A 72,089-nucleotide genomic window follows, 5' to 3' on the forward strand; every position below is an offset into this window, starting at 1 on the left:
CAATCTTTGCAAATTTCTCCCATTGTGGCTTCATTCTATGGTTTTACTGATTTTCCTTATTCAAATTTTAGCGTTTATATTAAAACCCACTCTCCAGTTGCCTCGATTCAGTGGAATGCATTTTTTTTATATCAAAGCAGCCTTTTCAGAGAAAAATAGACAGTTGCGGACCTCAGTCTGGAAAATCACACTCAAAATTTTGAAGTTCGTGTGTAGTAAAAATGTTCAGTCATAAATTCTTGACCTTGCTGATCAATTCTTCAGTTTGTTTCAAATAAATTATAAATTAGAGTATTTTAGTAAAAGGTTCTTTTCAGACTTCCATCATCCGTGTGTTAACGCCAGTGGTTTGACAGCAGGCCCAATCCCTGTTATGCTGGCTCTAACCACATTTTCTAACCTATTTCTCACTACGTGTTCTGTGGAATGCACAGCCAATGCAAGGCTTCAGTAAGAAATATCCAGTTTTGAGGCTTAAAAATAGAGTTGTTGTGCTGCTACTATGTCCAAGGGCAAAATGAACCAATAAACTGCCCAGTAAACAAACATTTTGTTGGTCTGAATCACTGTTTCTTGTGTTTGTGCTTTAGATAAAATATTAGAATTCAACAAATTTATTTTACTTATTTATTTACCCTCAACTTTATAGTATGAAACTATGTTGGAAATAACCCATAGATAACATATAATTTATGGTTTGGCTGAATTAGTGTAACCACTAGCTCATTTCTATATGGTATTTAGGATTATTTCAGTAACCATGTTGTTGTGTCATAAGAAAGTAAGCTAGGTTTCATTTCCAATTGTTGTATTCAAGCATTTTTGTAGATCACAGCTTGTAATACAAACTGATTTACTTCATTGCTACAAGCCACCAAGGCAGCTTGCTTTTTGCCCTGGATTTCTATCCAGTTTTTTGAAAGTGGGAACTTGTGTGAGCATTACATTTCACATACATTGGGCAGAACGGTGGCGCAGTGGTTAGCGCTGCTGCATCACGGCACCGAGGACCTGGGTTCAATCCCGGCCCCGGGTCACTGTCCGTGTGGAGTTTGCACATTCTCCCCGTGTCTGCGTGTGGCTTACCACCCCCTGCCCCCGCCCCCAACCCAAAAAGATGTGCAGTGTTGGTGGATTGGCCATGCTAAGGCTATCATTGAAAATATTCATTTTAGTTTTGCACAATCCCGAGACACTTGCTCAAGAATTAAATCTTTTACATCTGGAACTGACATTTCGTAGTCTTGCATGACAATGACACAAATTAAGTTACATTGCGTTACAGGCTTAATGAACTTAACCTTTCTTTGCAACATAGCTTCTCCACAATAAAAGCTTTTGGCAAAGTTCTGCACTTTTTTGAGCCCAATAACTTCTTATTTTGTTATGTTGCAAAGAAAGGTTTAGTTCATTAAGCCTGTGAAATATTTTGCCGAATTAATCCAGTAAAACCTGGAAATGCTGGATGAAGATTTTGAGTTGATTTCAAAACATTCGGCACTATATAGATTCTTGCCAAAGCTTTACTACAGGATAGCTGTCTAACATATTTGATTATCTTCTGTACTTGCAGTTAAAAGAGTTTTATTTTGAAAAAAATCTTAATCTTTTGAGGACATGATGTTTGGTCTCCCAAGTGCTGTTTTAGTTTTTTTGGTATCGTCTTGGGTATTCTGAGGAATTTCAGCAAAATATTGTCTAAAACATGTACATACTGGAGAAAGTTCACTAAACATAAGCCCCTGAAATGGTTTAAATGCAAATCCTGAACATTGCTACGTAAGGCTTTATAGGAATCATAGAATCTCTGCAGTGCAGAAGGAGGCATTTGGCCCATTGAGTCTGCATTACCCTCTGAAAGAGCACCCTACTTTGGCCTACTCCCCTGCTCTATCCCTGTAACCTCACCTAACTTTAGCATAGCCAATCCACCTAACCTGCACATCATTGGAATGTGGAGGAAACCCATGCAGACACAGGGCGAACATGCAAACTCCGCACAAAGTCACCAAAGGCCGGAATTGAATCGGATCCCTGGTGCTGTGAGGCAGCGATGCTAACCATTGTTCCGTCCAATCAAAACATGTAAACTCCCAAATCCAAGATTAGAGGTTTGTATTTACTATTTTCCTTTGTCCATCTCTTTTGTTTTATGAATTTAGAGTACCCAATTATTTTTTCTCCAATTAAGGGGCAATTTAGCGTGGCCAATCAACCTAACCTTAATATCTTTGAGTTGTGGGGGTGAAACCCACGCAGACATGGGGAGAATTGTGCAAATTCCACATGGACAGTGACTCAGGGCCACGATTCGAACCCGGGTCCTCAGCGCCGCAGTCCCAGAGCTAACCACTGCGCCACATGCCACTCTTTCTTTTGTCCATCTCTACTTAATAAGGGATCAAAATTCAAGACCTTGGGCTTCAAGAGAAATGCTTTCCTTCACAACTATTGAACATTAGAAGTCAGTTGCATCAATTACTTACTGCATGGGAGGGAGGAGAAATCACGAACAAATTATGGTTAGATTACTGGCATAGCAATCCAGATGTCTGGTCAAATGACTTGGTGTTGTGTTCAAAACTCATTGACATCTGGGAATTTAAATTCAATTAGGCAAATTAGCAAATATCAATAAAGTTTAACTATGCAATTACCAGGTTGTCATTAAAAAATGGCTGTTTCAATAATATCGTTTTGAGGACCTATCTTACGAAGCTCTGAGGGAAACTCATTTTGGAGGAATTTAAAGATTTACCTCCTGCAGGAGTGAGAACTCATGTGGAGGAGCAAAGGGTTAAAACTTAGACAGGCAGCCTAAATAGCAGGTAATTTTGAATTGGTTCATAAATCAAGGTTCGGTTTTGAACATTAATTTCAATCTGTGAAGGATAGAAAATGAGGAATCCACAGGTGGTCATGGCAAAGGAGGTCTAGTGGGAGATATTAAAGAGATTTTGCCTCTGGTTAAAAAGGAAACATGATAGTGGAAGAGTGATAAGAAACCTTTTAATACTAAGGTTGGACACAAAGTCGCAGTGTTGGTGGCTTCAGAAAAGTACTAGGAAGACAGACTTTTTAAAACCGGGTTTATTAAAGTGGAAAAAGAAACCATGGCTGCAACTGAAGAGGTGCAAAAGAGTGTACAGCCAGTTCAGAGGTTGGTTGATAAGAACATAAGAACTAGGAGCAGGAGTAGGCCATCTGGCCCCTCGAGCCTGCTCCGCCATTCAATTAGATCATGGCTGATCTTTTGTGGACTCAGCTCCACTTTCCGGCCCGAACACCATAACCCTTAATCCCTTTATTCTTCAAAAAACTATCTATCTTTACCTTAAAAACATGTAATGAAGGAGCCTCAACTGCTTCACTGGGCAAGGAATTCCATAGATTCACAACCCTTTGGGTGAAGAAGTTCCTCCTAAACTCAGTTCTAAATCTACTTCCCCTTATTTTGAGGCTATGCCCCCTAGTTCTGCTGTCACCCGCCAGTGGAAACAACCTGCCCGCATCTATCCTATCTATTCCCTTCATAATTTTAAATGTTTTTATAAGATTCCCCCTCATCCTTCTAAATTCCAACGAGTACAGTCCCAGTCTACTCAACCTCTCCTCATAATCCAACCCCTTCAGATCTGGGATTAACCTAGTGAATCTCCTCTGCACACCCTCCAGCGCCAGTACGTCCTTTCTCAAGTAAGGAGACCAAAACTGAACACAATACTCCAGGTGTGGTCGCACTAACACCTTATACAATTGCAACATAACCTCCCTAGTCTTAAACTCCATCCCTCTAGCAATGAAGGACAAAATTCCATTTGCCTTCTTAATCACCTGTTGCACTTGTAAACCAACCTTCTGTGACTCATGCACTAGCACACCCAAGTCTCTCTGAACAGCGGCATGCTTTAATATTTTAAGGTATCAGATCTTTTTAAAGATTTTACTTAGGAGGGTAAGGGTTACTCCTGTACAAGATGAAGTAGGTAAGGATGTTAAAATCTTAAGAGATACAGGAGCAAATCAATCTTTAATGGTGAGAGATAGGGACATGCAGTTCAGAAAGAGATTCCCAAAAATGGTGGTGATATGTGGGATTATTGGTGAAGAGTAGTATTCCATTATGTGAGGTAAGCTTAGACAGTCCAGTGAGACGTTGTGGTCGGAGTAGTGGGGAAATTACCTGTTTCAGGAGTACAATTTATCCTGGGTAATTATATATCTGGGTCTCGGGTGGGAGTGACGTCCACTGTGGTTGAAAAGTCGGCCGAAAGTCAAATAACTGGTTTCGCAGGAAACATCCTGGGGTGCTTCCGGATTGTGTGGGAACAAGATAACAATGCCACAGGTTGAGACAGAAGGAGAAGAAATCAAGGTGTACAGATAGGGAGGCTGAGGCTTAGTTATCAGAAAAAATTTTTGGCCAGATGGTTGATAAAGAACAAGAGGGGATGAAGCAGATCTCTTTAGTTCAGAAAGAATGGTAGAATTACAACAGGAAGGATTTTGAGATAAAGCAGTTGTATCAGAAAGCATACACAAGTAGAATATGAATATATATTAGTGTTATATTAGAAATGATGTATTAATGAGGAAGTGGAAACCTTTACATATTCAGGGAAATGGGCAGAGATTCATCAAGTCGTATTAGCAGAGGATTATAGAAAGGAGGTTTAGAGGGTAGTGCATGAGGTTCCATTAGAGGGCATTTAAGAGTAAGGAAAACTCGAGCCAAAATACAAAAACATTTTTATTGGCATGAACCACATAATGATGAAATTGAATTTTGCTGTACATGTCAGATAATAGGAAAACTTCAGGCGGTAATCAGACATCTTAATACCCATTCTGGCACTTGAGTAACCTTTTACTGGGTCCTAATTGATTACGTGGAACCCCTTCAGAAAGTGGGAATCAGTATTTGTTGATAATGGATGTGTCGACTAGATTTCCTGTGACCATTCCATTAAGAATTCTATAGCTTGCAGATGAGTTAATTTTTTTTTACCAGCTACAGACTGCCAAAGAAATCCAATGAGATCAAGGATCCAATTTTATGTCAAAGTTATTCAGGGAAGTTATGAATAGTTTGGGAATAAAACAATTCGATGGGAGATGAGTTGCGGAGGGCTGTGGAGATTAATAGAGGTCTCCGAGCAAAGCTGGAAGACTTGGAAAACCGCTCAAGGCGGCATAATTTGAGAATTGTGGGCTTGCCCGAAGGGACAGAGGGCCCAAGGCCAACACAATACTTTGCTCAAAAGTTGGCGGAGCTGATGGGGGAGGGTGAGAGCCCCTCCCAGTACGAGCTAGACCGAGCCCATCGGTCATTATGGCCGAAGCCCAAAGTGAACGAGCTGCCAAGGGCAGTAATTATCTGCTTCCATAAGTTTTGCATGAAGGAGGAGGTGTTAAACTGGGTGAAGCAGAAGCAGGAGATACTATTGGATGGTACTACGGTCCGGATCTACCAGGACTTGATGGTGGAGTTGGCAAAAAGACGAGCGGCGTTTGGGTGAGTGAAGGTGACGTTGTATAAGAAAGGGGTACGGTTTGGTATGGTGTACCCAGCGAGATTGAGGGTAACGTATAACGGCAAAGACTTTTATTTTGAGACAGCGGATGCGGCTGAGGCGTTCGTGAAGGCAGAAGGCTTGGGACAGACATGAAGAGCGGAGCTGGAAGAGAGACTGTGGACTGTGTTTGAACAGCCGGGAAATGTATAAATTTTATAACTTCCTTTTTACGGATTTGTATTGTAATCTACTTATCTTTGTATTGTTATAGAGTTTAAGTTAATGGTGGGTTGATGGGCGCTCTGTGTTGCGACGGTTACATGTTATGTTAGTGAATTGTATGGGTTGGATTGTTGGGTTTGTTTATTTTTTCTCTGGGACCGGGTGGAAGGGGAGGATATGTCTTGGCGGGGGGAGCCACCCGCACTAGCTAGCTAAAGTCAGTCAGCTAGTGAACGGAGGTGAGAGGAGAGGAGGATTGCGGACATTGGAGCCTGGATAGCAGGCATCAATGGGCCTACGAGGCAAGCGAGAGGGGGGGAGGAAGGGTTGGATGCTGGGGGATGTTGTTTCTGGGGGAAAGGTAGGGAGGGTTTTTGGTAGGGGGGAAGGGGTTCGATGTTAACAATGGACAGGGGCGGGTCAGTCTTATGGGGCAGGGCCCGGCAGTGTGTTGATGGTGGATAAGAAAGGTGGGAGGGGGTAAGAGACCCCTAGTAAGGGTAGTTTCGTGGAACGTGAGAGGGCTAGGAGGTCCGGTCAAGAGGTCAAGGGTGCTTGCGCATCTTAAAAGTCTGAAAACCGATGTGGCAATGCTACAGGAGACTCACTTGAGGGTGAAGACCATAAGACATAGGAGTGGAGGTAAGGCCATTCGGCCCATCGAGTCCACTCCGCCATTCAATCATGGCTGATGGGCATTTCAACTCCACCTACCAGCATTCTCCCCGTAGCCCTTAATTCCTCGCGACATCAAGAATTTATCTATCTCTGCCTTGAAGCCATTTAGCGTCCCGGCCTCCACTGCACTCCACGGCAATGAATTCCACAGGCCCACCACTCTCTGGCTGAAGAAATGTCTCCGCATTTCTGTTCTGAATTTACCCCCTCTAATTCTAAGGCTGTGCCCACGGGTCCTCGTCTCCTCGCCTAACGGAAACAGTTTCTTTGCGTCCACCCTTTCTAAGCCATGTATTATCTTGTAAGTTTCTATTAGATCTCCCCTTAACCTTCTAAACTCCAATGAATACAATCCCAGGATCCTCAGCTGTTCATCATATGTTAGACCCGCCATTCCAGGGATCATCCGTGTGAATCTCCGCTGGACACGCTCCAGTGCCAGTATGTCCTTCCTGAGATGTGGGGCCCAAAACTGGACACAGTACTCCAAATGGGGCCTAACCAGAGCCTTATAAAGGCTCAGTAGCACATCGCTGCTTTTATATTCCAACCCTCTTGAGATAAATGACAACATTGCATTCGCTTTCTTAATCACAGATTCAACCTGCATGTTTACCTTTAGGGAATCCTCGACTAGCACTCCCAGATCCCTTTGTACTTTGGCATTATGAATTTTCTCACCGTTTAGAAAGTAGTCTATGCTTGGATTCTTTTTTCCAAAGTGCAAGACCTCACATTTTCTCACGTTGAATTGCATCAGCCATTTCCTGCACCACTCTCCCAAACTGTCTAGATCCTTCTGCAGCCTCCCCACTTCCTCAGCACTACCTGCCTGACCACCTAACTTTGTATCATCGGCAAACTTCGCTAGAATGCCCCCAGTCCCTTCATCCAGATCATTAATATATATGGTGAACAGCTGCGGCCCCAACACTGAACCCTGTGGGACACCGCTGGTCACCGGCTGCCATTCCGAAAAAGAACCTTTTATCCCAACTCTCTGCCTTCTGTCAGACAGCCAATCCTCAACCCATGCCAGTAGCTCACCTCGAACACCGTGGGCCCTCACCTTACTCAGCAGCCTCCTGTGTGGCACCTTATCAAAGGCCTTTTGGAAATCCAGATAGATCACGTCCACTGGGTTTCCCTGGTCTAACCTACTTGTCACCTCCTCAAAGAATTCTAACAGGTTCGTCAGGCACGACCTCCCCTTACTAAATCCATGTTGACTTGTTCTAATCCGACCCTGCTCTTCCAAGAATTTAGAAATCTCATCCTTAACGATCGATTCTAGAATTTTACCAACAACCGAGGTTAGGCTAATTGGCCTATAATTTTCCATCTTTTGTCTTGATCCTTTCTTGAACAAGGGGGTTACAACAGCAATCTTCCAATCGTCCGGGACTTTCCCTGACTCCAGTGATTTTTCAAAGATCTCAACCAACGCTTCCGCTATTTCTTCAGCCACCTCCCTCAGAACTCTAGGGTGTAGCCCATCGGGGCCAGGAGATTTGTCAATTTTAAGACCTTTTAGCTTTTTTAGCACCATCTCTTTTGTAATGGCAACCATACTCAACTCAGCCCTCTGACCCTCTATAATTTTTGGGATATTACTCATGTCTTCCACTGTGAAGACAGACGCAAAGTACTTATTAAGTTCTCCAGCCATTTCCTCGTCTCCCATCACTAGCCTTCCGGAATCAGTTTGAATCGGGTTGGAGTACCCGAGGCTAGGGGAGGGAGAGAAGGCTACATTAGAAGGAGCAATACTGGAGCAGGAGATAAAAGACGCGATTGAGAGGATGCAGTCGGGGAAGGTGGCAGGGCCGGATGGGTTTCCGGTGGAATATTATAAAAAATTTAAGGATAAGTTGGCACCCCTGATGGTAGGGATGTTTGAAGAGGCGATAGGGAAGGGAGTGCTGCCGCAAACCTTGGGGCAGGCATTGATTTCACTGTTGCTTAAAAAGGATAAGGATCCGACGGAGTGTGGGTCGTATAGGCCCATTTCACTTCTTAATGTAGACGCAAAGGTATTGGCAAAGGTACTGGTAAGTAGGCTGGAGCGGTGCCCCCCGAAGACGATAGGTGAAGATCAGACAGGGTTCGTGAAAGGGAGGCAGCTGTTTTCGAATATTAGGAGGGTCTTGAACATCGTTATGGCACCGGCGGAAGGGAAGGAAACAGAGGTGGTGGTGGCACTGGATGCCGAGAAGGCGTTTGATCGGGTGGAATGGGGGTACCTGATGGCAGTGCTGGAACGGTTTGGGATTGGACCAAGATTTGTGAATTGGGTAAAGTTATTATAGAAGGAGCCGAAGGCGAGTGTCCGCACGAACAATATCAGTTCAAGATACTTCTCTCTCCACCGTGGGACGAGGCAGGGATGTCCTATGTCCCCCCTGCTGTTTGCACTTGCGATTGAGCCGTTGGCCATCGCATTAAGAAGTTCGGGAGCATGGAAAGGAATAGTGAGGGGGGGACAGAGCATGGGGTGTCCTTGTATGCCGACGACTTGCTGCTGTATGTGTCGGAGCCAAGTGCGTCGATAGGAGGAATATTGGAGTTGCTGCAGGTATTTGGGTCTTTCTCTGGGTACAAGCTAAACTTGGACAAGAGTGAGTATTTCGTGGTGTCTCAACCGGGGGTGGGGGCAGGGGTGGTGGGGCTGCCATTCCATAGGGCAGGGACTCACTTTAGGGGCGAAATTCTTCACAAATGCGGAGAGTCGTAAAGGCTGCCGTGAAACTGGCCGTGTTTCACGGCAGCCTTCACGCCCGTTCCCGGGACCCAATTCTCCCCCCCCCCCCCCCCCCATCGGGGCTAGGAGCAGGACCCCGGGAATCACGGCGTCGCCGCCTTAACGACCGTCGTTAAGGCCGCGCGCCAAGATAACGCGCTGCTGGCGTCTGTATGACGTCAGCCGCGCATGCGCAGGTTGGAGCCGGTTCCAACCCGCGCATGCACGGGTGACGCCATCACACCATTGACGGAACCCGCGCATGCGCGGTTCCGCATTTCTCCACCGCCGCCCGACAAGATGTGGCGGCTTGATCTTGTCGGGCGGCGGAGAGGAAATAGTGCGTCTCTTTTGGACGCAGGCCTGACGATCGGTGGGCACCGATCGCGGGCCTGTCCCCTCCCGAGCACAACGGTGGTGCTCCCGCCCCAAACGGGCCTCTGGATGCCCCAAATGGGCATCCAGCGCCCGTTTTTACGACGGCAGCAAGCAGGTGTGTTTGCTGCCGTGAAAAAACGGGCGTAAAGGCCCGGCCGCTCGGCCCATCGGCCGCGGAGAATCGCCGCTCACTGTAAAAAACGGCGAGCGGCGATTCGTGACGTGGGTCGGGCGAGGGGGGGGGGAGAATAGCGGGAGGGCGCAAAAAATGTCGGGAGGCCCTCCCGCTGTTCTCCCAACCGGCGAGGGCAGCGGAGAATCGCGCCCTAGGTATTTGGGGGTGCAGGTTGCACGGGAGTAGGGAAGGCTTCGCAGATACAACATCACTAGTTTGGTGGGGAGAGTGAAAGCTGATCTGGCAAGGTAGGATGGTCTCCCTCTGTCACTGGCGGGTCGGGTGCAGGCGGTTAAAATGAATGTGTTGCCGCGATTTCCGTTTATTTTTCAATGCCTACCGATTTTCCTGCCAAAGTCCTTCTTCAGGGAGATTGAGGGGTGGATTACCTCGTTTATATGGGGAGGGAAGGTGGCCAGAGTGAGGCAGGTGCTGCTACAGAGGGGAAGGCAGGCAGGGGGTTTGGGTCTCTCGAACCTGATGTATTACTACTGGTCGGTGAATGTGGAGAAGGTGCGGAGCTGGGTAAGGGGGGTTGGTTCCCAGTGGGTCAGAATGGAGGAGAGTTCGTGCAGGGGGTCGGGGCTGAAGGCACTAGCAACAGCACTGCTCATGATAGCTCCGGGGAAATACTCAGGGAGTCCGGTAGTAATAACCTCATTGGAATTCTGGAGGCAGTTTCGCCAACACTTCAGGTTGGGGGCAGGGTCGAAGGAAATGCCGATCCTGGAAAACCAAAAATTTGAGCCAGGGAGGTGGGACGGAAGCTTTCAGAAATGGGAAGAGAAGGGGATTAAGACTCTAAAAGATTTGTTTCCTCGGGGTCGATTTGCAGGATTGAGGGAGCTGGAAGCGAAGTATGGGCTGGAGCAGGGAGAAGTGTTTAGGCATATGCAGGTTCGGGACTTTGCCAGGAAGGAGATAGAGTTTCCCGGAGGAACCGGCCTCCACGTTGTTGGAGGAGGTGCTGGCGGCAAGCGGACTGGAGAAGGGGACAGTGTCAGCGGTATACGGATCTATGTTGGAAAAGGATAAGGCACCACTGGAGGGGATCAAGGCGAAGTGGGTGGAAGAATTGAAATAGGTTATATAGGAGGGGGTTTTGTGTGAGGTGCTCCGGAGTGTGAATGCCTCCACCTCGAGTGCGAGGTTGGGGCTGATACAGCTGAAGGTGGTGTACAGGGCACACCTCACGAGGGCAAGGATGAGCCGATTCTTTGAAGGGGTAGAAGATGTGTGTGAACGTTGCCGTGGGTGTGGGGGGGGGGGGGGGGGGCGGCAATCACGTTCATATGTTTTTGTCCTGTCCAAAGTTAGGGGAGTACTGGAAGGAGGTGTTTAGGGTAATTTCCAAGGTGGTGCATGTGAAGCTGGACCCGGGACCCCGGGAGGCCATATTCGGGGTGTCGGATCAGCCAGGGTTGGAAACGGGTGCGGAGGCAGATATCATAGCCTTCGCCTCGTTGATCGCCCAAAGGCGGATCCTGCTGGGATGGAGAGCGGCCTCTCCACCCTGTGCCCTGGCGTAGCGAGGGGACCTGTTGGAATACTTGACCCTTGAGAAGGTTAAGTTCGAACTGAGGGGAAGCTCGGAGGGGTTCTACAAGTCATGGGCTCTATTTATTACGCACTTTCAAGAACTGGATAACATCGAACATTAGTTGGGGGGGGGGGGGGGAAGGTTGGGGGGGGGGGGGGTGCGGGGCTGTGTATGTTGAAGAAGGCTATGGATAATCCCTGATTCCTTTTTTTTTTCTTTGTCATTTGTTTATGTTAACATGCGGGCTGATGTCTGGGCATAGTGGGAGGATGGGATCGTTGTTACTGTTATGGGGTTTGAGATATTTGTTGTTGGTTATTGATTGTGGTTGGGTGTAAATTCGGGAGAAAAATTGTGAAAAAGGAGAATAAAAATATTTTTAAAAAAAAGTTTCTGGATAGGTTTGAAGATCGAAATGCAAGACTATTTAGATGGAGTTTATTGCTCATAGAATCCCTTCAGTGCAGATGGAGGCCGTTCAGCACATCAAATCTGCACCAACTCTTTGAAAGACCACTCTACCCATGTAATCCCATAACCTAACCTGCACATCCCTGGACACTAAGGGGCAATTTATCTTGCCCAATCCACCTCACCTGCACATCTTTGGACTGTGAGAGGAAACCGGAGCACCCAGAGGAAACCCGCGCAGACACGGGGAGAATATACAAACTCCATTGAGATAGTGACCCCAAGGCCGGAATTGAACCCTGTGAGGCAGCAGTGCTAACCTCTGTGCCAGCATGCCGTCCTGTGCTGCAACTATTTAACTTGAAAATTATACCTGTAGCAGGAAGGGAAAACGTGATTGCAGAAGCTTTATCACGACTTTGAGATGTAAGGAATAGGGAACGTTCAGAGTTGGGAAAGAAAGAATGATATGGATTATACTGATGTTTAAATTTGACTGCATACATATTTATCATATAGTGTAATTGTAATGCTTAATAATAAATAGTGTTTAAAGTTGAAAAGACTTTGGAAAATGAAGCCATCTTTTCACATTGCTGGTTCATTTTTTGAGGGGGGGGGGGTGTGATGAATGTAAGAAATTGGTATGTATATCCTGTTTTATATTTGGTGCATTAAGGTTTTTAAAAGCCTGAAGAATAGATAATGTATATAGGGTTGTATTTAATCCTAGCTAAACAGGTCATGTGACATCTTGGTGGAGTACAGATGTAATTAATGGGAGGAGACAGGTCTGTTTGTAGTTTTGCCATAAGATTTAAGTCTGACAAGGCAGATGGATTTTAAGTTCAGCAGCAGTTTTGCCAAATGCTGCTAGGTTGAGCAGAGATGTATTGATTCTACTCCTTAAAGAGTCTCTCTCCAAAGGTCTCTACACAACTAAGCAAGTAATCTGTTAACTTTTTAACTTACTGCTCTGTTAACCAGAGCAGTAAGAGAGACAGGTTGCCAACACTTGTAGAACTACAACTCTTTTTTATTTAACTATGAGCTGTTAAACATACTTGCACTGTGGGCCGACACTATGTTAGGTTGACCTGACCTGACCAGACTATATTGCTAGCACATGGTAGATGTTCGTACTACTGATTACGGGCTGTGGCTGTCTCAGAGGCTGCATCCCGAATGAGCTGGAAAACTAGTGCCCTCTGGCTTTATAGTGACCGTGCCCTGTCTGGTGATTGGCTGCAGTGTTCTGTGTGTTGATTGGTCTTTCAGTGTGTCAGTCAGTGTGTGTCTATGCACCATCACAGGTTATCACAGGATTTACAGTGCAGAAGGAGGCCATTCGGCCCATTGAGTCTGCACCAGCTCTTGGAAAGAGCACCCTACCCAAGGTCAACACCTCCACCCTATCCCCATAACCCAGTAACCTCATCCAATACCAAGGGCAATTTTGGACACTAAGGGCAATTTATCATGGCCAATCCACCTAACATGCACATCTTTGGACTGTGGGAGGAAACCGGAGCACCCGGAGGAAACCCATGCACACACTGGGATGATGTGCAGACTCCGTACAGACAGTGACCCAAGCCGGAATCGAACCTGGGACTCTGGAGCTGTGAAGCAATTGTGCTATCCACAATGCTACCGTGCTGCCCTAGTAATACCATCATATACTTGTGTGTATATTATGTATATTATGACATCGCCCCTTTTAAAAAAATATATATGTGAACGTGGCAATAAATAGTGTGGTATGTGAATGTTCCTGACTATATGGGACATATGTGAGCATATTTACAGGACTATATACAAGAGTTCTAACATATTTACACGGGAAGGTGTCTAGTGCAGATGGACTGTATGTAACACAAAGCAGAACATGAATAACAGTATGTACAAACCAGTGAATTAATAAACAGGGTAACGAAACAATCAGTTCATGAGTTTGGAGAGTTCAGAAATTAAGGCAGTTCATAAATTTAGTCTCTGTGGTGGGTGGCGAATTCTGGTTGACCAAAGGAGCATTTGGCTCTGTTGAGGCGGAGGCCATGCTCATGGATTCTCTGGAAGAAGCATTGGAGGCGATCAATGTGTTCCTGTGGGGTTGTAGACCAGACGGTGATGTTATTTACATTTACCCATAGTGGTTAGCACAACCGCCTCACGGCGCTGAGGTCCCAGGTTCGATCCCGGCTCTGGGTCACTGTCCGTGTGGAGTTTGCACATTCTCCCCGTGTTTGCGTGGGTTTCACCCCCACAACCCAAAGATGTGCAGGGTAGGTGGATTGGCCACGCTAAATTGCCCCTTAATTGGAAAAAATAATTGGGTAATCTAAATTTATAAAAAAAAAAAAAAAAAAATTTACATTTACCCAAACCCCTTCGATGCCCTCCATCATTTGCTCCATTATTCGGTGGAACACCTCCGATGCTGAGATGATGCCAAACAGCATTTGGTTGTAACAATACCGGCCAAATGGGGTGTTAAAGGTGCAGCGCTTCCGACTGGAGGTGTCAAGTTGAATCTGCCAGAACCCCTTAGATGCGTCCAGCTTTATGAAAAATTTGGCGCGAGCCCTCTCGCAGGTGAGTTCTTTGCGCTTTGGGATAGGGCAGTGTTCCTTCATAATGTTGCGGTTCAGATCCTTGGGGTCAATGCTGATGCGTAGTTCGCCGGATGGTTTCTTAACACACACCATGGAGCTGACCCAGTCAGTTGGTTCTGTTACTTTAGATATGATGCCCTGGTCCTGCAGCTGCTGCTTGAGGCGGTCCTTGAGGGGTGCCGGTACCCGGCGAGGTGCGTGAACCACAGGCGTGGCATTTGGTTTTAAAAGATTTTTGTACGTGTCTGGGAGTGTGCCCATGCCCTCGAACACACCGTGGTATCGAGTGATGATGTTCTTCAGTTGTGTTTGAAAGTCAGCGTCTGGAGATGCTGAAGCCTCAGCGGGTGACAAGGAATGAACCCTTTGGACGAGGTTTAGGAGCTTACACGCCTGAGCACCGAGCAGGGAAGCTTTGGTGGACCCTACTATCTCAAAGGGCAGGGTGGCCTTTAAGGAACGGTGAAACACCACAAGCTGGCATGAGCCACTGGCAGCAATGGCATTGCAATTGTAGTCAAGAAGCTGGCAGGCAGATGGCAGGATGGTAGGCTTAACGTGGAGGCTGTCGAGGTCAGACGAGCCCCGGTGTCCAGCCGGAATCGGATGCGAGATTTGTTGACCGTGAGGGTGGCAAACCACTTGTCGTCCGGATCAATGCTCAGCACTGGGATAACTTGCCTTTTTTTTTTCTGAAGCACCTTGTGCTTGGTGATGATGCCCACCCAGAATGGTGCTTTGAGATCCTCGGTGTCAGGGTCCGGAATCATGTCGGAGTCGGAATCGGTGACCGGTGGCTGGACGGTCCGGACGTCCCTGCGCGGCTGGTGGGAGCAACGAGAAGTAGTTTGTTGAGCAGACCTACATAGGGCTGCATAGTGGCCAAGCTTGCCACACTAGAGACAGCGTCGGGATTTCGTGGGACATTGCCAGTTTAAGTGTGCCGAGTCACAGTTGTTGCACGTCATGACGTCAGAACGTTCAGTGCTCCACCGTGCATGCCTGGTGCGGTCGTACGTAGTGTGCGCCTGCGGAGCTCGGTCTTCGGCCTCGCCGTCCCCACGGTCGATGCGTGCATGCGCGGGAGCCCGTGAAAAGGGCCCGAAATGGCCGCCCTCATCCAGGCTTAGGCTCTGGAGCTGTTTTACGGCCTGCACCCGCTGTGCCTCATGGGGGCCTTGCCACGCCATCTCTGCCGCTTTAATGTGCGAGTATCAGTTAGTGGCGTGTTCATGCAGAACGCAGGTCTCAATGGCTATCATATACTTGTGTGTATATTATGACAATGTGTCCTTTTGCTTTCCAATGGATGTAGGAAGGCTGGGTGTCAGAAGTATGATGGGCTAATGGTTGAAAGTGTGGGGGAAGTCATGAAGCCTCCAAGAACACATTTAAACTCAGTTGGCAACCCCGTCAGAGTCTGGGTATCTTATGGTGAGTGACTCGCCAAAATCTTCCCACCACTTGAGAAGGCAGTATTCCGCACTTGGCTGGATGAGTGGGTGAAGAGGGCACGTTGCAGGGCACAAAAGAGCCCCAAGTACTCATTGCCCTTAGCTGGAACAAGGGCTATGGAAATGAACAGGCGACCGCGTGCGTCACCGGGAAGGCTCCTGCCCAGATTGGTTGCTATGGGGTGACGTCAGTGGGCCGGCTCAGCCTATGGGAGGGCGGTTTGTTCCGATGTGGAGCTGTCTGCAGGGAGAGCCGGCTACTTGGCGGCAATGAAGTTCGCCATCACCTTGGTTCGGCAGTGAGTAGTGTCCCGGGTTAGGGAGCTCGGGCCGGAGACGACTCGGTGACATTAGGGCCGGCTGAGGTTTAAAACACCGGGCCGCTCTCTGCTCGCACCGGCGGGGACCGTCATGTAACTGGGTCCGGAACCGGCGGTATTAATATTTCTTGCTCGCTGGGCATTTTCCTGTTAGAATATTGTGGGAGGGACGATTCATACACAACCTGAATTTTGCGCTGCTACGCCACTGGGTTAATTCCAGCTGGCAGCTGGAAGGCCCATCAGACACTCTGGATTGAATGCAAAGTCACCGGCTGGAATTTCATTCGCGACTCTTGAGGCATCATAACGTGAACCCAGCCCCAAGATTAGTAATTGGCCAGACTTGAGGCTTCAACCCTTTCTCTCCACAGTTGCCGACAGACCTGCTGCGTTTACCCAGCATGTTCTGTTTGCGAAAGAGCAACTTACCCAGGCCATTCCCCCTCCCCATAACCCCATCTAACCACTCAAGGGCAATATAGCACCTAACCTGCATATTTTAGACTGCGGGAGGAAATCCACACAGACATGGGTGGGGGGGGGGGGGGGGGGATGTGCAAACTCAACACACACACACGGTCACCCAAGGTCGGAATTTATCCCGGATCCGTGGCTCTGACCACTGCTAACCACTGTGCTGCCAATGTCATGATGTGCCCCAAATGTCATATTCCTGTTTGACAAGCCTCTGTTGGCTTTGAACAGTATACAGCCTATTACTATGTGCTTTGTGGCTCTGAGTGGCAATAGCAAGGTTGCAGGCAGCAAGGTTTTTTTAATTGATTTCAGAGCCTTGCTGATAATGCACATGTGCATCCAGTGCCTGCCCAACCTAATCCCTAAGGTATTTAATAAACGGGTAAGCAGGAGCATTATGTGATTCGTATGGGCGAATATATCCTCGAGGGTGAAGAGGGTGTTTTTGGAGTGTAGCGGGGACAGGGGGGCTGGCGTTGCCAAATCTATGTGGCTATTATTGGGCAGCTAATGTGGCGATGATCTGTAAGTGGGTAATGGAGGGAGAGGGGGCGGCGTGGAAGAGGCTAGAGGTGGCGTCTTGTGTGGGTACGAGTCTGGGGACACTGGTGACGGCACCGTTGCTGCTCCTGCCAACAAGGTACACCACGAGTCTGGTGGTGATGGCGACTCTGAAGATCTGGGGGCAGTGGAGGTGACATAGGGGCGAGGTGGGGGCCTCGGTCTGGTCCCCGATACGAGAGAACCACAGGTTGGGGTTTCTGAGCTGGCATCAGGCAGGGATTTTAAAAATGGACCTATTCATCGATGGGACTTTTGCGAGCCTAGGGGAGAAATTTGGGTTACTTCCCGGGAATGCTTTTAGGTACACGCAAATGGGCGTTTGTGAGATGGCAGGTGAGGGAATTTCCGCTGCTCCCACCACGAAGGATTCAGGACAGGGTGATTTCGGGCATATGGGTTGGAGAAGGCAAGGTCTCGGCAATCTATCAGGAACTGCAGGAAATTGAGGAGGCCTTGGCGGAGGAGTTAAAGGGCAAGTGGGAGGAGGAGCTCAGGGAGGAGTTGGATGAGGATCTGTGGGCCCTGAGTAAGGTTAATTCCTCCTCTTGCGCCAGGCTCGGCCTAATACAGTTCAAAGTTGCTCATAGGGCGGGGGCGAGGATGAGTAGGTTTTTTGGGGTGGAGGACAGATGTGCGAGGTGCTCGGGGAGCCCAGCAAATCACACCCATATGTTCTGGACATACCCGGCGCTGCAGGGGTTCTGGAGGGGCTTTACGAGGACATAATCCAAAGTGGTGAACACCCGGGTCAAGCCAAGCTGGAGGATGGCATTATTCGTGGTATCGGACGAGCTGGGAGTGCAGGAGCTGAAAGGCCGGTGTTTTGGCCTTTGCGTCCCTGGTAGCCCGGCGGAGGATCCTACTAATGTGGAGGGATGCGAAGCCCCCAAGCGTGGAAGCTTGGATTAACGATATGGCAGGGTTCATCAAGCTGGAAAGGATAAAGTTTGCCTGCCGAGGGTCTGTGCAGGGGTTCTCCAGGCGGTGGCAACCATTCCTAGACTTTCTCGCGGAACGTTAGGTGGCGGTCAACAGCAGCAGCAACCCGGGGGGGGGGGGGGGGGGGGGGGGGGGGGGCGGTTGGTTTTTCTTTTTTGTTTAGATTAGAGTGGGGCGTTTTCCTTACCTGGTGTGTTTATTTGTTAAATGGGTTATTGTATTTTGTTGGAAATCCCATGTATAATTTTTGCTTGTTTTGTGCTTTATTCCTTTTTCTGTTTGGAGTGTTTTGTTGAAAACCGTTGTTGAATAAATATATTTAAAAGAAAAAGATAATGTACATGTGCTCATTTGGACTCCGCATATCAGCCTCCCGTACCAGCCTCCCTGAACAGGCGCCGGAATGTGGCGACTAGGGGCTTTTCACAGTAACTTCATTTGAAGCCTACTCGTGACAATAAGCGATTTTCATTCATTTCATTTCATATGCCCAACAGGTGCCACACGAAAAATAGAAAAATAAATAAGTGTCAGTGTGAATACATGTGGTGTCAAGCTAAACGCTGTCCATATAAAGATCAGGTATGCTGAGAGTTACTTTGATTCTTGCATATCATGACAGACCAACATTTGAGATCTGTTCCAGAGAGATAAGCTGGATGGATGGCTCCTGGGGAATTTATATCTATCCTCTTTGACCTTGGCTGATGAGGCTAATTGCCTTGACAACCAACTAGGCCAGCAACAAAACAGTGGGGTCTATGCCAAAACCTGGGTTCATAACTGAGCAATATTTTGAAGCAAGGATTCTGTTGTCTGGACAACTTAAAGTGACTCTTAGCACACACAACAGAAATTGCCCAAGTTAGTGAAGCTGTGCTGTCTGCTCTATAATATTAAAATCAGTAGAGGCATCAGAATGCAGGCGACTGATGAGCAGAACAAAGAGACACTCAAGTATGTCGATGAGACATTCTTGTGTGGCAGCCAGTCATGTCAACAGATCATTCCAACATTCTTCAGCTGAGCTGCAGCATTGTCACTGTTCAAAAATAGTGGGCCATCATGACTGTTCCTTCCACTTGTCCTTGCAGTGCTGATCCTTTCCTGCAGCTTATAAGAAAGGTACAGTCACTTGCTGGAATTGATGGCTGGCAACTTTTTGCCACCAATCAGGGTTAGTGACTTGGGAGACAGAGAGAAAGAGGTGCAGTGCATTTAACGCGAAGGGGTGTTCTTTCACTTTCTGTGGTCTATTCTGCTGTTGATGGGTCTTTCATCTTTGATAAGCTGTGGATACATGGCATAATACACATACTGTTGATGTAGAAAGGGAGTCTTCCATTCTTTTGAAGGCCAAACAAAATCTCTCATCCTCTTAACGGGCACTATTTCTGCAGAATATTTGCAGGTTGCAGACTGCCCACCTCTGGAATTCCAATATCATTGTTTGGCAAGCCAATAAAATCAACCAATCTCCTCCCCAGAAATTTCATAAAGAGTTGACCGCAGGTAATTCCTGCCTTCACATTTGAATTGTGTACCTGCAACAAGCAGAATAATGAGATATGTATTATGACAGTTTTTGTGTAGATTCAGTAAGCTGAAAACTGTTTGGCTCAATTATCCTACAATTGCTCATTTTTTTTTTTTGCTGCTTAGAATTATGTATATGCGAAATAGGATTGAAAAGATGCTCTCTCTATTATCAATTTTATCTTTTATATTAATTATTGCATTGCCTTGCGTTTGACGTCTGAAGCAGCAATTCTCACCGTTTCCCTGTAGCCCTGCATATTCTTCCTTTTCCGATAGTAATCCAGTTCCCTCTTGAATGCCAGCAATAGGGTTTGACACATTGTCATGCTAAGTATGAAGATGGTGACTCTGGGAGCATGGAGCAATGCTTTAGGGTTTCTTAGGTCTTTCTCTTTTGCATATTTCAGAAGATATTTTACCTTGATACCATCTGAATTTGTCCTGTCATCTGAAATGTGCATAACAAATTATTTTGGGGTTATGATCCTTCAGTTCTCATGCATTGTGATGGCATGATGATTGTGTTCATTTGTTTATATAATTAATATATAATGTGTGATTGATATAATAATCTTTATTGTCACAAGTAAGCTTACATTAACACTGCAATGAAGTTACTGTGAAAAGCCCCTATTTTCCACATTCCAGCGCACGGAGGGAGAATTCAGAATGTCCAAATTATCTAACAGCACGTCTTTCGGGACTTGTGGGAGGAAACCGGAGCACCCGGAGGAAATCCATGCAGACACGGGGAGAACATGCAGACTCTGCACAGACAGTGACCCAAGCTGGGAATCGAACCTGGGACCCTGGCGCCGTGAAGCCACAGTGCTAACCACTGTGCTACCATGCTGCCCCATTCTATCTGTAGATATTTATGAATCTTGTATTGAGAAGTGAGAGATGGTAGCGTAGTGGACCAGTAATTCAAAAGCCCAGGCTAATGCCTTGCTTCAAATAGCACCATGGTAGATTGTGCAATTTGAATTACGTTAATGGTATATCATGCTAGTCTCCGTACTGGTGGCCATGTTGGAAACATATTTCTGGTTCACTAATGTCCTTTTAGGAAAGGAAATCTGCCATCTTACCTGGTCTGACCTACATGTGACTCCATGTAGTTGATTCTTATTGCCCCTAAAATGGCTGAGCAAGCCACTCATTTCAAGAGTACCCAGGTATGGCCAATAAATGCTGGCCTGGCCAGTGATGCCCACATCCCATGAAAGAGAAAAAATTTAAAAACTGGGATTATTTTACTGTTTACTGGTTTAAAATTGTATTTCTTAAAACATTTTTTTTAGTGGTGAAACAAGATACAATAAAGCAAAACTTCTTCAAGGTAAGTATTATTCAAAAATAATGTAATGTTTTATCTCGAGCTTAGATTTCCAATTGTGATTAACTGAACAGTAAAGTGTTTGGGAAGATTCTGCTTTAGAAATATCCTCTCCCCTTTATTCATTTGTCGGTTCCCTGTGCTAAGGAACATTCTTAGGAGGATGAGCTGCTTGTAGGACTTGGCTAACTGCCATCACAAAAGGATGCTAGTATCTGCAAAGATGTAGTGAAGTGGCTAAATCTCTTGGCTTGAGCCTCTTGATTTGTTTTTACTACTTACTGGTTTTTCAGCTTTGTGTTGTTGCATGGCGTCATCCACCATTAAACGGTTTGTGCAGCATTGTTCTAGCAGTATACCATAAGGTTTTTACATCAGGCTTATTAGGTAAATATATTTTGTGGATAATGTTGACCCATGCAAGCCAGGAAGGCTCCAGGGTTTACCACTTTACTGCAGGCTGTCAGTGTTGGTGTTCAAATTTTCTTTGCCTCCAGTTTAAGACAACGTAAACACTGGCTCAAGCTTTTGACCGCACAAAGAACATGTGCATTGTTCATATTCTCAGGCCTTTCATTAGAGCTGTATTTGTATTATATAAATTCAGTACCATTTTCATACAGCAACAATCCACAAACAGCAAATCAACAGTTGAATTGCTCTGATACCTCTGAAATGGTTGTCTCTCCTCAACATTGCACTGAAGTGTCAGCCAAGATTATGTTTTAAATCTATTCTGGAGCTTGAATCTGCAATCTTCTGATTTTAAAGCAAGAATGGACATAGTGAAATGAAATGAAAATCGCTTCTTTTCACGAGTAGGCTTCAATTAAGTTACTGTGAAAAGCCCCTAGTCGCCACATGCCGGAGCCTGTCCGGGGAGGCTGGTACGGGAATCGAACCGTGCTGCTGGCCTGCCTTGGTCTGCTTTAAAAGCCAGCTATTTAGCCCAGTGAGCTAAACCAGCCCCTAGTGACCACTGCAGAGGAATGTTGTGCTCAATCATGAATGACTTGTGAAAGACCTTTTAAAATAAAAACATTTCCACAAGCTTCACAGAACGAATAACTTTAAAGTGCAGTAATTGTTAGCTGGATCTACCCAGTAGCCAATCTGCATCAACAATATCCCTCAAACAATAATGAGATGCATTAGCCATTCAAGTATTATTTAAGGAAGGAATATTGGCAAGGACAGTGGTGAACTCTTTGGCCTTTGGATAGTGTCAAAGCATCGTTAACATCTATCTGGAACACCACAGTAGGCAATATTGGACCTAATTTAATACCTCATGACATTTTCTATCATTGTAGCAACAATATCAACTCAAACCTGAATGTGGGTTCAAACCCAAATACTGAGCCAAATACAAATACCAAATACAAAGCGTACTAACAGGTAAACAAGCAAGGACAGGTTTAGGTCTTGACTGGAATGGTATTTACAGTTTGCATTCTAGATTAAGCCCAGGAAAGCTTCCAGTACCATGTAGGCTGTATCCCAGAACTGTGAGGAAAGGAGGACATCGGGGATGGAAAGTTCATTTGCTGAAGATGTTCTGTGTTAACTTGTAATGTTGTATTTCAATCCTACTACAAGACATATTTTGAATTTTTTTCAAATTGTTCCTGTGGAAAAAATGAGTTCCAGGTCGCCTGCTTTTGATTTGTAACTGCCCAAAATGTAAATGTTTGCAGTTGGTTTGGGAAGAGGTGAGACTTGGTTTTGTCCATTACCTCTGTAATTGTTCCCCCATAATGCAGTCAGGATATTTCTTCCTATTTTTGATGTGGTCTCGTTAGATATTGCCCACATGGCTTTCTGTTTTACAACTGGCAATTGGTTCTCCGGAATCTGCGGTAGTATAGCTCACTAAACCATAAATCTAACAAATTATGAATTGGTAAAGAGGAAAAAAATTATTTGTGGTTGGAAGGTTTGGCTAATAGAATGTTTACTTTATACTTAAAATCTAGTACGATTATCATCTTTAAACTTTTATCAATTAGGTCAGTAAACTATAGAGCCCCATTAGAAAGACCTTTTATTGAGATGGTCCTTAAGCACATATAAGATCTAAAATTTGTGAATTGTGCAAGTCAGACGGTTTGAGTTTGAGATGCAGTATTGTTCTATGAGGTCTTTGCCATCTTCTTCCTACATCCTAAATCCATTGTATTCTGTAATGCATTTATTGTGTCTTCTATAACCAGTACAGTTAAAAGATTTATTATTTACATGTACTTTTATGAAACTACCCATAACATTTAAATATATGAAGGGGTCACCTGGAGCAACATTTTCTAGCCTTGGAAGATTTTCACTTCCCAAACCCTTTTGGAGTCTCGCCCACCTGCACGATCTTCCACGAGGCGCATTATTTATTTATTTATTTGTTTTTATTTTTATAAATTTAGATTACCCAATTATTTTTTCCAATTAAGGGGCAATTTAGCGTGGCCAATCCACCTACTCTGCACATTTTTGGGTTGTGGGGGTGAAACCCACGCAAACACGGGGAGAATGTGCAAACGCTACACGGACAGTGACCCAGGGCCGGGATCGGACCTGGGACCTCAGCACCACGAGGCAGCTGTGCTAACCACTAGGTCACCGTGATGCCCCACGAGGCGCATTATTAACCCGCCTCCACATTCACCATCCAATTAGGGACAGTTGAGAGTTTGCAAACTCGGGGCAATTGCAGCTCCCTACAGACTTTAACATTTTCAGTATTTTAACATTTTTACAAAGAATAAACACAAACCCAACCCCCCAACTCATTGGGTGTCCTACAGACTTGACTACTCCTTTACTTTGTTCTTCTGTATAATTTTCATCACTTTTATAGTTATGTATCTTAAAGAGCACAAAGTACAAAAAGTGTTACTCTAGTGTCTTTGTATTCCCTTTCAGGGCAAGGAGTGGATGAGCCGCTGTCGGAGTTTGGCTTCAAGCAGGCTAAGGCTGCAGGGCAGGCTCTCAGCAAAGTCAGATTCTCTCATGTGTTTTCAAGTGACCTACAGCGTGCTAAACAGGTGCTTTTTACTTTAAATTTGTTGATTTTCTTCGTTGGTGATTCAGTTTCAAGAAGTTATTAGTTTTGTAATGAATCTTTTGGTATCTAAGTTGGGCTAAAATACAATACGCTAGTAACTTTCAGGAAAATAAGATTTATTGAATTTTGAAACAATAAAGATGAAATTGCTGTAAAGCAAAGTAGTTCTTCTCCTCAAACAAAGGCAGGTCTGCGATCTCGATGATGGAAAGTGCAAGAAGGCAGGTCCCAAATCTGCTCCAGCTGCAACAGGGATTGAAGTAATGCTACACCGGTCAACCAGTTAACTGAGACATCTGAAAATAGACGTGGAACTTTTTCAGAACTTGAGAATATGAATCTGCCTTGTTTCAAATGGCGATGCTGTCTCCAATTGCTGGGTAGACCAAGGAACTTTGTCCCATCTAGCAACCTTCTAATCCCAAGACTTTTTAAAATTATTTTTTGTTGCTGATACCTGTTACTTGTTAAAGAGCGTAGTTAAAGTTTGGCTCAGTGAGCTTGATTGTGTTGGTCTATGTCCTATCCTTTCACATTCGGTACTTAATTTAAATTGCGTCGCTGATTGATTAGCGTCTCTGCTAGCTGTTGGGATTCTGCATGAAATAAGCTCGGGCAGTCTTAACTTGTCCTTTATGAGCCCAAACCCGCATCATTAAAAACATTTGTGAACCTACAACCTAAATATCATGCATGCTGATCATTGTTTTACACCGACTGGCAATATTGAGCTCCTAGAATATTGATAGTCATTGCAACTGGGTTCCCTCTGCCCTGCCTTTCCTTTTCTGGCTGCTTCTGCATCATCCAGTGTTTTTCTGCATTGGTGAAGGTTGTTTTCATTACTCATGTTCTGATTGCCTAACTATCGCAGGAATGGGAGTTCACAAATAGTGTGGAAAAAATGGAAACTTGGGCCATTAGCACTGAAAGGAAGAACAGTACTTGTTTGATGCTTAACCACCAGACTCAGGTTGATGTGTACCAGGTGGGATACACAAAAGTAAGGAATGAGTTGAGTGGAAAGGGGCAGCAATTATGGCAAGCAATTGGTTGGTAAGGAGTAGGAGCCAGAATAAGGGAAGGGCAGAATGCATAGCACAGGAGTGGGAAGTGGATGACTGTACAAGAGGAGGACTGAATGGCAATGGGGTGGGGTGAGGCAGGATAGAAAGAATTAACTTATTTAGTTCCTATTCTATCCTCTGGGCAACCCAAAATTCTTTCAACCAATTAATTACTTTAAAGTGTGGTTACCTTAGTTATGAGGCAAAAGGGAATGGGGGAAATTGATGGCAATTAAAGAAAAGTGGAGCAAATGTTTGAGGGGAGAAGGAAAAGGGCAGAAGTTGAGAGTGGTGCTTTGGTGGGAACGGCACAACACTTTGGGATGGAGGAAGGAGAGTGTTAACATGAGTTATTGGTCGGTAGATCTGACACCAGGAGGTTACAGTAATTTTGAACAAAAAAACAAGAATTAATACATACAAGTAGTATAGAAGTGGTCAAGGACACTACTCGTTTACAAGGGGGATGACAAGAAGGAAGAGTACCAACTTGAATGGAGAGTAGCAAAACACCAACTCTAGCTGGTTGGAAAGGGAGAAGTGCTGATATGGATGGAAGTGTTGAAAAAGGGGCAATCTCCATGAAATGGCAGAGAATGGGTGGTTCACAGTTTATCAGGTAGCAAAGCAGTCCATGTCTGCCTGCAACCAGACTTAACATATAAGCCAACGTCCAGGTGATGAGTAAAACGTACGTTACAAAAATACCAAGCAATTTTCTACAAGGGGGGGCTAAACTATCTCCTGCCATTCAATGACATTACCACTGTTGAGTCTCCAACATCCTGGGGGTCGTCATTGACCAGAGAGTTACTGGACCGTCCACATAAATGCCATCGTTACTAGAGCAGGCTAGAGGCTTGATTTTATGATGTGAATGCCTAGTCTTCTGATGTTCCAAAGCACCTCCACTACCTATAAACCAAATGTCAGATACTGTCTACTAGCCTGGGTGATGTAGCTGCAACAATACTCGAGAAGCTCTGCATCATCCAGAGCAAAACAGTCTGCTAGCTTAAACATGCAGTTACTCTACTATTCTCGATCATGGCTGCAATGGCAGCACCTCCCAAATCCATGAGCTCCATCTGGGACAGCAGATGTTTGGGAATACCATCGCCTCCCAAGTTCTCACAAGCTATGCACCATCCTGATGCACATGTATCACCTCTTCATCGTGACTGAAATTCCTTGTAGATTCTAGCTAACAGTACTGTAGGTGTACCTTTACTCCAAGGACTGCAGAGTTGAAGAAACACAGTCCATAACTCCTTTCTTGGCAGTTAGGTACAGGCAGTAAATGCTGTCTTTGACAGCATGATCCATATCTTGAAGTAATTGAAAAGAACTTCTGTAAATATTCATTATATAATTTTGTCCACTTGAAAGCATGTGGTTCAGAAGCAATTTTGCATCAAAAGTAGCAAAAAAGGAATACTAAATAAGAGCAGGTCTTGATGTACAGCAGCTATTCTTGCAAAACTGAACTTGTTAACAAAACGTATTAACTTTGTTGCTACTTCTTAAAACATCCTTTTCAAGAAACTATGCATTTCCAGCAAAACAATAATCGTGTCGGACAAACTAATAATTAAGAACTCTTTCAGAAACTTTATAACTTTTCTACAAATTGTTTTTTCTTGCTACTGCATTCACTGCATTTTTAGTGTTTGTAAACATCTTCCTCTCTGTTCCAGACTGCATCTGCTATTGTATTAAACAGTTGTGGACGTGAACTTGAAATAATCTGTGATGTAAGGCTTCGAGAAAGAGTAAGTATCAAATATATAATAAATACGCATAAAATAATACATTATAAAATTGACTGACACTTGGAATAAGTTGACAAGTGATTTCACAAACAACATGGCACATGCATTTTCACAAAGTGCGTAATCTGTTGCATTTAAGCTAAAATCATTCATGAAGCTCACAGATGAACTCGCCAGAAAACGAAATAGCTCTATGACCCAAAACAAAACTACCTTGTATCAGGGCACATTCCAGTACCCAAACTTCTAGCTCTTTGCTTTTCATACTATTGTAATTTTCTTCCCTCTGTCACCTCTTAATAGTTTTCCTGTGTGTGTGTGTAATGCACAAGAAAATGTGCAATCTATTCAATTACTATGATATTTCACATCTGCTAAGTATTATGCAAGCCATAAATCAGCAGTAACTGAAACATAGAAACTAAGAGCAGGAGTAGATCATTTGGCCCTTCCAGTCTGCTCCACCATCCAGTGTGACCATGGCTGACTCTCTATCTCAACACCATGCTCCCCACTCTCTCCCCATACACCTTTTACATCTTTGATGTCTAGAAACCTTTACTTCTTTGGTGTCTCGAAACCTACCTATTTCTTAATACATTCAGTGACTTGGCCTCCACAGCCTTATGTGGTAGAGAATTCCATAGGTTCATTACCCTCTGAGTGAAGAAATTTCTCCTTACCTCAGTCCTAACTATTCTACCTCGTATCCTGAGATTGTAACCCCTTGTTCTAGACCCCTCAGAAAGGGGGAGCATCACGTCTGCATCCAGTCTGTCCAGCCCTGTCAGAAGTTTATACGTTTGAATAAGATCCCCTCTCATTCTTCTAAACTCCAGTTAATACAGGACCACTTGACCCAATCTCTCCTCATACGACAATCCTGCCATCCAAGGAATCAGTCTGGTGAACCTTCGATGCACTCCCTCTGTGGCAAGTATATCTTCTTGGGTAAGGAGACAAAAACTGCACAAAACACTGCAAGTTTGGAAATATCCAGCAGGCCAGGTAGCACTGGTGTAGAGTTATTGTTTCAGGTCAATGAACTTTCATCCGAACTGGAAGAGGTTAGAGATTTAGCGGTTTTCAAGCATGCAGTAGGGAACGGGCTCAAAGGGGAGATAAAGAGCAAAGATCTGTGATGGGTGGAAGGCAGGAGTGATTAAATGACTGATGGTGCAAGCTGAAAGGGAAAGATAGTTAGACAAGTAAAGAAACAAAAGATCATTCTGGAGAACAACTGAGTGAATGGCTCCCACATTTTGTCGAAGCCCTCTTCCAACCCCCGGATGGCGAATTTCATTTTCTCCATCTGGAGACATTCCAATTGGTCGGACAGCCGGTCTGCAGCTTTGGATGGTGCTGCTGACTGCTAGCCCCTAAGCAGGAGGGAGGGGGAAGCCATGGTGAAGCAACAAAAACAAACAAAAAGATAAGGGAGGGGGGAATAAAGAGGCATGGAGCCCAACCATGTCCAACACATAACAAAATACACGGCATCACGCCTCCCCAACAGGAACAGAATCAAAGAACCAATGAGAGAAGAGGGCACGTCAGACGATTGGAAGGGGAGGGGGGGTCAGGAAGAGAAGGGAGAAGAGGGAAGCAGGGGACCCAACGAGAACTAAACGCCTACCGGAAAATGAAAAACTAGCTTTAACTTGTAAATAACAAAAGACAACCAATGTATGTATATTTCTGATGTAAGTTCACACTTATCTTTGCTCTGTAAAATATAAAAAATCCTAAATAAAAACATTAAACAAAAAGCAGTCCAGAGGAGCTGTAAATGGCAGCAGCAGAACTACTACCAAAGAAACCGGTTGAGACCAAACCATTGTATGTTTTCAAGAAGTCGGATATAGCACTTGGGGTGAAGGGGCTCAAAGGATATGGGTGGTGGTTGGGGGGGGGGGGGGGGGGGGGGGGGGGGTCAGGCTATTGAGTTGGATGATCATAATGAATGGTGAAACAAGCTCGAAGGGCTGAAGAGCTCCTCCTGCTCCTATTCTCTACATTTCTACTCGTACCCAATGTCGAACAAATGGGAGAATAGGTTGAAGTCGAGTTATTGCAATTTATTGTAAAGCATCGGATCAAAAGGTGATGTGTTATTCCTCGAATATCTGATGAATTTCATTGGAATGATACACATAAACAAGGGCAGAGTGCGAGTGTCGGCAGGATTATAATGTTAAACGGCCAGTTGCTATTTGAAGTTATTTCTGTGGCTCACAGAACTATGCTTAACTAACTTATGTATTTTGAAGAGGTGACCTCCTATTTGAATAAGAAGGAAAATTATATCATGTACATGTGGAATTTCAAAAACCAATGAGCAAATGTCTTATGATAAGCTCTTTTAGAAGGATCAGTGTTTATTATAGAACATAGAACAGCACAGAACAGGCCCTTCGGCCCTCGATGTTGAGCCGAGCAATGATCACCCTACTCAAACCCACGTATCCACCCTATACCCGTAACCCAACAACCCCCCCCTTTAACCTTACTTTTTAGGACACTACGGGCAATTTAGCATGGCCAATCCACCTAACCCGCGCATCTTTGGACTGTGGGAGGAAACCGGAGCACCCGGAGGAAACCCACGCACACACGGGGAGGACGTGCAGACTCCGCACAGACAGTTACCCAGCCGGGAATCGAACCTGGGACCCTGGAGCTGTGAAGCATTTATGCTAACCACCATGCTACCGTGCTGCCCCTATAGGTAGATTTAGATTGGTAACTGGGTAAGAGGGAAGGGAGCAGAGGCCAATTCTAAGGAAAGCTATATCTAATTAGTAGGAAGTAGTGTTCCACCTGTCTGTGGGATACCTAAATGCAGTTTTAATTAACTCACTGAAGTGGTAATGCCTATAGACTGAGAACATGGCCAAGACCTTACAAGAATAGAGTTTAAACTTGGATTGATCAGTGACAAATTAAGTTCAATATAGACAGATTTACCTGTAAAAGTGAAAGATATATAAACTCCATAGTTGGGATCGAAATTACTCAGCCAATTTCATGTTCACCTTTGCTACTGTCCCCTTTAATTCCATCTGTAACTTTGCTCACAAATCTGCAATGCACTGTATTGAATGCCTTTTGAAAGTTAGACTACTGTATGAGTCCACATCTTTTTCAACTTCCTGCCTTGATAAGCGGGGGCTGGTTTAGCACAGTGGGCTAAACAGCTGGCTTGTGAACAATGCCAGCAGCGCGGGTTCAATTCCCGTACCAGCCTCCCCCAAGTTATTTCACAATAACTTGTGAAAGTTATTTTCACAATAACTTCATCAAAGCCTACTTGTGACAATAAGTGATTATTATTAATAAGAAACAGAATGGTTAATGGTAATTTCTCAGGCTGGAGGAAGATTTGTAGTGGGGTTCCCCAGGGGTCAGTATCTGGACCCTTGCTCCCTGATATCAATTAATGGTCTAAATCTTGCTGTGCTGGAGACTATTTCAAAATGTGTGAGTAATACAAAGCTTGGAAGTATTGTAAACTGAGGAGGATAGTGTTGAACTTCAGAGGGACATTGACAAGTTGGTGGAGTGGGCACTAGGTGGCAGATGACGTTCTATGTGGAAAAGTGCGAGCAAATTCATTTTGGTAGGAAGAACATGGAGTGACTATATAAAATATGGGGAAGAACTTTAAGAGTGTGCAGGAGCAGAGGGGCCTGGGTATATAAGTGCATAAGTCATTAAAGGTGGCAGCACGGTTGGAGATAACAGTTAATAAACTTGTAGTATTCTGGGCTTCATTAATAGGGGCATAGAGTAGAAGAGCAAAAAGGTTATGCTGAACTTGTATAAGATACTAGTTAGAACTCAGCTGGAATATTGTGTACTGTTCTGGGTGCTACACCATAGGAAGGATGTGAATTGGAGAGAGTGCAGAAGAGGCTTCGAAGAATGGTTCCAGGGACGAGAAACGTCCGTTACAAAAAGAAATTAGATAAATTGGGACTGTTCTCCTTGGAGACAAGAAGGCCAAGAGGAGAGTTGATAGAAGTTCAAAATCATGAGGCAGCCGGATAGAGTAGATAAGGAGAAACTTTCCACATGTGAAAAGATTGGGAACAAGAAGGTGTGAATTCAAATTGATTTGCAAAAGTGGCAAATGCAATGTCAGAAAAATAAATTCCACACAGCAAGTTGTTCGGTCTGAAATGCACTGCCTGGAAATGTGGTGGAGGCAGGTTCAACGGAGGCATTAAAGAAGGCACTAGATGATTGTTTCAATTCAAGTAATGTACAGGGAAAGGGTAGGGGAATGGCACTAAGTCTTGATCATTTGAAGAGTCGGTGCAGGCACGATGGGCAGAATGGCCGCCTCCTGCGCCGCAGCGATTCTGTGACAGTAGCCAGTAGTCAGCAGGACGGTTGAGGCCAGAACACTAGATTTAAACAAACAGCTAAATGCTACAATGTGGAAGGTGACAAATGTATTTATGAAGAATTCAATTAAATGAAGGTAATAAATTTTGTATTTATGAAGAATTCAATTAAATGACTACCTTAATTTAAGTTGCTCAAATATGTTTTGGAATTTGACCAAAGTTATCAGAAGATGATAACTATGGTTTTAGTGGCTTTGCTGATTTCCTTACCTCTACACCCAGTGCAAAACCTTTTAAGGTGTAGGTAGAAATGTGGATGTTATACTGTTGGTGAGATTGGTGCGGTTGGAGCAAAGTAGGTCAGTGATAGGTGAGAGCTCAGCAGAGATTTGACAAAGATTCTTGGCTACAAGGCAAAGGGTGTTAGTAGTGGTGTTAAAGACAAACGAAAGTGCCAATAGTGGCATAAAGATAACAGAATGTGTTAATAGCAGAACAAGGGTCAGTGCTGTGTGAAAGCAGAACATAAGACAAGTACCAATGGTCGTGGGGGAAGGAGTATGTGGGAAAATAATTTTTTTTTTAAAAATTGATCGAAATGATGGCAAAGGTTTTTTATTTGAGGTTGTTGAAGTTGAGGTCAGAAGGCAGTGAAGTGTCTAATTGGAAAATTAGGTGCTGATCCTCCTGTTTGCGTTGGGCTTGCTTCACTGTAACTTCGCAGCAGACCAAGGAACATATGGGGGCACAAGAGCAAAATGTTTAGTTGGAATGGAAAGAGAAAGGTCGGGGTCAAGCTTGCGAATTGACTGAACGTGTTCCACAAAACAGTCACCCAGTCTGTTTAGTCTCCCTAATGTGGAGATGTATGTGGAGCCTACTGTGAATGCTGTTCTCAAGCCTTGCTATTGTACAGGATGACGTGCGAGCTCCTGAATGGCCATTTTCCTTCTATACTATTTTATATTCAGTCAGTCCTCACTTGACGTTGACTAACTTAACGTTGTTTCATCTAAGCGTTAAGTCATGTCATATCTGGTCATCTAGTTTCACTTAAAAAATTTTGTCACAGACTTGGTCTTGTGGTCTGTCTGCTCACGTAACTTTTCCTGCAGCATTTCCGCTCTTGCCCCCTTCTGACCACTCCTACCCTCGCCGACAACCACCCTCTTGCTTCCTCGCCTTGCTGACTAATCCTAAGCGCACCACCACCCTTGCCACTTTGTTCTTGGGTGAGCCCTCGGGGCCTGTTCATCAGTGGCTCCTGACTTCTGGCTCCCCACTCCTGAACTTGCACTAAGTCCTGAGCTCCATCTAGTGACAGATGTTGGTTGGTGCAGGTAGTTAGGACTTCAGCTACCAACTGTATGGACCAACTACAACCACTTGATGGAGCCTGGTCAATGTAAAAGTACTGAGGTGAATACTATAATTTAAAAAAAATGTAATTTGTATATTGTATTTTTATATTCAGTGTTGTATTTTGTTTTGCAACTTATTTCAGCCAGTAATGTACAGTGCTGCACATATATGATATAGTACAGTGTTCTTCAAACTTTTTTTCCGGGACCCATTTTTACCAACCGGTCAACCTTCGCGACCCGCGCCGGCTGGCCTTCGCGACCCACGCCGGCCGACCATTTTCTCTTATCTTGTTTGCTGCTGACAAAAATGGAGGAGATGGTTTTGGGTCCCTTTGGTCCTCGTACATGCTCCTCCAATGGAACCTGTTGGATGAAGGTGAAGCCTTCCGTTGTCGGAAATTATGGAGTCTCCATTTGACCAAAGTTCTAAAATTTTTCCTGTAAAAATTTATTAAATAAACCCCCCCCGAACTTGTAAAAAAATAAAATGAGTAAAATAAATGAAAAAAAATGAATAAAACACCCACGAAATTCTAAGAAAAAAATAAAATGAATAAAATAAATGAATAAAAACCACTACAGAACTTGTAAAACAAAAAGCTGCAACCGTTTAAAAAAGAAATAGCGGCCGCACTGCGCATGCGCACCGATCATCGTGCGCAATGCGGCCAAATTGGTTTTTTTTTTTACATGCTCGCGACCGCTTGCAGCTGGCGTTATGAAAAGCCGGCTGCTGCACGGGGATTTGCGCGATCGGGAGCGCCGCCTTCTACGGCTCCGCGGCCCTCCCAACACCCGCCTGCGACCCACCCACTGGTCGCGCCCCAGACTTTGAAGAACACTAATATAGTATTTCAGTTTTTTTCCCGGGTGAGAAATGTCTGACGGACACTAACTCCAGCTTCAACATTGATTCTTGTGGGAACCTACTTGGTTGCAATTTTCAGGAACACAGCCACAATTTGAAGTGAAAACTTTGTAATCAAAATTATTGTTTTTAATAATTGTTAATATTGAGTAATTAAAATGCTGGAACATTTTGAACTCTCATGTATTATGTTTCTCATATAAATTTATCTACAGCAATATTCCTGAGCTATGAAATGCAATTTTCAGTAAATATAATTTCAACCTTCTGTACTGAATTTCTACTTACAGATATTAATTACCCTAACAAAGGGGAGCTTTTACTTTTGCTGCAAATAAAAATAATCCAGTCTAAAACCAGTTCAAAATTGGAGGGATTTTAAAAAAAAATCTTTAATCCACGTTAAAATATATTATACAGGTGAAAGGAGACAAATGATGCATTATGATGTGGTGTAATTTGGTGTCTTGTATTAAATTATACACAAAGCTTGAAAGCTTCTAAGAATTTTTCATCAATGGAAATGTGTGATTTCCATACTGATCAAAGTAGGAGGGCGTCAACACATAGAAACATGTAGTGACGATTTAGGTTTGCCGTTTTCAGATAAGTAATTGCACAAACTTTGTTTCTCACAGTGTATCATATATTGCACTTATTGTAAATAAAGTAAATTTAAATAATAATGCAATTGGTGTTTTTAACATCATGCAGTGTATGAGTCCTTTTCCTGCAAAGGCCCAATGAGGTAACTTAAATGCAGTATTTGTTTGGTTGGCATGGCTGCCTCTGTGCCACTGTCAGTAGGTTCTGGGATAGTTGTGTTAACACTTAATTATCTATATTATAGTAAAACCAGCTTTTCAGTTGCCATGCAGCGTTTTGCAGAATTGCAAGAAACGTGTGAGGTTTTTCTGTGGAAGGTATGGGCTCTTCAATGAGAGTACAGAAACGTGCAGGTTATGGTAGAGTACTCCTGTTTAAATGCTGGTGAGTCTCTGTTATTGCACAAAGGCATAAACATCAAAGTATAACCTGCAAGTAAAGGTTAGAGGGTGGGAGATAATGGAGTTGGGGCATGCAGACATAATTTAGTCCCTATTTTAAGGCAATGCAGAAAGCTTGTTGCAGTTTGGAAAACAATTAAGAGATTATTAGCAGTAAACCCTGAAGAACAAGGAGGCACAAAGCTAAAGCACCATAGTACCACTAGAATCATAAAATGGAACGAGCATAGAAGGAGACCATTCATGTCTGTGCCGGCTTTCTGCAAGCACAATTCGGCTAGTCCCACTCCCTCACCATTACCCTGTAGTCCTGCAAAATGTTTTCTCTTCAGATAATTATCCTTTGGAAAGCCACAGTTTAATCTGCTTCCATCACACTCTCAGCAGTACATTCAGAATCTAACCCCACGCCACAGGAAAATGTTTTCCCTCATATTGCCTTTGTTTTTTGTACCATTTGGCCTCCTCCTGAGGTCCATAGCATCACAATACCAGTCTCCATTCAATTTGATTCAACCCGTGTAACATCAAGCAATGGCCGGATGCATCGGATAGCAGAGAATGTGTGCTCTGACAACATCCAGATCTCACCACACCCCTAACCAACTGTTCCGTACAGCTGCAACCCTGTTAAACATTGGACAATGCAAGAAATTTCCTGAGTATGTCCTGTCCAAAAAGCAGGAATTGTAGTAAAAAGGAGCACATCAAACATGCGTGTTAGGGAAAAAAAGTTCCAGAAAGAACTATAAAAAGCAAAAACCGAATAGAGGAAAAGAAATCCACGCAATGCAAAACTGGTGCGAAAAAGGACCAGAGTCACAGTCAGATGACAAACTGTCATTCAATGTACTGGCAATTGCAGGTGCAACAAAGCGTTACTGGGTCACTCCTTTACTGGACAGACAATCGGTGAAAATGGAGTTGGACACTGGAGCGGGAGATCTGTTGGTATCAGAAACTGTTTACCAAGAGAAACTTTGACATATCACCTTAAAACCATCTTAAGACAATACTAAACTAAGATACTGGGGTGGTTCCGTTGAAGGGCCATATTGATGTAAATATGCAGTGAAATGGACAGAATGCAGCCTTGTCCCTGCACAGCGGCAAAGGTAACTATCCAGCCCCAATGGGGAGAACCTGGCTGGAGAGAATAGAGCAAAACTGGGTCATGGTGAATCTCATGTCTGAGTCCGAAGCATGTCTACTGAGATTTCAAAGAAACATGCCATAGTCTTTAAAGAGCTGAGAAGCAAGAAAGAGATCTCGTTCAAACTAAAGATTAAGGGCAAAAGCCAAACAAGGTGCTTATAGGGTCGGTCAGTATTGCACACCATCAGGCCTAATGTCAAGCAAAATTAGAGAGGCTTGTCAAGAAGGGGATCCTTGAACCTGTAAATGTAAGTGGTTAGTCCACCTCATAGTACCCGTGATGAAGAAGGATGTTTCGGTACGAATATGTAGCTTTAAAGTCACTATCAAGTCACGGTTCTGTGTGCAGAGCAGTACCCTCAAGTTGATATATTTGCTGGGTTGTCTGGAGGCCAACATTTCAGTAAAGTTGACCTTAGTGGAACTTATCTCGAGATAAATGTGGTTCAGATTTGATCAATGGGGTTATTCAGATATAAATGGTTTCCATTTGGCATCACGTGCCATGGATCAAATTCTCAGCGGTCTAGAAGGATGATATCTTTGTCACTGGAAAGAACGAAGAACAGCACCTCCAAAATATAGATATTAGACTCCAGTGACTAGAGGATTGCTAGTATGCGAGGATAAATGTGAATCCTTCAAATCTTCTATAGAAAACTGTGGCGTGTCATAGCTGCAAAGGGACGGCACAAATCACCTTCAAAAGTAAAAGCTATGACTGAGGTGCCAGCACCTCAAACCATAAATAAAAGTTGTTCATTTTTGAGCTTATTAAACTAATTATGGAAGGTTTGTCCCTATTCTAGCAGCTATTCTCAAGCCTTTGCACAACTTATTATGCCAAAACAGAAAATGGAAATGGGTGGATCAGTGCGAGAAGGCCTTGGCACAAGCAAAAGAGGTATTATTAAAATCAAAAGTACTGGGAGTGGCCATGGATGAGTAGGTTGCACATTTAATAGCTCCCATCTGTGGCGGACTTTGGACCTTTCCCCCCTGGATTTTATGGGATAAATCGGTGAAGACTGAGACAGTGAAGAGAAATTCCCCATCCGGTCTATGAAGAATTGGACCAGAAGTCCCCGTGTGAGAAGACAAAGTCCTATAAGGAAGACGCAAGCCGAGCCGACAACGCGGGAAAGTATGGCGGAGAGCAAAGGCCGTGGGATGACGGCACAGTGGTCGATGGAGCAGCTGGTGGAGTTTTTTGAAGATTGCTACGCCAAGCTGAAGAAGGACATGCTGGATCCCATTAAGGCTTTGATTGATCAAGTTGTGCAGAATCAAGAGACCCACGGACGTGTGATCCAGGAGGTGGAGGAAAAAGGTGTCCGAGGATGAGGAGTACGTAACCGTGCTGGAGACCAAGGTGGAGATGATGAACGACTGCCAGAAAAGAATGCAGGAGAAGCTGGAGGACCTGGAAAACATGTCTAGGAGGCAGAATTTAGAATTGTTGGCCTCCCTGAAGATAGTGAGGGATCGGATGCGAGGACTTATGTGACGGACATATTGTAGAAGTTGATGGGGGCTGAGGCGTTCCATCGGCCCCTGGAAGTGGATAGAGCGCATGGAGCCCTCGCAAAGAAGCTCCGAACGAACGAGCCGCCAAAGGCGATGGTGGTATACTTTCACCGATTCCGGGACAAGGAACACGTTCTGCAGTGGGCCAGGAAGGAACGGGGCAGCAATTGGGAGAATTGTTTGTCCAAGTGGGGGGAGAGGAGACAGAACAATGGGGGAGACAGACTGCGTGGTGCCAGGGGCAGGCGCGATCAAGTCAGCATGGATCAGCTGACTCTCTGAAACGCAGTGGGGGGTGAGCAGCTGTTAAGCTGGAGCTTGACTTGGGGGTTGGGTTTCTAGTGTTGGGGGGGGGAGGGGGAGCTGCTTTGCTGACGGGAGGGAGGGGGGAGCTGCTTTGCTGACGGGGGGGGGGGACTGTTACTAGGGGACAAATGGGAGATCGGGAACGGCGAATGTCCGAGGTGGGGGGCTCGAGGTGGCGGAGGGCGCAAGCTAGAGGCTGACCTAAAAAGGGTGATGGCCTCAGGGCTGGACAGTAAGACCAGGGGGAGTAGCGATCTTGATCAACAATCAAGTGGCATTTGAGGCAGGGAGAATAGTGTTAGACAAGGGGGGGTAGGTACATAATGGTGAGTGGGAAGCTGGAGGGGGTGCGGGTGGTACTTGTGAACATGTATGCTCCGAATTGGGACGACGTGGAATTTGAGGTGGGTTTTAGGTAACATCCAGACTTAGTCACATAACCTGATCATGGGAGTAGACTTGTCATTGTCAACACAGTCATTGATCCGTAATTGGACCGGTCAAAATCCAGGACAGGGAGGAGGCCGGCTGCGGCCAAGGAATTGAAGGGGCTTATGGCACAGATGGGGGGAGTAGACCCATGGAAGTTTGCATGGCCAAGGGCAAAGGAGTTTTCCTTTTCTTCACATGTCCACAAGGTGTCATAATAGCCACTCATGTATATCATGAGATGCAGACAGGCAGTAATTGACACACATGATAACCAATGAACACACACGACACAGAACAACCAATCACCAGACAGGACACCACCTCTATAAAGCCCACAGGGCATTAAGGCTCTCCCTCTCACACAGGACACGGCTAGGGAGATAGTCACAGTGCACTGGCCAATGGACATCATCACCATGTGGTAGAGAGCTAGTCTGGTCAAGCCAGTAGGAGGCTATCAGGTTAATAGAGTGTCAACCCACAGCAGATTATGTACAGCAATCAGCAGCTTCAATAAAATAGTGTTGGACCATCTCCTGCGTTGGAAGTCTGTTTCTCGTTTTATTGCATCCAATTGCAGTCGATGTTAGACCAACACAGATAACACATCGCAAGGTATACTCTCGCATCGACTTTTTTATTCTGAGTTGGGCGCTAATACTGGAGGTGGTGGATACTGAGTACTCGGCAATCGCAGTGACGGATCATGCCCCGCATTGGGTGGATCTACGGGTTAGTGTGGAGAGAGGGCAATGCCCGCTGTGGAGACTGGATGTGGGGTTGCTAGCGGACGAAGCGATCTGTGGGTTGGTTAACAAGTCCATCCAGAACTACCTGGAAACAAATGATACGGGGGGAAGGTCTCCGCAGCGACGTTTTGGGAAGTTCTGAAGGGAGTGGTCAGAGGAGAATTAATCTCGACACGGGCCCACAGAGAAAAGGCATAACGGTAGTGGAGGAGATACTTCAGGTGGACAGGAGATACTTGGAGGCCCCAGACACAGGGTTACTGAGGGAGCGGTGGGGGGGGGGGGGCGTTTCATGAGTACAGGGGAAAGGCAAGCAGAACGTTGGCGCACCAGCTCAGGAAAAGGGAGGCGGCCAGGGAGATAGGCAAAGTAAAGAGTAGAGGCAGGAATACTGTCCTAGACCCAGCGGGGGTGAATTATATGAGTCGGAACCCCCGGCTGGGGTGGAGGGGATGAGGTAGCTTTTGGAGGTATACGAGGGGAGATGAGGATCTGGTGAAAGGACTGGGAACCCCAATTGAGATTGAGGAAATAATCAAGGGGCTGGAGGGCATACAGTCGGGCAAGGCCCCGGGGCCTGACAGCTACTCGGTGGAATTCTATGAGAAGTTTTCAGAGATATTGAGCCCACTGCTGGTGAGGACATTTAATGAAGCAAGAAAGAAGGGAGCCCCCCCCCCGCCCCAAAATGTCGCAGGCCTCGATTTCATTGATCCTGAAACCGGAGAAGTATCTGGAGCAGTGCGGGTCATACAGGCCGATTTCTCTACTGAATGTGGACGCCAAACTGCTGACTAAGGTACTGGCCACAAGGATAGAGGACTGTGTCCCGGGGGTGATAGGGGAAGACCAGATGGGATTTGTAAAGGGCAAGCAACTCGAGGCCAGTGTTCGAAGGCTTTTGAATGTTATTATGATGCCCTTAGAAGGAGGGGAGGTGGTGGTAGCAATGAATGCAGAGAAAGCTTTTGATCGGGTGGAGTGGAATTTCCTGTGGGAGGTGCTGGGAAGGTTTGGGTTTGGTGAGGGCTTTATTGACTGGGTGCGGTTGCTCTATCGGACACCAGTAGCGAGTGTGCGTATGAACCGGCTGGTAGACAAATGGAAGGGGACTTTAAGAGATGGGATGTGCTTCCGCTATCACTGGCGGGGAGGGTACAGACCGTGAAAATCATGGTCCTCCCCAGATTTCTGTTTGTCTTTCCGTGCCTCCCCATCTTCATCCCAAAGGCCTTTTTCAAGCGGGTGAATAAGATTATTTTGGGCTTTGTGTGGGTGGGCAAAACCCCGCGAATGTTGCTGGAGCGCAGTCGTGGGGAGGATGGGTTGGCGCTGCTGAACTTCTGCACCTACTACTGGCCGGCTAATAGAGCCAGGATTAGGAAGTGGGTAGCGGGGGAGGGGTTGGTATGGGAGCAGATGGAGGCGGCGTCATGCAAAGGCACCAGTTTCGGAGCACTGATAGCGGCACCTCTTGCATTCTCGCCGGCCCGATACTTTACAAGTCTGGTGGTGGTGGCGGCTCTGAGAATCTTGGGGCAATTGAGGAGATGTAAGAGAGTGGAGGGAGCATCGGTTTGGACCCCGATTTATAATAATCATCGGTTTGTACCGGGTAGGCTAGATGGTGGGTTCCGCAGGAATTAGAAGGATGGGCGATCTATTTATAGATGGGAGCTTTTCCAGCTTGAAAGCCTTGGAGGATAAATTTGAATTGCCTGCAGGGAACGGGTTTAGCTATTTGCAGGTGCGAGACTTCCTGAGAAAACAGGTGTCGGCCTTTCCGCTGCTGCCGCCACGGGGGATACGGATAGAGTAGTCTCCAGTACCTGGATGGGAGGGGGAAAGGGTTCAGATATTTACCAGGAGCTTTCGGAGGCGGAGGAACTCTGGTGGAGGCACTCAAGGGCAAGTGGGAGGACGAGCTAGGAGGAGAAATAGAGGCGGGTCTATGGGCGGATGCCCTAAGCAGGATTAATACCTCCTCATCGTGCGCCAGGCTCAGCCTGATAGAATTTAAGATAGTCCACCGGTCACATGACAGCAGCACGGATGAGCAAGTTTTTTGGGATAGAGGATAGGTGTGCGCGGGAAGCACATGTTTTGAGCATGCCCAAAGTTTAGAGAGTTTTGGCAGGGTTTTGCTAAGGCAATGTTCATGGTGCTAAAACACGGGTGGCGCCGAGTCCGGAGGTAGCTATCTTTGGAGTGTCGGAAAAGCTGGGAGTTTAGGGGGCGAAAGAGGCTGACGTCTTGGCCTTTACCTCCCTGGTAGCCTGGAGACAGATCTTGTTAATGTGGAAGGACTCGAAGCCCCTGAGTAGAGACCTGGGTTAGTGACATGGCTGGGTTTCTCAGTCTCGAGAAAATAAAGTTTGCTGTAAGAGGGTCAATGGTCGGGTTCATCCGGAGGTGGCAGCCGTTCGGGGAAAATTTAAAATGTCAGCAGATACAGTATTCCAAGGGGGAGGGTGATTGTCGTTTTATGGTTGGGGTGTGTAAAGATTGGGATGGGGGGAACGTTTATTATACCATGTTGATGTCATTGTTAATGTTATTTTTATGACATTTTCAAATACCTTAATAAAAATATTTTTTTAAAAATTGAAAGTACTGACACACTTTGATCCAAAGTTACCTTTGTAACTGGTTTGCAATACATCACCTTAACGAGGTGGGGACTGTAGTTTTTTTACAATGTCCAATGGTGAAAAGAAGCCAATAGCATTTGCATCAAGATCCTTGAACAAAGCAGAAATGAACTACATACAGATAGAGAAGGAAGCTCTAGGCATCATCTTGGGGATCCAATGTTTTTACCAATACCTATGTTGCGGAATTTTACTGCTTTCATATTATCAACCATTGGCAATGATATTGGGGTTGCACACCGGTATTCCATCTCTCGCAGCAAACTGGGTACAGCGATGGGCATTACTGTTGTCAGCTCATACCTATATGATAAAATATCATAAATCAAATCTCCATGGGAACACTGATGAGCTCTCCAGATTTCCTTTACCATCAACGCATAGTGCAATTGGTTATATTTTCTATTTTGAAGTATACGAGAAATAATTCACTTCTGTCAGAAGTTATGGACATGGTACTTCGTGCAAGACCACAGGAGGAGACCCGGAGTTGAAGCCATATGTTAACCGAAGACTCAAACTATCTACACAAGCTGGTTGTCTCTTCTGGGGAATGAGGGTCACCATTCCGCCGTTGTTAAGGAAATATGTCTTAAACCAACTTCATTGAAGGTCATTTTGGGATGGTATCGATGAAGGAGATGACGAACCTATTTTTGGTGACTGGGCTCGATAGGGGAGAAGGAGGGGTTTGGTCGTCATGTGCAAAAGTTGAAAACTTGCCTCCATTAGTATTATTACACCCATGGTAGATGGCCAGAAGGGCCATGGCAAAGAGGTTATATTGATTCTGCAGGACCATTGGAAAGATGGTCAGCGCGCAATCAAAGGCCTGAAGTTGCCATTATGAAGACGACGTCCTCAGAGTGAACAATAGAAAGACTGGGTGAGATATTTGCAAGATTCCGGATAACCAGAAAAATCTGTCAGTAACAAATGGGCCACAGTTTGTTTCACAGGAATTCATAGGTTAGCTAAAGGAGAACGGAATCCAACATCTCTGATCCACTCCATTTATCATCCTGCCACAAATGGGCTGGCTGAAAGATTTGTTTAAACAAGAAAGCATTCATTGAAGATAACGCGTGAGCACGGTTCACTCGAAATGATTAAGCCGATTCCTGTTGACACAGGAATACAAAACATTCAACACAGCATTTGATTTATTGAAGCCGCCTAAGACGAGTTATTGTTGAGAGGAAACAAAGTCAGGTTTTGCGATGTGAGAACGGGACTAAATACCATGTTTTTCAGAAAGGTCAGGAAGTGTTGGCAATGAACTACACCGCCAGTGAGAAGTGGATACCTGCCATCTTAGCACAGACAGAACCGGCCTACGCTGTTCAAACACGGGATGATGGAGTGTGGAGAAGAGACGCTGATCAATTTTTATCAATTGGAACGCCAGAGACCGAGTCAACCGAGAGTCTGCAACAAGCTGCCAAGTGAAGCCCTAGACATTCCTGAGAACCTGACAGTACCAGAAACAACTGTGGAGGACAGTACCCAGTTGAGGACACTTCAACACCGAATAAACCTGAAAACATGATATTGCCTCCGGTTGAGGCAATAACGGACGATGCACAAACGCAACCAAAAATACCAGAGGCTACAGTCAACACGAAAAAGCGACGCCTGAGCTTCGGCGACCGACACAGGAGTCGAAGGTCTCCAAAACGTGGAACTTATTGACTGTTGTGTTTGTTAACTACATATTTTTATAAATAAATTTAGAGTGCCCAATTCATTTTTTTCCAATTAAGGGACAATTAGCATAGCCAGTTCACCTACCCTGCACATCTTTGATTTCTGGGGTGAGCCCCCCTTAGACACTGGGAGAATGTGCAAACTCCACACGGACAGTGACCCAGGGCTGGGATCAAACCCAGTCCTCGGTGCCTTGAGACAACAGTGCTAACGACTGCACCACCTTGTCACCTATGTATTATAAATCTTGATAACATTACACTGTGTTTCATTGCAGGAACCTCTGATGTAAAAGGGGAGGAATGTGTTGTGTATTCATCTTTTTCCCAGTGGGAACAAGGTCACTTTAAGAGTTCAGTCACGTGGTGTGCTGATGTAATCGGCTATTTGAACAGGCTAACAGTTAGCCGACGCTCGCAGCCTGTGTTGAAACACCTTCCCCAATGAAGCCTTGTTTGTACCTTTGTCTGCAAGTTTCTCTTTTAAAATACACCATTCTGGTTTGGACTGACAAGTGACAAGTAACAATTGTGCTACACAAGCGTCAGCCAATGACCATCCCCAACAATAGAGAATCATAACCATCTCCTCATGGTATTCAGTGGGATTGCAAGTGCTGAATGTCCCATCCTCAACATCCTGAGACTCACCATTAACCAGAAATCTAACTGGAATTGCCTTTAAATGCAGTGGCTACAAGAGCAGGTCAGAAGCTGGGAATTCTGTGCCGAGTAACTGCCCCTTTGCATCCCTAAAGGCTGTCCACAAACTAAAAGGCACAAGTAGGAGTGTGATGGAATACTCTCCACTTGTCAAAATAAGTGCATCTCCAGCAACACTCTAAGCTTCACACCATCCAGCACCCCATACACCAACTTAAGCATTCATTCCCACCTCCACCAACATGTAGTGTCAGCAGGATGTACTGCCGCAACTTGCCAAGCCTCCTTTGACAGCACTCTTCAAAATTTGATCTCTACCATTTTGAAAGACCACAGCCACAGACACATGGGAACACCCAACTACAAGTTTCTCTTCAAGTCACATATCATCCTGACTTAGAACTATGTCCTATTCCTTCACTTTTACTAGGTCAAAATCCTGGAACCATGGATCTACTTGCACCACATAGACTCCAGCAGTTAAAGAAAGCAGCTGACATCACCTTCTCAAAGGCAATTACAGCTGGGCAATAAATTCTGCTCTTCCTCTATTTTTTAGATTAGCTGAGTGGGCAGCACGGTGGCACAGTGGTTAGCACTGCTGCCTCACATCGCCAGGGACCGTGTTTCAATTCCAGCCTGGGGGGGCGGGGGGCGGTCTGTGTGGGTTTCCTCTCACCATCCAAAGATGTGCTGGTTACGTGGATTGACAATGCTAAATTGCCCCTTAGTTTCCAAAGATGTTTAGGTTAGGTGGGGTTAGGGTGGAGAAAGTGAACCTTTCAGAGGGTCAGTGCAGGCTTGATGGGCCAAATGGTCTCCTGAACTGTGGGGTTCTACAACAAATAAATGAGGACTTGCCAGCTACTCGCCAAACAACTGCATCCCTGACACCACTTTAACTTATAGGGAGTTACCGCAATTGTTTTACTTATCTGTCATTCCCTATATAATTTCAGATTTTAATTTACTGAAACATTCAGAATCTTTTAATGTTGCTATACCTTTTTATTTAATTTTAACTTTATCCCTAGATTCAATTAATTAAGTTTTATGCTAAATTAATTTGGAGTTGATTATTTTCATTTGAAAATAATAATTGAATGCTAATCATATGAATTATAAAATTGCCTTTAGTTTTAGGCTAAATTAATTTGTAGTTGATTAATTTTATTTGAAATTAAAATTAAGAACTTAACAATGTGCTCACCCCAACATAAATCTTTGTTCTGTGATATGACTCTGCGCTACGTCCCTTTCTCTCACCACTGCTCTCTCCCGCTGTGCTTTGCTGCTCAATCCCGCTGTGCTTTGCTGCTCAATCCCGCTGTGCTTTGCTGCTCTATCCCGCTGTGCTTTGCTGCTCTATCCCGCTATGCTTTACTGCTCTCTCCCGCTGTGCTTTGCTGCTCTATCCCGCTGTGCTTTACTGCTCTCTCCCGCTGTGCTTTGCTGCTCTATCCCGCTGTGCTTTGCTGCTCTCGCCCGCTGTGCTTTGCTGCTTTCTCCCGCTGTGCTTTGCTGCTCTCGCCTGCTGTGCTTTACTGCTCTCGCCCTCTGTGCTTTACTGCTCTCGCCCGCTGTGCTTTGCTGCTCTATCCCGCTGTGCTTTGCTGCTCTTGCCCGCTGTGCTTTGCTGCCTTCTCCCGCTGTGCTTTGCTGCTCTCGCCTGCTCTGCTTTACTGCTCTCGCCCGATGTGCTTTGCTGCTCTCTCCCGCTGTGCTTTGCTGCTCTCGCCTGCTGTGCTTTACTGCTCTCGCCCGATGTGCTTTGCTGCTCTCGCCTGCTGTGCTTTGCTGCTCTATCCCGCTGTGCTTTGCTGCTCTATCCCGCTGTGCTTTGCTGCTCTCTCCCGCTGTGCTTTGCTGCTCTCTCCCGCTGTGCTTTGCTGCTCTCTCCTGCTGTGCTTTGCTGCTCTCTCCCGCTGTGCTTTGCTGCTCTCCCTCGCTGTGCTTTACTGCTCTCGCCCTCTGTGCTTTGCTGCTCTCGCCCGCTGTGCTTTGCTGCTCTCGCCCGATGTGCTTTGCTGCTCTCTCCCGCTGTGCTTTGCTGCTCTCGCCTGCTGTGCTTTACTGCTCTCGCCCTCTGTGCTTTACTGCTCTCGCCCGCTGTGCTTTGCTGCTCTATCCCGCTGTGCTTTGCTGCTCTCGTCCGCTGTGCTTTGCTGCCTTCTCCCGCTGTGCTTTGCTGCTCTCGCCTGCTGTGCTTTACTGCTCTCGCCCGATGTGCTTTGCTGCTCTATCCCGCTGTGCTTTGCTGCTCTATCCCGCTGTGCTTTGCTGCTCTCTCCCGCTGTGCTTTGCTGCTCTCTCCCGCTGTGCTTTGCGGCTCTCTCCCGCTGTGCTTTGCTGCTCTCCCTCGCTGTGCTTTACTGCTCTCGCCCTCTGTGCTTTGCTGCTCTCGCCCGCTGTGCTTTGCTGCTCTCGCCCGCTGTGCTTTGCTGCTCTCTCCCGCTGTGCTTTGCTGCTCTCGCCCGCTGTGCTTTGCTGCTCTCGCCCGCTGTGCTTTGCTGCTCTCACCTGCAGTGCTTTGCTGCTCTCGCCCTCTGTGCTTTGCTGCTCTCGCCCACTGTGCTTTGCTGCTCCCCTCCCGCTGTGCTTTGCTGCGCTCGCCCGCTGTGCTTTGCTGCTCTCGCCCGCTGTGCTTTGCTGCTCTCGCCTGCAGTGCTTTGCTGCTCTCGCCCTCTGTGCTTTGCTGCTCTCGCCCGCTGTGCTTTGCTGCTCTCTCCCGCTGTGCTTTGCTATCCTTCCACTGCTTTACCGCTCTGCAGCTTTTGGTGTTTTTTGCACTGTTTTTAAAGGCACTGTTCTCTCAGAGCTTTGTTGCTCAGGTGGAAGGATGTGATTTTCGGGTGTTGGTTTCGATGAGCAGTTCACATGTTACTTATGGACAAATTAATTAATAATAGGTAAAGCTTAACTAAGGAAGTGAAGCAGTTACATAAAAAATGCACTTAATGAATTATTTCCTTTTTATATGTTCCATTTCTTTGAAAGCAACCGTTCAATGTAGTTATGTAGAATTCTGCAATTGCTGATTCAATAAGTGCATTACATTTTTTTCCCAAATTACAGAGCATACTTATTATTATCACTGGCAACTTTAATCCTGATTTTGTTCCTAGAAATATGGGATTGTTGAAGGAAAGCCACTGAGTGAATTAAGGGCACTGGCAAAAGCTGCAGGGCAGAAATGCCCTAATTTTACTCCTCCGGGAGCAGAGACTGTGGATGATGTAAGTCATGTATTAATGGATGGATGTGCAGATCACAGGCTTAAAACATACACTATTTGAACCACGCAGATTTAAATTAGTACTTGGATTGAATTCATATAGGCTATGCACCTAAAATTGATTCAAAATTAATTGGAGAAATAGATTTGGTTTTATTACTAACGAAGTATAAAATCTCCATATTCCTCTGATCTGCTTTTAGTAAGTAAATGTCTTTATCTCGGACACTGCCTGGGGTTTTCCAGTCCTGCCTATTGTAGGACCAGAAATTCTTGCCCAAAGTCAAATTTTCCATTATGCCTGTCATGATTCTCACCACAGGTGAAACTGGAAAATCCTGGCCCCTGTCTCAGTTATATATTCAGCCTTGGCCCCGTGTTACTCTGTAAGGGGTGTGATGAGAAGGCTTTTTGTTATGATTTCCTAGGTCGTGTTGAGAAAAAGGGCTAGATGCTAGTGTTCAAGTTTCATTAACCACTCTACAACTTGTTTCAAATTAGAAAGTTCCCCATTCCTATCACTGAACTTCTATGACTGGTTCAGTTCAAATTTTGCTGAGCTCAATAATGAGACACCATTACATCAGATTTCCCGTCTTTAAATGTACAAACATCAATTCTACTTTCTTAAACTGATATGTGGGGAACATAATTCTGCTAGCCAGCAGTCCGAGCTACAGAATTGAATAGACATTCCTCGATGTATGTTGTTCGAATTTAACTGAACAGCAGTCTCTTAATATAACATATGCAAGCCTGATTCCCTCTTAAACTAAATAGCTAAAAATGTTTAAACATAATAGCTAGTATATGTGTTGGAAATGTATGCTCTGATGCTGCGAATGCTATGATATGTAGTCTTCATATTGCATTTACTGACGCAGTGTTGGTGAGAAAGTTGTTTTGCAAATGAGGATCAGTAGTAGGAAATGTTTCTCTGAATATTTTGCATCTGTGACACCTTGGGTGACAATTCTCTGTTTGTTTTACAGGTTCAAGCTCGAGCAAAGGATTTTTTCTATTATTTATGTCACCTTTTGACACAAACAGGAAAAGATAACAGTGTACCAGATCAGATTGACTCAACTGCTGAGCATTCAGGAGACTTTCACACTCCATTAGAAAGTGTCAGCAGTGTGGACTCTCACATCTGTGACATAAATGATGGCAATTCAGACAATGCTAAAGATCTGATTGCTAATGTACTTGTAGTCAGTCATGGTGGATTTATGCTACAGTGGATTAGGCATTTTGTAGAGGACCTGAAATGTCCTTTACCTCCATCCTTTGACCCGTCCAAGGCTTTTTCTGTCTGTCCAAATGCAGGAATAAGCCGTTTTGTCATTACTTTTGATCAGGTAGTGAGCTCTTCTCCTCAGATAGTGTGTGATTATTTGTATAAATGCAGCCACCTTGATGGCATAGGTGTTCAACAGGATGTATTTTCAATCTGAGCCCATAGTGATAAATTATCCTTCGTCAGGTGTGTTATTGTAAGAGTATTTGCCAGAATAGAGATTTGATTGCTAAAATCAGTCTCTGATTAAAAGCTGTGATTATGATAAACCCAAATTAATTTCTTCAGAACAAAAGCAAAATATTGCAGATGCTGGAAATCTGAAATAAAAACAGAAAATTCTGGAAATACTCAGCAGGTCAGGCAGCAAATGTTCATCAACCTAAAACGTTGACTGTTTCCCTATCTCCAAGAATTCTGCCTGACCTGCTGAATATTTCCAGAATTTTCCTTTTTAATTTGTCTTTTTCGACTTTCACTCTGGTATATTAAAATAGTGCAGCAAAACCTTTATTTATTTTAGTAAACGACCTGTTAATATTTCCTTTCATATAGCATGGAGATTTTTCATCTCGGTGCGAATTGTCATTTAATTTCCTTACTGAGGGAAAGCATTCTATAATTTATTGCTTGAAGCCTATGGTTACTGATTGACCCTGTGATAAATTCCTCACAACAGATGGGCCATTTGGTACAGAAATATTGTAGCAATTGTGCAGCATTAGAAACCAGGAGGGTAAGAATGAAACTTGTGTACCAATGACATTATAAAGTGCAATATTCATCGATTTCGAAGCACCTTGAAAAGCCTTGTCACCACCGATTGAAAATCTAAAGGTATAGATGCTTTGAACTGTTTACCTTTTGCATGTTGATATAAAGAAAATACAATTGTTACACCTGAAAACTGAGATGAATAAATAAACTTCATTGGACAATTATGTATGCTACAATAAAGATGAGGATAAAATACCATGTAGCATATCGTGACATGATTTTTTTTTACCTTTTACTGAGTATCTAAGTTCTACTTTAACAGTTAACATGGTGCAGTGCTTCTACAGCTCACAGAGCTGGGACCTGTATCCTCACAGGATGGAGCATTAGCAAGAAGAAACCAGGTGCACGGTGAGGTGGAAGAGGCAAATTGCACTAGAATAAGGAATAGTTCAGAAATATTAGGGATCAAATGAGAAGGTGTGCAAGATGGGTTTGGAATGCATATGGTTGATAAGTAAGGGTTGCTGGGCTGCAACCACAAGTCACCACAGGACTGTGATATGGCAACCGCAGAAGACCTGGCTCGAAGGAGAGGATCGAGAACTTAATTTTTATTTTACATAGAATTTACCACCTCCATGCCAAAACCGAACCGAACATCTTAGACATACATGATCTACAGTTTGAAGATGACTACAGTGTAATTGCTCACTCTGCTCCAGATTTGCAAGCCACTCAATCTCTCCCAATTCCACATAAAAGATACTGGGTCTCCTTGAATGTTGCTGAAACAAAGCTCCAAATCAAGCCACAACCAAATATTCCACCTCCTTTTTTGTTGAAGGACAGACTCTGAACCCTTCCCATGCAGTCTCCTCTCTCAAAAGGCCACCATTGAGGAAAACCAACATCAGACCAACTGCATCAGCTCAGCCTTCTACCAATTGCGACAATAGGTGTTTGGCAACAGAGCTTTGCAAGTCATGCATGTCCTGGTGTACAGAGTTATTGTCACCACACTCTACTTCAGTGCGACCTGGACTGTGTATTAGTGACATAATGAGTGCTGGAGAAATTCCATCAGCAATGTCTGCCTCATCCTCTGGATTCAATGAGAGACCATGAAACAAACGCTAATGTCTTTCCTGAAGCCAGCTCAACAAGCATTCAGACAAAACTCCTGCAAAATCAACTTTGATAAGCATGACTGTGATGAATGTAGGATTTCAAAGTAAGGGTTAAAAGCCTGGGTTACAGTGTGTTTGCTGCAGTCATGTTTTTAAAAGAATCTTGGCTTGAAAGACAACAAAGATTTTAGAAGACCGAGGTGAAATTAATTAACCATCCAAAAAGCTTGGGCTAATGCAATTTAATTTTGATTAAGAGGATTCCCTGGCGAGTTGATCAGTTTTCAGCTTGGTGAGATAATGTGTTGCTGGGTGGAGATAAGGCATCAGGTGTTTTTTGGAAAAGCATTTTTCAGTTTCAGTTCTGATCTGGCTGAAGGTGTGCACAGTGAAACAGTTCTGCTCTCACTATAAGTTAGTTAAAATAAATTAACTGTATTTAAAGCAGCACAGACTTGTCTGAGGACAAGGGAGAGCTGAAACAAGCCAGTTGAAAATAGCTTTTGAAGACATCCAGCCAGGGTTTCTGCAGGGGTCGGACCGGAGACGGATCTGTTTCATAAAGCAGTGTCAAGAGATCTCTTTCTCCAAGATTAACTCTGTAAAGCAAGTATTCTCTGTACCATTGGCATTTAGGGTGGATTGAGAGCTGGGATGGTCTATTTTCTTGTTGTTTAATTGAGAATAAAGATAGCAATTAAGGATTCAGTGTTGAGTAGTATTGGTTAAGGGATAATTGTAAGCTATTTCCAGGTGTGATTTTTAAAATATAAATTTAGAGTACCCAATTCAGTTTTTCCAATTAAGGGCGATTTAGCGTGGCCAATCCACCTAGCCTGCACACCTTTGGGTTGTGGGGCGAAACCCATGCAAACACGGGGAGAATGTGCAAACTCCACAAGGACAGTGACCCAGAGCCGGGATCGAACCTGGGAACTCAGTGTCGTGAGGCACCATGTTAACCACCGTACTGCTGACCAGGTGTGCTGTTAAATATTTTAATACTCTTAGTAATAAAGTTTGTTTTAATATACCATCTTTTTTTTGGTGCAATCATTCCTGGAGCGAAGATTCCTTTCTTCACAGTCTTAAAAAATGAAAACAGAATATTGGGGTTTTGGTCCAGTATCCCAGCCACTCGTGGGGTCTGGTCTGGGACATAGTAGGACATTGTCCAGGTGGTGGAAAAGCATCTCCCTAACCAGGTCCTAAATGACCAACATCTGATAATCTTTGTCACAAGTCAGCTTACATTAACACTGCAATGAAGTTACTGTGAACAGCCCCTAGTCGCTACACTCCGGCGCCTGTTCGGGTTCACAGAGGGAGAATTGAGAATGTCCAATTCACCTAACAGCATAGGGAGAAGAAAGAAAATGCTTCAAAGACACGCTGAAACTCTTCATGAAACACAACAGCATTGACATTAATGAGTAGGAACAGTTTGTTACCACTTATTCAAAATAGCGGTAAATTGTCCATCAAGCTGCATCATACTTTGAGCCAAACGCCAATAATGAGGCAGAGCAGTGGCAATGAAGGAAAGAAAAGGAAGCAAATTCTGCACTTTGGAGCCCAAAGGTATGCGGGCTGAGAACTGACCTATTCAATTACAGGCCCCCTCATCACCCTGACCCTGTTGGCACTAAATTTCCAAGCTCCTCCACTTTAACTTTCTCAACCTTGTATTTAAATCCTCGGTGGCCTTGCCCATCCCAGTCTCTAGCTTTCCCAAAACTCTCGGTTCCCTTTGCTCTTGTGCCAACCCCATTCCCTTCATCCCACCATTAGCAGCCATGATTGCAGCCAACAGGTCTCCTCATCTGGATTTCCTTCTTTAAACACCTCTTTGCCATCTCATCTTTCAAAACTCTTTAAGACCGATTTCCTTGACCAAACTGATGGTCACTGTCCAACTATCCCCTTCTCTGGCTCTGCATCCATTTTTTTCTAATGCATCTGTGAAGTGTCCTGGTACATTTCCTGTGTTAAAGATGCAGTATGAATGGAAGTGTTGTTTTAGTTGCTATATTGCCCGACTCCCACCAACATTTTGGAAATCATATAGTTATACTTGATATACTCTCTCTTATACCATTTCATTCCCACTTTTTGATTTTTTTCCCCATTCATGGATGTGAGCGTCAAAGGCTAGAACAGTATCTTTTGCCCTTCCCTAATTCCTCATGAGAAGTTGGAGGTGAGCCACTTTATTGAACTGCTGCCATCCATGTGGTGTATGTAGGTACACCCACAGTGCTGTTGGGAAGTTCTAGGATTTTGATCCAGCAACAATGAAGGAATGGCTATATAGTTCCAAGTCAAGATGGTGTGTGGCTTGGAGGGGAGCTTGCAGGTGATGGTGTTCCTAAGTATGTGCTGCTCTTGTCCTACATGGTAGAGATCACGAGTTTGGAAAGTGCTTGGAGGAGCCTTGGTGAGTTGCTACAGTGCATCTTGTAGATTGTGTACACTGCTGCTACTGTACACCAGTAGATGGACTGATTGTTGAATGTGGTGGATGGGGTGCCAATCAAGCAGGCAGATTTGTTTTTGAGCTTCTTGAGGACTGTTGGAGCTGCACTCATCCAGGCAAGCGGAGAGTATTCCTTCACACTCCTGATTTGTGGATGGTGGTCAGAATTTGGAGAGCCGGGAGGTAAATTACTTGAATTACAAAATTCCCAGCCTCTGACCTGTTCTTGTAGTCATAGTACTTAAGACTGCTCGAGTTCAGTTTCTAGCCAATGGTAACATCGCGCCCCCCCCCCCCCCCCCCCCCCCCCGTGGATATTGATAGTGGGGGATTCAGCAATGGTAGCGCCATTGAATGTCATGGCAACATTCATTGCCTGGCATTTGTGTGGCGCAAATGTTATTTGCCTCTTGCCAGCACAATATTGTCCAGATCCTGCTGCATATGGACACAGATGGCTTCAGTATCTGAGGTGTTACAAATTATGCTGAACATGGTGCAATTATCACAAACATCCCCACTTCTGATCTTATGATGAAGGGAAAGTTATTGATAAAAGCATTGAAGATGGTTGAGGCTAGGGCACTACCCTGAGGAACTTCTCCAGTGACGGCCTGGAACTGAGATGATTGACTTCCAACAACCACTACCATCTTCCTTTGTGATGATATGACAACCAGTGGAGAGTTTTCCCTCTGAATCCTATTTCATGGCTGAAGCTGGTTGCATGGGTGTGCTGGACTCATTGAGGATGGGAATATTTGTGTAGCCTCCTCCTGTTGTTAATTATTTAATTGTCCCCCATCATGACTGGATGTGGCAGGACTGCCGAGCTTAGATTTGATCTGTTGACTATGAGATTGCTTAGCTCTGTCTATTGCATACTGCTCCTGTTGTTTGGTAAACCATTTAAATGTTTCACCATGTAAGTTTTTTTAAGGTTGAGGAGTCATAAAACTGGTGGTTGAGTTATTTTCAGATAGATTATTAAGTTAATTAAGAACCTACACAGACAGGAAAAGAATATGACCCATGACATTGAGAGTGGCTTGCTGATCCCAGAGGATGACCAGACAGATGGTGCTAAGTGTATTGATCTCTTGTAACTGCAGCATTCTGCTCAGTAGCTCAAGTTTTGGGGAGCTCTTCCTTAAGTCTTCCTCATTCTTCTCCATCTTCTTACTCTTCCTCCAACTGAAGAAGGCAGATGCCTGCCTAGGACAGCTCCTGACTCTGAGCACCCATTAATCTACTTTATTTCCAGGGGCAGGTAGTTAACAATATTTCAATCACTTGTTCAAACCAATGAATAGTCATAGAGTCATGGAGTTTTACATTACAGAAAGAGGCCCTTTGGCCCATCGTGGGCATGTAACCAAGATGTCAGGATGGTCACCCTCTTCTTGTGCTTTACTTGGCTTGAAGTCTTTTTGTAGTCTATCTCATCCTCGGGACCATTTGCTAATGCTTACCAGACACTTGTATACAGAGTACATCAGGTGCCAGAAGATTCCGTGCTATCAATTCAGAAGTGTGCACATCTTTGATTTGCCTCGGCCCCCAGCTGCTAGAGTGTGCTTTTTTCTGAGAAGAGAGGAAAACTAAAGCATACAATCTTCTGCTAAGGGTTCACAATATTTTGCCTGCTAATTCTGTAATGTTCTTAAAGAAACAATTTTTTACCGTTCTTATCCTTTTTTTGCATCTCTATCTGCATCCTATCTTGAATTATTTTAATTTGTAGATTTTAATAAAATGTTTAATTATTTTCCATGTGTTACCTGCCAGCCTTTTTTTCATCATCTCTGATAAGCTTTCAAACCCTTTTGCCTCCCCTCGGAATGCTACTGGATTTCTTTTATGTTAACAAACCTCTATTTTACAGTATAATTTGCTGTAAAATTTGCAGTATAAGGGGCTGTTTAGCACAGGGCTAAATCGCTGGCTTTGAAAGCAGACCATGCAGGCCAGCAGCACGGTTCAATTCCTGTAACAGCGTCCCCGAACAGGCGTCGGAATGTGGCGACTAGGGGCTTTTCACAGTAAGTTCATTTGAAGCCTACTCGTGACAATAAGCGATTTTCATTTCATTTCATTTCAGAAATTGTGTTAATAAACCTCAATTTTACAGTATAATTTGTGTGAACAAACCTCAATTTTACAGTATAATTTGTATGAACAAACCTCGATTTTACAGTATAACTACTTTAAGCAATTCATAAATGAACAATGGCCTTAAATGTCTCACATCTGACTGGTTGGTTAAATTTTTTTACTTTTTAAATATTTTTTATAAATTTAGAGTACCCAATTAATTTTTCCAATTAAGGGGCAATTTAGCATGTTCAATCCACCTAGCTTGCACATTTTTGGCTTGTGTTAGGGCAGCATGTTGGCGCAGTGGTTAGAACTGCTGCCTCACGGCGCCGAGGACCTGTGTTCGATCCTGGCCCCGGGTCACTGTCTATGTGGAGTTTGCACATTCTCCCCTGACTGCATGGGTCGCACCCCCACAACCCAAAGATGTGCAAGGTCGGTGGATTGGCCATGCTGAATTGCCCCTTAATTGGAAAAATTTTAAAATAAACATTTTTTTTTTCGAAAAGGCTGCTTTGAAATGACTACATTATTCTTCACAATGGAAACCTACTCTACCTACTAACCACATTGACCTCTCATTATACATGATTGACAGTGAAGTGAAAATTATTGCCGATTTTATTGTGAAACATTACTTTTGTTCCTCTCCTGGTAAAAGTTGATTCATGTTGCTGTTTTAAAAAAAATGTAGTTACTGTATGTTATACGTATGTGACATTCAGTTAAAATGCTATTTAAGGGCAGCATGGTGGCGCAGTGGGTTAGCACTGTGGCCTCACGGCGTCGAGGTCCCAGGTTCGATCCCGGCTCTGGGTCACTGTCCATGCGGAGTTTACACATTCTCTCCGTGTTTGCGTGTGTTTCACCCCCACAACCCAAAGACATGCAGGCTAGGTGGATTGGCCACGCTAAATTGCCCCTGAATTGGAAAAAAATAATTGAGTTTTCTAAATTTAAAAAAAAAATGCTATTTAATAATTGTAGCTTGTATGAAATGATTTTGGTTTGTTCTTAATCATAACTGATTTACATGTTTGTGTTCAGTGTGTGCATAATTTGGTGTAACAGTGGTTATCTCCTGAAGAACAGATTTAATATTGTTTTGTGGAATTCGAAGAATTCAATCCCGTTGAGGCGCCTGCTTATCTCTCCGTTATAAATTCTGATGAAGGATTACACCTGAAGCATTAGTTTGTCTTCTCTTTCCAATTGCTTTCTGTATATTTCCAGCATTTGTGGTTTTAAAGAAAAGTTCTGACAAAGATCTGAGCCTGGAAAAGTAATTTCATTATTTAGGGAACAATTATTTATCTTTCTGTAAGGGTCTCACCCCAACAACCCAAAGATGTGCAGGGTAGGTGGATTGTCCGCGCTAAATTGCCCCTTGATTGGAAAAAAATAAAATAAAATAATTGTTTATCTTTATACAATGTTGAACAATCAATATTTGTTTACAGTAAAACAGATTGACTAGCGATGCGTCAAATAATAATTCAGGGATTTGCTTAGTGCTGGTTGAATGTGAACACTAGGTGGTAGCAAAGTACAGCAGCTGACCGCTCCATTGTAAGGCTTATAAGGATAGGAGAGGGCATTAAACTCTAAATAAGCTGTTTTCACAGATCTCCTCTATCCACCTTTTCCCCATATCAATTCTTTCTTCACAAATACAGTAATTCCTCACTATCCGTTGCTCCACTTTGTCATTTCACTATAAAGTTGTTTACTCTTTAGGACGTCTTTTTGATTTACGTTGCCATTTTTGCTTTTTCATGGCTGCATTCTGGCCTTGCCCTGCTAGTCCTGAACTATGGGCAACTGCTGCCACGTCCTGATCTGGGACCGGCTCTGTAGCCACCAGAGGTCCAGGCTGCGGGGAGAGGTGCAGACCGAGGTATAGGAGCAGGAGCACAAAGCGGGAGGGGGAGCTGCCAGTCACTGAACTGAGTAACCCAGATGGGGGTGGAATTGAAGCTGTGCCCCCCACCCCAACGACATATTCCATGCCCAATAACACCCCCCCCCCCCCCTCCCCCCACTCCATCCAGCTCCCTGTGAGGCCAGCCCGCCCCACCCCTGGCTTCTTCATTGAATGAGAAATGAGAGAGGGAGACGGACACACAGCATTAGAAACGAGAGAGACGGACAGAATGGGAAAGGAGAGAGAGAGTGAGAGACAGAATGGAAAAGGAGAGAGAGAGAGTGAGAGAGAGAGAATGGGAAAGGAGAGAGAGAGAGACTGGGAAAGGCGTGAGAGAGAGAGAATGGGGAAGGAGTGAGAGAGAGAGAATGGGAAAGGAGAGAGAGAGACAGAATGGGAAGTGAAAGGACATACAAATTACGAGCTGAGGTAGGCCACTCGGCCCCTCAGGCCTGCTCTGCAATTGAACAAAATTATGCAGATCTAATTTTAACTTCAACTTCATATTTCTGTTTACTCTCTATAGCCTTTCTCCCCTTTGCTTAGCAAGAATATACCTTCTGCTGCGTTAAGGAAAAGAATTCCAACGTCTCACCTTCTGAGAGAAAAAATGTTTCCTCATCTCTGTCTTAAATGGCGAATCCCTTACTTTTAAACAGTGGCCCATAGTTTTGATTCCCCACAAGAGGAAACATTCTTTCCACATATGCCCTGTCAAGCCCCTCAGAATCTTGCATGTTCAATCAAGTTGCCTCTTACTCTTCTAAACTCCAGTGGACACGAGGCTAGCCTGTCCAACCTTTCCTCATAAGACAATCCATCAATTTCAGCTTTTAGTCTAGTAAAACCCCTGAACTGTTTCCAATGCATTTGCATCTTTCTTTAACTAAGGAGACCTGTATTGTACACAGTACTGTAGATGTGGTCTCACCAATGCCCTGTATAACTGAAGCATAACCTCCCTACTCTTTTCCTCTTTCAATTAAAGTTAACATTCTATTAGCCTTCCTAATTACTTGCTGTACCTGCATCCTTTTTTTTTAGTTTGGGGTATCCAATTTTATTTTCCAACTAAGGGGCAATTTAGCATGGCCAATCTACCTAGCCTGCACATCCTTGGATTGTGGGGGCGAGCCAACTCTTCCCCTCTGACTAAAAAGATTCTTGATTTATGCTTCTAATTTCCTAATGTTTAACTTCTGTCCTTTAGACTTCCTTCTCCATCGTGGAAAACAAAAGCCTGCATCTGTTTTGTCAATTCCCTTCCTAATCTTGAAAACTTCAGTTAGATCTCCTGAAATTAAACTTTTTCTCGGCACTGATCATCCAGAAGAATCTGTGGCTCCTTTATTAAGGACAGTAATGCCCTTCCTGTATTTTGGTGGCACTATAGTGAAGGAATTCAGATGGAATCTGATACTGTATACAGCAACAATACCATTTCTTCATGTTTACACTCAATCCCTGTGCTGATCCAAGATTTAAGAAAGCAATAGTGTTAGATGTGGACTGTAAATATTATAAAAATGATCATTGGTTGGTGACTTATCAAGAAACTTGTATTGATACAGTACCTTGTTAGGATGTTCAAAATTAATTCCTTCTTGAAATCCAATCATTTTTGTGACATATGTAAACACGTAGCCAATTTGGGCTCAGTCAAGCTTCACAAATAGCAAATGAAAGAAAACACTAGTGTGCCTTTTGCGATGTTGGATCAGGAGGAATGTCATCCAGTAAATCCCAGGAAGATTCCCTGGACTTTTTTGAATAGTACCATGGGATCTTTAAAATCCACTTCATCCTGCAGACTGCGCTCTGGATTAGCTTCTGATACAAATAATGGACCGTCCTATAATGCAGCACTCTCTCAACTGCACTGAAGCCAAGATTATATACTCCAGTTCCAATGTGGAACTTGTAAATTTAAAAACTGTCAGTATCCAATCTATGTTTCAGACCTAAATGTTCTAAAAGGCTACAATGGGAACTGATGAAGAATACCCAAGTACAAAGATCTGAAATTTACCAATAGTATCTCTTTCTTATTTGTCCATGATTATCCATGGGGAGTGGACATCACTGGCAAGGTTTATGTTTATTGCTCATCCTATTTGGCCTTGAGAAGGTGGTGGTGAGCCTGTCAAGTCCAGTTTGATTGATGGTAAACAGACGAGCTACAGGATTAAGAATGGTCACAGATACCTGTGAAAGGGATTCATCAAATGCTGTTTTCCGTTGATGAAGTCTTGCAGTCAATGAAGCAGAAAGTCGACACTGACACTTCCAGTCTCAGCAACAACATTTCCAGGTATGCAAATATATTGGCGCTGGTACAGGTTGCTTTGTGCATTGAAGAGATGTACAGATCAAGGCTTCATAATCGTAACATGTTTCAGGAGAAGACTATTAAGCCACCCTATCTGTTTATCCAATTATCCACTTTCTTTTCTGTAATATCTCTATTTATCATTTAGAAAATTAAAATATTACCCCAAATCAATTCACTTTTAACAGTTGTTAAATGCTATTATCTGTCTTCTACCTATCTCTATCAAACTATCTATATTTCTCTACAGAGCTCTGTATTTAATTTAAATGTCTCCCTATCTGTATCATTTTCTGTATCTAACTATATTTTTCTCAATCTTGATTTTTAAAAAAAATTTCAATTCCTCTTCTTTCTATTTATGAATTTTAAGGTCTCTTAATGAGAGGTGTTAGCTCAAACAGGGAGAAATAGTCTTTCTGAGGAACATAGAGAAAGTTGTAAGTGACTTCCTATTAGCACGACTGACCTGATAGAACTTCCTGCAGGGGATGCATGCATTTTGTTTAGTTGCTGGGAGGTGCACACGATGAAATGTTCTAACAGTGATGTTGTTTAAAATACATTTAGATAGATAGAGATAGAGAAATACAGCACAGAACAGGCCCTTCGGCCCACGATGTTGCGCCGAACTTTTGTCCTAGGTTAATCATAGAATTTTGGACAATTTGTCATGGCCAATCCACCCAACCTGCACATCTTTGGACTGTGGGAGGAAACCGGAGTACCCGGAGGAAACCCACGCAGTCACGGGGAGGATGTGCAGACTCCACACAGACAGTGACCCAAGTCGAAATCGAACTTGGGACCCTGGAGCTGTGAAGCAATTGTGCTATCCACAATGCTACCGTGCTGCCCTTAAGAAGTTAACCTACACTCCCTTATTCTACCCTAATCCAAGTACCTATCCAATAGCCGTTTGAAGGTCCATAAATTTTCCGACTCAACTACTACCACAGGCAGTGCATTCCATGCCCCCACTACTCTCTGGGTAAAGAACCTACCTCTGACATCCCCTCTATATCTTCCACCATTTATCTTAAATTTATGTCCCCTTGTAATGGTGTGTTCCACCCGGGGAAAAAGTCTCTGACTATCTACTCTATCTATTCCCCTGATCATCTTATAAACCTCTATCAAGTCGCCCCTCATCCTTCTCCGTTCCAATGAGAAAAGGCCCAGCACCCTCAATCTTTCCTCGTATGACCTACTCTCCATTCCAGGCAACATCCTGGTAAATCTCCTCTGCACCTTTTCCAAAGCTTCCACATCCTTCCTAAAATGAGGTGACCAGAACTGCACACAGTACTCCAAATGTGGCCTGACCAAGGTTTTGTACAGCTGCATCATCACCTCACGGCTCTTAAATTCAATCCCTCTGCTAATGAACGCTAGCACACCATAGGCCTTCTTCACAGCTCTATCCACTTGAGTGGCAACTTTCAAAGAACAATGAACATAGACCCCAAGATCTCTCTGCTCCTCCACATTGCCAAGAACCCTACCATTAACCCTGTATTCCGCATTCAGATTTGTCCTTCCAAAATGGACAACCTCACACTTGTCAGGGTTAAACTCCATCTGCCACTTCTCAGCCCAGCTCTGCATTCTATCTATGTCTCTTTGAAGCCGACAACAGCCCTCCTCACTGTCCACAACTCCACCAATCTTCGTATCATCTGCAAATTTACTGACCCACCCTTCAACTCCCTCATCCAAGTCGTTAATGAAAATTACAAACAGCAGAGGACCCAGAACTGATCCCTGCGGTACGCCACTGATAACTGGGCTCCAGGCTGAATATTTGCCATCCACCACAACTCTCTGTCTTCTATCGGTTAGCCAGTTTGTTATCCAACTGGCCAAATTTCCCACTATCCCATGCCTCCTTACTTTCTGCATAAGCCTACCATGGGGAACCTTATCAAATGCCTTACTAAAATCCATGTACACTACATCCACTGCTTTACCTTCATCCACATGCTTGGTCACCTCCTCAAAGAATTCAATAAGACTTGTAAGGCAAGACCTACCCCTCACAAATCCGTGCTGACTATCCCTAATCAAGCAATGCCTTTCCAGATGCTCAGAAATCCTATCCCTCAGTACCCTTTCCATTACTTTGCCTACCACCGAAGTAAGACTAACTGGCCTGTAATTCCCAGGGTTATCCCTATTCCCTTTTTTGAACAGGGGCACGACATTCGCCACTCTCCAATCCTCTGGTACCACCCCTGTTGACAGCGAGGACGAAAAGATCATTGCCAACGGCTCTGCAATTTCATTTCTTGCTTCCCATAGAATCCTTGGATATATCCCGTCAGGCCCGGGGGACTTGTCTATCCTCAAGTTTTTCAAAACGCGCAACACATCTTCCTTCCTGACAAGTATCTCCTCAAGCTTATCAGTCTGCTTCACGCTGTCCTCTCCAACAATATGGCCCCCCTCATTTGTAAATACTGAAGAAAAATACTTGTTCAAGACCTCTCCTATCTCTTCAGACTCAATACACAATCTCCCGCTACTGTCCTTAATCGGACCTACTCTCACTCTAGTCATTCTCATATTTCTCACGTATGTGTAAAGGCCTTGGGGTTTTCCTTGATCCTACCCGCCAAAGATTTTTCATGCCCTCTCTTAGCTCTCCTAATCCCTTTCTTCAGTTCCCTCCTGGCTATCTTGTATCCCTCCAGCGCCCTGTCTGAACCTTGTTTCTTCAGCCTTACATAAGTCTCCTTCTTCCTCTTAACAAGACATTCAACCTCTCTTGTCAACCATGGTTCCCTCACTCGACCATCTCTTCCCTGCCTGACAGGGACATACATATCAAAGACACGCAGTACCTGATCCTTGAACAAGTTCCACATTTCACTTGTGTCCTTCCCTGACAGCCTATGTTCCCAACTTCTGCACTTCAATTCTTGTCTGACAGCATTGTATTTACCCTTCCCCCAATTATAAACCTTGCCCTGTTGCTCGCACCTATCCCTCTCCATTACTAAAGTGAAAGTCACAGAATTGTGGTCACTACCTCCAAAATGCTCCCCCACTAACAAATCTATCACCTGCCCTGGTTCATTACCAAGTACTAAATCCAATATGGCCTCCCCTCTGGTCGGACAATCTACATACTGTGTTAGAAAAGCTTCCTGGACACACTGCACAAACACTACCCCATCCAAACTATTTGATCTAAAGAGTTTCCACTCAATGTTTGGGAAGTTGAAGTCGCCCATGACTACTACCCTGTGACTTCTGCACCTTTCCAGAATCTGTTTCCCAATCTGTTCCTCCACATCTCTGCTGCTATTGGGGGGCCTATAGAACACTCCCAACAAGGTGACTGCTCCTTTCCTATTTCTAACTTCAACCCATATTACCTCAGTAGGCAGATCCCCCTCGAACTGCCTTTCTGCAGCTGTTATACTATCTCTAATTAACAATGCCACCCCCCCACCTCTTTTACCATCCTCCCTAATCTTGTTGAAACATCTATAACCAGGGACCTCCAACAACCATTTCTGCCCCTCTTCTATCCAAGTTTCCGTGATGGCCACCACATCGTAGTCCCAAGTACCGATCCATGCATTAAGTTCACCCACCTTATTCCTGATGCTTCTTGCATTAAAGTATACACACTTCAACCCATCTCCTTGCCTGCAAGTACTCTCCTTTGTCATTGTTACCTTCCCCACTGCATCACTACGTGCTTTGGCGTCCTGACTATCGTCTACCTTAGTTGCTGGACTACAGATCCGGTTCCCATTCCCCTGCCAAATTAGTTTAAACCCTCCCGAAGAGTACTAGAAAACCTCCCCCCCAGGATATTGGTGCCCCTCTGGTTCAGATGCAACCCGTCCTGCTTGTACAGGTCCCACCTTCCCCAGAATGCGCTCCAATTATCCAAATACCTGAAGCCCTCCCTCCTACACCATTCCTGCAGCCACGTGTTCAACTGCACTCTCTCCCTATTCCTAGCCTCGCTATCACGTGGCACCGGCAACAAACCAGAGATGACAACTCTGTCTGTCCTGGCCCTTAACTTCCAGCCTAACTCCCTAAACTTGTTTATTACCTCCACACCCTTTTTCCTACCTACATCGTTGGTACCAATGTGCACCACGACTTCTGGCTGCTCACCCTCCCCCTTCAGGATCCTGAAGACACGATCAGAGACATCCCTGGCCCTGGCACCCGGGAGGCAACATACCTTTCGGGAGTCTCGCTCGCGACCACAGAATCTCCTATCTATTCCCCTAACCATTGAATCTCCTATTACTATTGCTTTTCTATGCTCCCCCCTTCCCTTCTGAGCCCCAGAGCCAGACTCAGTGCCAGAGACCTGGCCGCTGGGGCCTTCCCCCGGTAGGTCATCCCCCCCAACAGCATCCAAAACGGTATACTTGTTTTGAAGGGGAATGGCCACGAGGGATCCCTGCACTGTCTGCCTGTTAGTTTTCTTTCCCCTGACTGTAACCCAGCTACTCTTGTCCAGTACCTTTGGTGTGGCTACCTCCCTGTAACTCTTCTCTATGACCCCCTCTGCCTCCCGGATGATCCGAAGTTCATCCAGCTCCAGCTCCAGTACCTTAACACGGTCTCTGAGGAGCTGGAGTTGGGTGCACTTCCCGCAGGTATAGTCAGCGGGGACACCAGTGGTATCCCTCACCACCCACATCCTACAGGAGGAGCATGCAACTGCCCTAGCCTCCATCCCCTCTTACTTTACAGAATTAGCTGCCCTGTGGACCAACTGGACCTCCGCCCTCCGACTCTGCTCCCAGTCAGCTGTACTCTAAACTCCTGGTTCCCTTCACGCTCTTTGATAAATATAGGAAATTAAATGAAAGGAGTACCTTACTCCCTCCTCACCTAACTCCCTCAGTCACCAAACTCTCACTGTAGCACTCAAATGCCACAAGCTCAGCACTCAGTGCAAACAAAGTCTGCACTGTATCTAGCCCCTATTTATACTGTGACTCTAGCTTCTAAAAACTGGCCTAATGCAATTAACTAATTAACAAGCTCCAGCTGCAAGTAAGTCCAAGTAGAACCTTGTTTAAAGCTGATTCAAAATTCACCTTCTTATAGACCAAACAGCAACTTTTAAGTTAATTAACTAAATAAAAGAAATACTAGACTTTAAATAACCCTTATACTCCCTCAGTCACCAAACTCTCACTGTAGCACTCAAATGCCACAAGCTCAGCACTCAGTGCATTTCTAGGCTAAAGTTGAAAGCTATTAATAGTCAGGGCCAAGAGGGCAAGGCATAGAGACAAACTAACATGTTGAGACTTCTTGTTGATTGTCTGACTTATCATTTTGGTTACACTTACACATTTTGTCACCAAGAAGTCTACTCACAACTTGAAAGTGGGCCTTTTGATGAAACATTTTCCACAGAAGTAGATAAGATTTTCCCAAACAGAAAATGAAGGTAGAAACACAAATTGTGACAATGGATTGGAGGTTGGGAAATTTTACATGCCAGTTCAAAGAACGGAGGGAATAAGCCAAAAAACCTTACCTATGTTGTGGCTGAATATTTTGGGTCCATAATGTGGAATGAAATTAGTGATGTCAATTTTGAAAGCAAAATCCTGTGGATGCTGGAAATCTGAACATAAAAACAAAAAATGCTGGAAATACTCAGCAAGTCTGGCAGCATTAGTGGAGAGAATCACAGACTTAACGTTTTGAGTTGAATGCAATACTTCTTCAGAATTGGGAACTAGAATAGGGTGAATGTGTGTTTAGAATTTCAGAAGGCATCGGCAGTTGGCACATAACCCCTGGTGTTAAAGGGAATGTAAACACATGAACGTGGAGGTGACCGGAAGGGGTAAATGGATCGGTGGGGTGTGGGTAGGACCCAATGAATATATCCTTTGGGCTCTGCTGATTTTGATAGGCACAATAGGGATGATGGCAAAGTTTGCTGATGATGCTGCAGTCTGGACCATGGCCATCTGGGTGGAAGAATTAAGGGGTTTGATGAATAGATGAGAGACAAAGATCAATGTAGTGAAATGTAAAAAAAGGATGTTTTGGGGGAAAGCGAGTAAAGAAGGATGTGCTTCGAGTTTATTAGTCTTGAAATGCCTTTGACATTTTGGGGGTTTTAATCTTTCATTTGCCAGTACTTCCCTGTATATAACACACACAAACTTTGCATCCTTTATTTATTAATTTAAAAAAATAAATTTAGAGTATCCAATTATTTTTTTCCAATTAAGGGGCAATTTAGCATGGCCAATTCACCTACCCTGCACATCTTTGGGTTGTGGGAGTGAGACCTGTGGTGATATGCATAGCCATGTATATAGTTGGATGTACAACCTCCGACCAGCAGGTGGGGACAGAGATCCACCATGTGACTACATCCTCCTGAAATCTGCTACTGTCCTCCTTACTGTTTTCCATATTTATAAGTTTGACTTCATCTCCAAACTTTGAAATTCCACGCTGTACACCCAATCCCAGGTCATTGATATATATTAAAAAGGATACCAACCTCCAGGAAACACAACTCCACCGTTCCCTCCAGTTTAAAAAAAACGTTCACCGGTAATATCTGATTACTGTCCCTTAGTCTATTTTGTATTCATTCAAGTACTGCCCCTCTAATCCCACGTGTTCAATTTTGCTAGTAAGTCCATTACGTGTCACTTTAACAAGGACTTTTGAGAAATCCATAACCGCAACATTAACTATGCTACCTTCATAAACCCTCTCATAAACTCAATTAAGTTAGAGAGAAAAAAAATCATTAACAAATTTGTGTTAGCTTTCATTTATAAACCCATATTTTACCAAATGCCAATTAGTTTTGTCCAAGACTGTTGTTTCCAAAGGTTACCCCACCACCAACGTTAAGCCAATTGACATTTAATTGGCCCCTCCTTTTTTGAGCAAAGGTGCAATATTTGCAATCCTCAGTTCTCTGACACCTAGGGTTTTAAAATAAATAGGTGAGAACATTGTAGATGCCATAACTTTAATATTTCATATCCATCCAGAAACTGTTCTTTTAGATCGGAAAATGATAATGTCGCTCCTCTATTTCAGAAAAATGTGAGAAAGAAGTAAGGGAATTATAGACTGGCTCACCAAACATCTGTTGTTGGGAAATTGCTACAGTCTATAGTTAAGGATGGGTTGACTGAACGTCTGAAAGATTATCAGATGATCAAAGAGAACCAGTGTCGGTTTGTAAAGGTTGGGTTGTATCTAAAGAATCTGCTTAAATATTTTGATGAGCTGACTGTGTGGATAGGGGGATGTTTATGGGTGTTATTTATGTTGGACTTCAGCACAGCATTTGATACAGTCCATTGTAAGAGGCTGAAGTTGAAGTTTACGGAATTGAAGGCAAATTATTGACCTCCTGAGGAGATTGGCTGACCGGAAGGGAAAAAGAGTGGGATTACTGACAGGTACTCTAACGGGAAAGATATGACTAGTGTCTCACAATGATACTAGCCGCAACCATTCATTGTATTTATTAATGACTTAGATAATGGGATATCACACAATTGTCATGGTGCAAAAGGAGGCCATTTGGCCCATCTTATCAGCACTGGCTCTCCAAACATGGTTCATGGCTTAGTGCCATTCCCCTGCTTTTTCCCTATACCCCTACATATTGCATATTTTTAAGTAATCATTTAATGTCCTTTTGAATGGCCTGATTGAAGCTGCCTCCACCGCACTTCCAGGCAGCACATCCCAGACCTGAACCACTTACTGTGTGAAAAGGTTTTCTCTCACATCACATTTGCTTCTTTTGTGAATCAATTTAAATCTGTGCCCCCTCGTTCTTGATCTGTTTACGAGGGGGGACAGTTTCTCCCTTTCTACTCTGTCCATCCTTCTCGTGTGTTTGAACATCTCTATCAAATCTCTTCTTAGCTGTCTTCTCTCCAAGGAAAACAGTGCCAGCCTCTTCTGCACTCTCTCCAATATGTTCACATCCTTCCTATTGTGTGGCACCCATAACTGTACACAATACTCCAGCTGAGGTTTAACCAGTGCCTTGTATTTGTTCAGCATAACCTCCTTGCTCTTGTACTCTAAGTCCCAATTAATAATACTATATGCTTTATTAACTGCTATCTCCACCTGTTCTGCCACCTTCAATGATCTATCCACATATACACCCAGGTCCTCTGCTCCTGCACCCCTTTTAGAATTTTACACCCTTTTTACATTGTTTCTCCATGTTCTTACTCCCAAAATGCATCACCTAATAGAATACCACAGGTCCAAATTTGCTGTTGGCACCATGTTAAAAGGTATTGTGAACAAACACATTGAGATGGATTAAGTGAATAGACAAAACTGTGGAAAATGGATTTCAAATGTGAGGCAATTCACTTTGGACCTACAAAGGATAGAACAAGTTAATCTCAAAGTGGTGAAAGGCTGGGAACAGTGGAGGTCAAAGAGACGTGACATTTCCGGTATACATCATTAAAATGTCATCAACAAGTTCAGCAAACAATCAAAAAGGCCTGAATATCTAGCAGAATAGAATACAAGGCGCAGAAGTCAAACTCTAGTTAGACCACATTTGGCATGCCATGAACAGTTCTATACACAACACTTTAGGAAGGACATATTGGCCTTGGAGGGAGTGCAGCATATGTTGACTAGAATGATTCTTGGACTCCAAGAGTTAAGCTTTAAGGAGCAAGTGTGTTCCCTGGAATTTAGGAGGATAAGGGTTAGCTTGATTGAAGTTTTCAAGATATTAATAGGAACAGAGAGGGGAAGTAGAGGGAAACTATTTCTGCTGGTTAGGCAGTCCTGGGTTAGAGGCACAGAGTCTAAAGAATTAGCCAACCCTGTCAGGAGTGAAATTAGGAACAACTAACCATGTAAAAGGTGATAGGATTGGATTGGATTTGTTTATTGTCACGTGTACCAAGGTACAGTGAAAAGTATTTTTCTGCGAGCAGCTCGACGGATCATTAAGTAGATTGAATTGAGAGAACTTTAGAACTCTCTTTTGCCAATGGCAACTGATGCCAGATCAATTAATTTTAAAAATGAGATTGGTAGATGTTTGTTAACCAACAGTGTGAAGGGTCATGGGGTAAGGACCAGTGCAAGGAGTTATATTGCAGATCAGCCACGATCACATTGAATGGTGCAACCGAATCGAGGGTTAATTGGCGTACTCCTGTTTCCGTGTTCCAATGACGCTACTCCCACATCTAACAAAGACTGGAAGATCACGGTCAGAACAATCATGGTTCCCACTTTGGTGTCTCTCTCTGCATCCTAGACTGGACCCCATCTGTACAAGGTGACGCTGAGTGCTGCCAATCTTTAACTACTTCAATTCCTCTACCGCATCTGCCTCTACAGTGGCATTGGCAGCTTCCTCTTCTTCAGTGAAGTCAGTATGCAAAATATCCATTTAGTACCTTAGCCATGCCTTCTGTCTCGACAAAACAATCTCCTCTTCAATTCCTAAAAGGCCCCAGGCTGGATTCTCCACTGGCAGGATTCTTTGTTGGGCCGGCAGCGCACCCACATCCGGGGAATTCCCAACGTCGTGGGGCTGCTCACACTGGGAAACTCCATTGGCCAGCTGGCGGGATGAGAATCCGCTGCCGACAAGGGTGCACCGCACCAGGAAACCAGTGCAGTGGGATGGGAATCCCACTCCCACCTTTCCTTCGACTACCCCTTTACTATTTAAATGTTATGTTACCTGCTAATCCATTCTCATACACTTCTCTTTGACCCTCTGATTTCCGATTTTGGCTCTCCCCCTTGTACTTTTATTTAGTTTGGTTCTCTACTAAGTTATGAACCCGGCGTTTGTCATTTTCCTGTTTCATTTTCATCGTTACACCTTTAGACATCCAGGGAGCTATGGATTAGGACACCTTTTTAAAAATTCATTCTAGAGGTCTGGACTTCGTTGGCTAGGCCAGCATTTATTGCCCATCCTCCTTTATTGCCCTTGAGAAGATGGTGGTGAACTGCCTTCTTGAACCGCTGCAGTCCATGTGGTGTAGCTACACCCACGGTGCTGTTTGCTGCTCATGGTAGTGTGTCTACTCTGTACGTGAACCATCTCCTCATCGAAGGTTTTCTCCTCGGAGAAAATAATTACAAGAACAATTTGGATTTGGATTTGTTTATTGTCATGTGTACTGAGATACAGTGAAAAGTATTTTTCTGCAAGCAGCTCAATAGATCGTTAAGTATATGGAAAGAAAATGGAATAAAAGAAAATACATAATAGGGCAAAACAAGGTACGCAACGTAGCTACATAAGCACCGGCATTGGATGAAGCATTGCAGTGTTAATGAGGTCAGTCCATAAGAGGGTCATTTAGGAGTCTGGTAACAGCGGGGAAGAAGCTGTTTTTGAGTCTGTTCGTGCGTGTTCTCAGACTTCTGTACCTCCTGCCTGATGGAAGAAGTTGGAAGAGTGAGTAAGCCGGTGGGAGAATACTGTGATTATGCTGCCCGCTTTCCCAGGCAGCGGGAGGTTTAGATGGAGTCAATGGATGGGAGGCAGGTTCGTGTGATGGACTGGGCTGTGTTCACGACTCTCTGAAGTTTCTTGTGGTGCTGGGCCGAGCAGTTGCCATACCAGGCTGTGATGCAGCCCGATAGGATGCTTTCTATGGTGCATCTGTAAAAGTTGGTAAGAGTTAATGTGGACATGCTGAATTTCTTTAGTTTTCTGAGGAAGTATAGGCGCTGTTGTGCTTTCTTAATGGTAGCGTCGGCGTGAGTGGACCAGGACAGATTTTTGGAGATGTGCACCCCTAGGAATTTGAAACCGCTAACCATCTCTACCTCGGCCCCATTGATGCTGTCAGGGGTGTGTACAGTACTTTGCTTCCTGAAGTCGATGACCAGCTTTTTAGTTTTGCTGGCATTGAGGGAGAAATTGTTGTCGCTGCACCACTCCATTAGGTTCTCTATCTCGCTCCTGTATTCTGACTCGTTGTTATTCGAGATCCGGCCCACCATGGTCGGATCATCAGCAAACTTGTTCATGGAGTTGGAACCAAGTTTTGCCACGCAGTCGTGTGTGTATAGGGAGTAGAGTAGGGGCTAAGTACGCAGCCTGGCAGGGCCCCGGTATTGAGGACTATTGTGGAGGAGGTGCTGTTGTTCATCCTTACTGATTGTAGTCTGTGGGTCAGAAAGTCGAGGATCCAGTTGCAGAGTGGGGAGCCAAGTCCTAGGTTTTGGAGCTTTGCTATGAGCTTGTCTGGGATTATGTGTTGAAGGCGGAGCTGTAGTCAATAAATAGGAGTTGATGTAGGAGTCCTTGTTGTCGAGATGCTTCAGGAATGAGTGCAGGGCCAGGGAAATGGTATCTGCTGTGGACCGGTTGCGACGGTATGCAAATTGCAGTGGATCAAGGCGTTTTGGGAGTATGGAGGTGATGCGCTTCATGACCAACCTCTCAAAGCACTTCATTCCGACTGAAGTCAGGGCCACCGGATGGTAGTCATTGAGGCACGTTGCCTGGTTCTTCTTTGGCACCGGTATAATGGTGTCCCTTTTGAAGCAGGTGGGGACCTTGGTGTGGAGTAGGGACAGGTTAAAGATGTCCAGGTACATCTCTGCCAGCTGGTGCATGCAGGCTCTGAGTGCCCAAACAGGGATCCCGTCCTGGCCCGTCACCTTCAGAGGGTTCACTTTCTGGAAGGCCGATCTGACTTTGGAAGCTGTGATGGTGGGTATGAGTGAGTTATGGGCTGCTGGAGCACTCGACAGCGGATTGTTGGTTTCCTGCTCGAACCGAGCATAGAATGCATTGAGTTCATCGGAGAGGGGTGTGCTGCTGCCGGAGATACTGCTTGGCTTCACTTTGTAGCCCGTTATGTTGTTTAGTCCTTGTCACAACCGCTGAGAGTCTGGCTATGACTCCAGCTTGGTTTGATATTCTCTCTTGGCATCTCGGATGGCTTTGCGGAGGTCGTACCTGGATTTCTTGTATAGGTCAGGGTCGTCTGACTTGAACGCCTCAGACCTGTCCTTCAATAGGGAGTCAATCTCGCGATTGAGCCATGGTTTCCGGTTGGGGAACGTGTACGTACTGCTTTCTTTGGCACGCAGTCGTCCATACATTTGCTGATGAAGTCTGTGACGGTGGTGGCATACTCATTTAAGTTGGTCGCTGAGTTCTTAACTATGGACCAGTCCACTGTCTCTAAGCAGTCGCGTAAGAGCTCTTCTGTTTCCTCGGACCAGCACTGCACGACCTTCTTTTCATTCCATGCTCATTTTCAGTTTTGTCTTTTTTATGATTAGACTGTTATATTATTGAGAATTTATTTTCTTGATTTCTTGATTTGAGGTTTAATTCATTTTCAGATTTATTTTTTGCCCTGTTAACCTGATTCTGTTTTATCATATAAAATCCCCTGGTTTCTGTTATTTTTTTTTTATAAATGTTTTTTATTGAGTTTTCATATTTTATATATGACAAATTACAAATTATTAGAGAGAAAACACAAAAATTTAACATGAATATTTACAGGTAAGCATCTTCATAACAACAATTGTGGCCGCCCCCTTTAGCCCGCATACATATTTTACATTCCCCAATATGGCCGAGGCACATGTTTATAGGCATTTATTTATAGTTTGGTTTTGGGCCTTGGCTTGCCATCAAACCCCCATAACGAGCCCGTAACCCCCCACCCCCCCCCCCCCCTCCCCCCGGCTACCTTCCCCCGATTCCCGTCCATTTTCCCCTGGTTCTTGGCCACCCGACTATTCTTCCTCTTGTACGTTGGCCACAAACAGGTCCCGGAACAGTTGCATGAATAGCTCCCACGTTCTGTGGAAGCCGTCATCCGACCCTTGGATGGCGAATTTGATTTTCTCCATTTGGAGAGATTCCGAGAGGTCGGACAGCTAGTCTGCAGCTCTGGGCGGTGCTGCTGACCGCCAGCCAAACAGGATTCTACGGCTGGTTTCTGTTATATTGTGAGGCAATCAATGAGCCAGTGTGGAAACAGCTTTATTGAACTATGGTGAGCTATATACATTGGACAGCACAACTAATACACAGGTCTTGCTCCCATGACTCCCGAGCTATCTCTGGCCAAGCTCCAATGACCAGAAATGCACCTAAACCCCTGATATGCTTACGTTCACGCACTGTTGTGTCCCCAAAGGCCCTCGGCCCACAAAGTATTGTCCGTTAAAGTGGCCACGATATCACATTCCTTGCCTCTTACATTCCCTCACAGATCACTGTAATCCAGAAACAGAAAATCTTCAGTTTACAGTTATACACATACAT

General features: G+C 44.5%; 1 protein-coding gene across 2 annotated transcripts; it reads left to right on the forward strand.

Annotated features, from left to right (window-relative positions):
* Positions 1-15,917: 15,917 nt before the first annotated feature.
* On the forward strand, positions 15,918-49,098 carry tigara (TP53 induced glycolysis regulatory phosphatase a). Of its 2 annotated transcripts, XR_005462296.1 has the most exons (7): positions 15,918-16,028; positions 20,876-20,913; positions 23,827-23,948; positions 26,733-26,807; positions 46,713-46,823; positions 47,815-48,444; positions 48,554-49,098. XR_005462296.1 is itself a non-coding variant. In XM_038811353.1 (6 exons), exons 1-6 carry the CDS (start codon positions 16,000-16,002, stop codon positions 48,274-48,276), a joined length of 837 nt encoding a protein of 278 aa, XP_038667281.1. In that variant the 5' UTR covers positions 15,918-15,999; the 3' UTR covers positions 48,277-49,098. The 2 variants fall into 2 exon arrangements, 1 of the variants encoding a protein (XP_038667281.1); XM_038811353.1 differs by having other exon boundaries at positions 47,815-49,098.
* Positions 49,099-72,089: the final 22,991 nt, after the last annotated feature.

This window comes from Scyliorhinus canicula, chromosome 11 (assembly GCF_902713615.1).
Source record: "Scyliorhinus canicula chromosome 11, sScyCan1.1, whole genome shotgun sequence".
NCBI classification, from domain to species: Eukaryota; Metazoa; Chordata; class Chondrichthyes; order Carcharhiniformes; family Scyliorhinidae; genus Scyliorhinus; species Scyliorhinus canicula.

Bases quoted from the DNA above. Each gene is read 5' to 3' on its own strand.
- tigara (XM_038811353.1), top strand. From the start codon at position 16,000: ATGAAGTTCGCCATCACCTTGGTTCGGCA. The intron at 16,029-20,875 runs GTGAGTAGTGTC...CATTTTTTTTAG, and splicing joins GCCATCACCTTGGTTCGGCA to TGGTGAAACAAGATACAATA. The intron at 26,808-46,712 runs GTAAGTATCAAA...TTTTGTTCCTAG, and splicing joins ATGTAAGGCTTCGAGAAAGA to AAATATGGGATTGTTGAAGG.